At 39.9% G+C, this 68,531-nt stretch overlaps 1 protein-coding gene across 1 annotated transcript; it reads right to left on the bottom strand.

Moving 5' to 3' along the window:
- Positions 1–27,446: 27,446 nt before the first annotated feature.
- FCRL3 (Fc receptor like 3) lies at positions 27,447–61,639 on the bottom strand. Its single transcript, XM_059884959.1, has 12 exons — positions 61,625–61,639; positions 60,307–60,549; positions 59,591–59,830; positions 59,068–59,352; positions 57,953–58,240; positions 46,511–46,789; positions 46,021–46,140; positions 36,638–36,665; positions 34,034–34,131; positions 33,753–33,821; positions 29,517–29,548; positions 27,447–29,426 (listed from the first exon to the last, which is right to left on the bottom strand). Exons 3-12 carry the CDS (start codon positions 59,682–59,684, stop codon positions 29,283–29,285), a joined length of 1,437 nt encoding a protein of 478 aa, XP_059740942.1. The 5' UTR covers positions 59,685–59,830; positions 60,307–60,549; positions 61,625–61,639; the 3' UTR covers positions 27,447–29,282.
- Positions 61,640–68,531: the final 6,892 nt, after the last annotated feature.

Raw genomic sequence — 68,531 nt, 5'->3', positions numbered from 1 at the left:
CAGCTCCTTTTACAGCCTCTGTAGCATAATTATAGGCACTAGAATAAATCTGCTCGGGAAGAGGAAATGGCAACCCACTCCAGTATTTGTGCCTGGAGAATCCTATGAACAGAGGAGTCTAGAGGGCTACAGTCCATAGGGTCGCAAAGACTCGGACACAACTAAATGACTGAGCACATACACAGTATCTATCTGACTATTTTACAAGAGAAATGTGGTATACCTGCCAAGGTTCTGTGGTTCTTGAAGTCTCTTGAAAACCGTTTCAGTCCTAAAGCACTATTATAAATGAGAGGGACACCAGATAGCATCAGTATCTCTTGACAACAGATCCCCATTCCTAGCTTGTGGGAAAAGAAGGAACTAAGGTCTGAATAGCGCCCTGCTCTACCTCTCTTTTCCAGACCAAGTGACCCTTTTCACCAAAACTCACTCCACATGTGAATTTGGGACCTCTGACTCTGTTTGCAGACCCAGGAAGCTACTGTCTGTGCCTCGTACCAGAAGACCCTGAGTCTTCTCTTCACCTGGCAGTGATCTGGAGCTTTGGGGGCCTGCTCAGCCTGACACCAGGTCCTAGACTTCTCTGAAGAGATGAAATTAAAGTTGGGCGTCTGACTCTGAAAAGAGCAGAGTCTCAGATCAACGTCATTGGACTCCCTTTGGTGGGCCAGAGGGGTGTGGGCTATCAGCACAGGAGTTGGAAACAGTTCTAAAGAGAACAAAATCTCAGGGTAGCAGGGTCAGAACACCTGGAGAGACTCATCTATATCCTCAGCAATATCTAATAGATCCCCTAGAATCAAGTCAATAACATTACCACCCATCTCCCTGACACAACTGAATTATCATAACTTCTACCTCTGGCTTTCTAGCATAATTTAATAAGCATACCCTCTCCTTCCGTACTCTTCGACCAGCCTTGTTTGCACCCAACCCTGCTATACCTGGAGTATAGTCATTACCTTGAACTTTGATTCTTTGGGCTTCCCTGGTGGCTCAGATGGTAAAGGATCTACCTGCAATGCAGGAGACCCAGGTTCCATCCCTGGGTTGGGAAGATCCCCTGGAGAAGGGAACAACTACCCACTCCAGTATTTTAACCTGCAAAATTCCAGGAACAAAGGAGCCTGGCAGGCTATCATCCCTGGAGTCACACAGAGTCAGACACAACTGAATGCCTTTCACTTTCACTGCTATACCTGGAGTGTAATCATTACCTTGGACTTTGATCTTTACAAGGTTTGAAATCCTTTCCCATAGAGATACATAACATTCTCCAGAAAACAGTGTAGTTACTAATATATAAGCCACTGTTTCTGGAGACTGGTTTTGGTACACTAAAAAGTTTGATTCCTTGTAAAAACAGCAAGTTTTTTTCCCATCCTTGTAGTAAAACATTTCATTCAATTCCCCTCCCTCCCTTCCCTAGCATCTCAGAATCACTCTGTCTTCTTCAAAGATAGAGCGAGGGACCTGAAGAATCAGCCGGCCTGCAGCAGACTGCAGACACTCAATTCACTCCTTGATTTTCCATCGTCCATGTGCCTGGTGATACCTTGCACTCACTTTCCTCGCAAAACCTATGCATTCACAGTCTATTCAATGACAGTTTTGCTTTTTCCTCATGAATTTGATCCTTTGCCCAGGAGCAGGTGATTTCTGAAGTCTGAGCCTCTTCTCCCTCACTTGAAGAGACTCCTGGGTGCACAGGGACTGGGACTCAAGTTCAGGTTATAGCACTTCTAAAGGAAATCAACTCTGAATATTCATTGGAAGCACTGATGCTGAAGCTGAATCTCTAATACTTTGTCCACCCAATGCAAGAGCTGACTCATTGGAAAAGACCCTGATGTGGGGAAAAATTGAGGGCAGGAGGAGAAGGGGGGTGACAGAGAATGAGATGGTTGGATGGCATCATCGACTCAATGGACATGAATTTGAGCAAACTCTGGGAGATACTGAAGGACAGGGAAGCCTGGCACGCTGCAGTTCATGGGGTCACAGAGAGTTGGACACGACTTAGCGACTGAACAACAACTGGTGCTTTCCAGCATGTGTCTCTTGAATAGTGTTTGAAAGGAAATTACGAGTCCATCTTTGTTCTTAAGCTCATCAAGCTCTCTCTGTTCCAGGATAGACAGATGCTTTGCATGTCATTGTTACCACTGCGATGGTCCACAGAGAATGGAAGATAGCACAGCGATAGCACATGATTGGGCGACTGATGGAAAGAACCTGATATGAATCAAGTTTCCACTACACCTGTTACACTCTTTATATGAAGTCATTGGGGCCTCACAAATACCCATGGGGTCATTATCATCACATCTAATTTGTAAGCATGTAAATAAGTAGAGGTTCAGACCTTTTTGCCGATGGTCACAGAACTAGAATGTAGCAAAGGTAGGATCTGAACTTCATTCACTAAATTTTAGGACCATAGTCTTTCTACTAAACCATGCTCTATACTTGAGAAGTCTGCCAAAACCCTCATCCTCTGCTCGGTAGTTGCCAAGGAAGTGATGAGCCCACATTGCTCTGGGGTAGTTCTGGGACTTTCTTTCATGAATCTTTATCAGCATCTGAAATGAATCAGGCAAATGAATAAGCAGTTTTTTCTCCCACACCCAAAACACTTCTGATTCTTGTTCAGACAAGAAAATAAAAAGTTGAAACAAGGTCAGTATGAAATACTGAGTTTGTAGGTAAAAATGATGGAAAAGACAGGAGTTTGTCCTGAGCCTAGATCAAAGATTTGAGTGAGATTGTGCCTGTGAATATTTCTTTCAGAGCTGCCTTCCTGCTCCTAATAGGGACTTCCAGCTGCCCCCCCTCCCCAGGAGCCTTAGTGCACCTGCAGACAGGTGAAGACATTGTCTCCTTGCCTGCCTTTCCTTTATTAGGTTTGTCCTCCTCTTCCTGCAGAAGAGGTCAAAGAGCAAGCTTTTGAGCAGAGCAGAGCAGGAAGGTGTCAGGAACAGAGAGGTAGAAGGACTAGAATGACTGGGGCTAGAGGAAAGGGGGACCCTTCCCTGCAGCTTTGGGGAGAAGGACTGCAACTTCGCCAGGCTCCTGTGTTGGCCATAACTTCAAGGCCACAAAGAAGAAACAGAGATGAACTTATAGGACTCTCATCAGCCAGAAACTGCGATGAAGAGAGAGAGAGACATGAGAAATGAGCACAGCACAGGGATCCCTTCCTCACTGCACACTCACACTTCCTCTGCCTCTCTGTGCCCATTCTATGTCACCCTGTCCCTACCCAAACAACTGATGGACACTTCTCAAGTTCATTATCAGAGCCTTTTGGCTACTCAACAGTTCTGTTTTTTGTGTGTTGTTGTTGTTTTAGTCTCAGATACTGGTTTAGAATAGCACAGAGGCAGGAAGGACAGTGGAGAAAGACTTGTAGCCCTTCCCTTTCCTCAGCACTGATGTCCCCTACCTGCTTCCCTACCTGCTTTCTGGTTTGACTTTGGTGTCCAGAGGAGCGTTTAGCAGAAGTCTGATCTCACCAAGTCCTCGTATGAGGGATTGTCCCTTTGTACTCAGTAGAGGCAACTTCCTTCTTCACTCACCCATTCATTCAACAAGCATTTGCTAAACACTTACTGTGCCAGGAGTGGGTCTAAATATCAGAGTTACCAAGAATAAAACACTGTCCCTACCTTCAAGATAATTACAGTCTAATGGAGGAGATGCTAAATTGATAAGGAATCACAATACAGTGTGATAGGGCCATGCCAGTGAGAAGAGAGAGAATTATTAAGGACATAGAAGTGAGTATAAAACTTCTCTCTTTTACTGAATAAGAAAAGATCATTTAGGTAGTTTTGCAAAATTACAGGAATACATCAGAGTAAAAATGCTAAGCCTATTATCAGAATTGAAACTCATCCTTTTTCAAACATTTAGATACTATTTATATTTAAAAAAATAAAACAGTCCATGTGTACTTTCACTTCCACAGATCATTAGGTTTTACTATTTCCTTCCAGACATTTTTCTTGTCTGTATATTTGCTTAACCTAATTTTAGCGCTTGTTAAGATATATTTTAGAATTTTGCTCTCATTCCTTCAATATTATCATATCATAATAAATACAATGAAATCATCATTGTATATATTATCTTCTCCATGCTTATCCATTTATTTTAGAGTCCCAGACCTGGGATTACTAGGTCACCATGGATGTCATTTTTTAACTGGCTTTCCAAACATGCTTTACCACTTCTGTTGCCAAGAGCAGTGTATGACTACACCTGCTTCAGTCAGTCTTCCCACACTGGGAAATTAGCATTTAGCCTTCTGGGGTTGTTGTTGTTGTTGCAACTTTAATGACTGTAAACTGTACTGCCATGTTTTAGGCTGTGTTTCCTCAATGGATTTATTCATTCATATAGGAAATATTAACTGAGTGGCACCTATGGGCCAGGGACTCAGCTAGGTTCTAGCAACAGACAGTGCTTTCTGTGATGCTGATGGTCAAGGAAGCAGTTGCTGGAGGAAGTAATTTTTAGCAGATCATCATGATCTTTATCCATTTACCCAAAACATTTTAAAGCTTTCTTTCCAACTTATATGAATACTTTGCATCCTATCTCAACTCCTTGCCTTATTTACTGCAAATATTTTCCAAAGGCTGTACTCACTTTTGTTATAGTTATATTATTATCATAACACAGAAATATTAAAAATTTATTTTATAAAATCTTATCAGAATTTTCTACTACTTCAATATTTAGAAGAACATAATCTGTATAAAAATCCAATATAGCCTTAACTCATTTTCCATCATGTTTTTGAGAATTAAAAAAATACACTTATCTCAATTATCTGGTTTATTTTAAAATTTACAGAGGAATCTGTAAATATCTCTTGTGTGATGATGTCTCTTTATCATAAATTAAGCTAATATGTAATGAAAGGTATTTCTAGATTTCTGTTATTTTCCAGTGACCTATACTTATATCCTATACCCACAACACCATCTTTCTATATTGTTCTACAATCTATTTTTTAAATATTATGAACTAGATTTCCAACATTATTCTTTAAAAAAAACTATTCTTTGATATTCTCACCAATAAATTTTTCCAGATAAATTTTTGAATATTGTATTGAGTTATAAGGAAAAATTCTGCAGGTAGCTTGTTTGAAATTATATAGGATCTATAAATCAACTTGGGGAGGACTGACATCTTTATAACATTTCTACTTTAGTGTTCCTATCTAGACTAATGACCTGTCTTCATTCATTGAAGTTTTCTTTGTCCAGTTTTATAGATTTCCTTTTATAAGTCAAAAAACATTTTTATCACTCCTATTCTTTCACTTTTATGGCTATTTTAGATGGAATTTCTTCACTATAATCTGAAAGTAGTATTTGATAATTTTCAAAAATGTCACTGTTTTGAATGTTTATCTTGAATCCTCCTAATTAATTAATTCATATGCATGTACTTCTAACTATACCACATAGATGATATAATCAAGAATAGAAGCTGTATAGTTTGTAATGCAAGCAAGTGCCAAATAAGTGTGGTGGGAATGTATAAAGAATGAATAATATATTTTAAATCTTGCCTTCCAATGTGTACGCCTCTTACTTTTGCTACCAATGTTAGTGTATCAGAAGAATTTAAAAACTATAACAAATAACAATGACAGCAAGCATCTTGGTTCTAGCTCCAATGGCAATTTTAGTGCTGTTCTGTTCTGTATAATATTGACTTTCAATCTAGAACAAGCATTCTTTGTTATGTTAAGTAAGTAGTCTTCTGAAATACTTATTTTAGGAATAGATATTGATTTTTTATATAGGCTTCCATGGTGGCTCAGATGGTAAAGAATCTGCCTGCAAAGCAGGAGACTGAGGTTCAATCCCTGGGGGAGGATCTCCTGGAGTAGGAAATGGCAACCCACTCCAGTATCCTTGCGTGGAGAATTCCATGGACAGAGGAGCCTGGTGGGTTTTGCAAAGAGTTGGACATGCCTGAGCAACTATCACTTTCACTTCATTGATTTTTAATACCTATTCTAATACCCTTGGCACCGGTTGTCACCATTTATTTTTATTTGGCATTTTGGTGTGGATTATTATATAATAACAATAGATTTACAAATTCTTCAATTCTGACACAAATTCTATTTGGTAGTAGTTAGTGTGAGATGAAAATACTTAATACAAGCAAATTGCTAGTGAGGAGCCTAGGTGGCACAGTGGTAAAGACGCCACGTGCCAATGCAGGAGATACAAGCGATGCAAGTTCAATCCCTGGGTTGGAAAGATATCCTGGAGTAGAAAATGTCAATTTGCTCCGGTATTCTTGCCTGGAAAATTTCATGGACAGAGGATCCTGGCAGGCTAGTCTCTAGGGTCACAAAGAGTTGGACGTGACTGAGCGAGTAAGCATACACAAGGAGCACACGAATTACTAGTGAACACTCAATAAACATTAGCATTTCTATTGTCATCATTTTTATTTTGACATGCTGCTAAATTCTTATTTAAGAACATAAGGGCCCACATTCCAAGTAAAGCTTACCCAGTCCCTTCTAACTCTAGAGAATGTCTGAGTGCAAAGCCCGAGGGAAGTTCTTATGGGCATCTGAGCTGAGTGCTCTGAGGAGGCTGAGCAATCCATCCCATCCAGGTTGTGCTCTGTGGTGCCCACTCACCTAGAACCCACAGCAAGAACCATAGCAGCACGGAGTCCTGTTCCAATAGACTCCAAGGAAGTTTCTCTTGGAAATTGACAGTTGTACTTGGATCTGAGGACAGAGGCTGTCCACAGTGGCACCAATAAGCATGACCCAGAAGATTTTAAAAAGGGGAACCCAAGGACACTGATACTTGCTAATTGCCATTTCCTCTGGGGTGGGTTCTAAGGAAGTGAAATTGTTCTCTTGTTTATAGATTTGCTTAAATATAGATCAACAATGTAGCTAAAGTAGTCGAAAGTCATCCAGAAACGTGAGACTTGGTATCTCATTCAGTTCAGTTCAGTCGCTCAGTCATGTCGGACTCTTTGTGACCCCATGAATCACAGCACGCCAGGCCTCCCTGTCCATCACCAACTCCCGGAGTTCACCCAAACTCATGTCCATCAAGTCAGTGATGCCATCCAGCCATCTTATGCTCTGTCATCCCCTTCTCCTCCTGCCCTCAATCTTTCCCAGCATCAGGGTCTTTTCCAATGAGTCAATTCTTTGCATCAGTTGACCAAAGTATTGGAGTTTCAGCTTTAGCATCAGTCCTTCCAATGAACACCCAGGACTGATCTCCTTTAGAATGGACTGGTTGGATCTCCTTGCAGTCTAAGGGACTCTCAAGAGTCTTCTCCAACACCACAATACAAAAGCATCAATTCTTCGGCACTCAGCTTTCTTCACAGGCCGACTCTCACATCCATACATGACCACTGGAAAAACTATAGCCTTGACTAGACGGACCTTTGTTGGTAAATAATGTCTCTGCTTTTTAATATGCTATCTAGGTTGGTCATAACTTTCCTTCCAAGGAGTAAGCATCTTTTAATATCATGGCTGCAGTCACCATCTGCAGTGACTTTGGAGCCCAAAAAAATAAAGTCTGCCACTGTTTCCACTGTTTTCCCATCTATTTCCCATGAAATGATGGGACCAGATGCTATGATCTTCGTTTTCTGAATGTTGAGCTTTAAGCCAACCTTTTCACTCTCCTCTTTCATTTTCATCAAGAGGCTTTTTAGTTCCTCTTCACTTTCTGCCATAAGGGTGGTGTCATCTGCATATCTGAGGTTATTGAGATTTCTCCTGGCAATCTTGATTCCAGCTTGTGCTTCTTCCAGCCCAGTGTTCCTCATGATGTACTCTGCATATAAGTTAAATAAACAGGGTGACAATACACAGCCTTGATGTACTCCTTTTCCTATTTGGAACCAGTCTGTTGTTCCATGTCCAGTTCTAACTGTTGCTTCCTGACCTGCATATAGGTTTCTCAAGAGGCAGGTCAGGTGGTCTGGTATCCCCATCTCTTTCAGAATTTTCCACAGTTTCCTGTGATCCACACAGTCAAAAGCTTTGGCATAGTCAATAAAGCAGAAATAGATGTTTTTCTGGAACTCTCTTGCTTTTTCGATTATAATAATGTTATATAATATTATAATCTCCCTAGTTTCTGTCTTTGGGGGGGCTTTCATTTCAACTACTGCTTATTTGGGTTTGCCAGGTGGCGCTAGTGGTAAAGAATCCACCTGCCAATGCAGGAGACATAAGACATGTGGGTTCAGGCCCTGGGTTGGGAAGATCCCTTGGAGGAGGACATGGCAGCCCACTCCAGTACTCATGCCTGGAGAATATCTGTGGACAGAGGATCCTGGTGGGCCACAGTCCACAGTGTCTCAAAGAATTGAACGTGACTGAAACGACTTGGCATGCATTGCTTAGGTACAGTCTCATGGACTGTGTTATATAGGTGAGTCATATCTTCCTGGCTGTGTCGTGTTGAATGAAGCTGACATAAAGAATGACATATCTTCTATTTTCCTGGTAAGATCAAAAACTTACTTGATGTCTCTCACCGGCATGCTTCTCACCTATCACTTGTTTATGCTCCATGTGGTTCCTTATAGGTAGTTTCTACTCTGCCCACAGCCTGCAAACACACTCATATGCTCTAAGGCTGATTGTCTCTCACCTTGAGCAGAAATCTCAACTTCTCCCTTAAACGTTGCTATGTAAAAATACTTAAATTAGTACCTGACACGTATATGAAATAAATGATTGAGAAGGGAATATCTGTCTGTCTGTCCCATACTCAGTGTGTAACAAATTGTTTCATTCACCTCCAGAGTGTATGCATTACCAAATTAGGTCTGGTTGCTCACTGCCCAAAAAATAAAACCTCAAGAAAGAAAGATGTTGGTAAAAAGGGAAGTTGCTTTTAATCAAAATGCCAGCAATCTGGAAAGATAGGGGACTCAGTGTCCTCCAAAAACCATCTCCAAAGACTCTGTTGGACCATGAAAGTTTTAAAGGAAAAAAGGGAAGTGATCTCAGTTAATCACTGAGATAGGGGATCAGAGTCATCACCATCCCCCACTGCGTGCAGGCCCATTGACGTCTTGTGATCTTCCTCTAGATGCTGGTTTGGTCACATGGTTTGCAAGATTACTGAAGAGGAAGCTAGGGAAGAGATCTGGTTTTCTATTAATTACTTAGTCTTCATTTCTACTTTTTGATCTAGGAAAGAACCAACAAAGTATTGTGTGATCAAATGATTTGAAAGGTGTGCTAAACCTGGAGATGAGTAGAGCCCAGGAAAATCCCATGGATGGAGAAGCCTGGTAGGCTGTAGTCCATGGGGTCGCTAAGAGTCGGACACGACTGAGCAACTTCCCTTTCACTTTTCACTTTCATGCATTGGAGAAGGAAATGGCAACCCACTCCAGTGTTCTTGCCTGGCGAATCCCAGGGACAGAGGAGCCTGGTGGGCTTCCGTCTATGGGGTCTCACAGAGTCCGACACGACTGAAGCAACTTAGCAGCAGCAGCAGCAGGGTAGGGGGTGGGGTGGGAGGTGGGGCCTTGGCTTAAAAGTTAGTTACAATGTAGCTTTGATAAAAATAACAAGAAAAAGGGTTTCTTGCTGAGGCAGTTTTCTGCAAAGACTTGCTTTCACATGCACTCCAGCTCCTCCCCCCACCCCCCCCCCCAGGTTTTCTAGTGATTCCACAGGGCTTGCAAGTTTCCTGGGATATGTCCTGTTCAAGTTCCACAGGTAAGTGGTGTTCAATGCACTGAAGCCTGTGGGTGACAATGGTATCACTCATGTGGCAGGAGTGCTTCCTTGCAAAGAGTACTGCTAGGGTGGGTCCTCTGTTTTAGCATCTGTCCATCACTGCTGGTGTCCATCATTGTCCATTTAGCAGTGTCTGTCACTGCTGGACACTTTCAAGATGCCCCTCCCGGTAGTGGAGCCTATGGCTGATTAATCTTGGGATGTCCTGGGACACAGAACCTGGAAGCAGTGTGAGAGCCATCTGTTCAGGGCAGGTGACCACCTCTCTCCTTGACCCAAAGCCTCTGTTTCTTTTCCTCCCCCTATTCTCATTCCAGGTCTGCCACTGCCTCTGCCTTGTCAACTAAAAAAATATAGTCACAACCTAAAAGTAGAGAGTTGTTTTATTTGGTAGGAATGTTTAGTTAGGACTCTGAACCATCATCTCAGTAGCTCTGAGAAAACTGCTCCAAGGAGGAGGGAGTGGGAATCAGGTTATATACAAGTTTGCAACAAAGGGAGCAGTCTGAACATCCAAGATCAGCTATTAAGTTAAGGAATTCAACATTCTGTGTATGGGAAGATGCAAGCCTCTGGGCTCACTGGATTCATTCCTTTCATATGCACTATATGGGCTGCTGCTGCTGCTGCTGCTGCTAAGTCGCTTCAGTTGTGTCCGACTCTGTAACTATATGGGCTGCTGCTGCTGCTAAGTCGCTTCAGTCGTGTCTGACTCTGTGCAACCCCATAGATGGAAGCCCACCAGGCTCCCCCATCCCTGGGATTCTCCAGGCAAGAACACAGGAGTGGGTTGCCATTTCCTTCTCCAATGCATGAAAGTGAAAAGTGAAAGTGAAGTCTCTCAGTCGTGTCTGACTCTTGGCGACCCCGTGGACTGTAGCCCACCAGGCTCCTCCGACCATGGGGTCTATAGGCAAGAGTACTGGAGTGGGTTGCCATCGCCTTCTCCAAACTATATGGGCTATCTGAGGGGGTTGGGCATGGCCGGAAGCAGCCCATCTGCCACACCTGCCACTCTTTAAGGTGAATAAGGAAACAGGATTTGGCCCCAGATGGGGGCCAATAATTGGCCAAATTCTTCTACATATGGAAAGGAAGCTGAGAGGGCTAAACAGAGTCCAGGACTTCATTAGCTACTGAGTCTTGCCAGAAGACTTCCTCCTCTTCCTGGTCAGGCTCCACTACCGTCACAGGGTGTGAGAGCTCCCCCTGCTGGTCTCCTGGCTCTAATTGCAATTCCTGTTCATTAACTTTACAGCCGAGATCTAAGCGGGCTTCTTGAACTTGATAGCTGCTCTTTATGAGATATGAATACAATTGTGACTACCTCAGATGTGGTCTCTATTCCTTTATGACTCTGTTTATTGTATTGTGCAGTGGTGAGGACACCACTGAGCGACTTCACTTTCACTTTTCACTTTCATGCGTTGGAGAAGGAAATGGCAACCCACTCCAGTGTTCTTGCCTGGAGACTCCCAAGAATGGGGGAGCCTGGTGGACTGCCCTCTATGGGGTCGCACAGAGTCGGACACGACTGAAGTGACTTAGCAGCAGCAGAGCAGTGGGAAGAAGGAAAGGTTTTAAAGGTCTGAAAAGGCCTTCACTGTGCAGTCTTGCTGAAATTTCAAATATAGTAACAATAACAAACAATCATCATCACCCCATCATCATAAGAGCTAATAATTATTAAGCCCCTATTCAATGCCACTCATTGTGCCAAGTAGCTCATGTTCTCCTCCCAGAGCTATAAGTTAGATGATATCATCACACCCATTTCCGGACATCGCCAGAGTCAAAGCCAAATTATTCCAACTTGCACCTCCCCCCTTATCACCAAAGAAGAGGAAAAATGTTTGGTACATTTTTGTTTTTATTTTGGAGGCACTGTCTTTCACATTTAAGTATGCTCCTCTGACCCAGTCACTGAGTAGCCCAAATGACTGTCAGTTCTGAGGGAGGCCCGGGGCAAGAGGCCACTCTGCAACGAGTCCAGGTTGCCATAGAAGCTGCTCAACTGTGTGAGGGGTACGATCCAGAAGATCTGATGTTGCCTGAAGTGACTGTGGCAAATAAGAATGTTGCATGGGGCATCAGAGGAGCCAGGAAAGGAGAATTACAACACAGGATCCTAAGAGTTTAGAGCAACACTATATACCCTCTTCTGGAGATAGCTCTTCAGGTAACTCTTTTTCTTTTGAGAAGTAGCATCAAAGTTGTTACATGGTCTTACTGGAAATCAAATGCTTAACTTTGGGACATCAAGTGACCACACAATCTGAACTTCTCCTCGTGAAGTGAAAGTGGAACTTAGTCATTCGGTCGTGTTGGACTCTTTGTGACCCCATAGACTGTAGCCCACCAGGCTCCTCTGCCCATGGAGTTTTCCAGGGAACAATGCTAGAATGGGTTGCCATTTCCTACTACAGAGGATCTTCCCGACCCAGGGATCAAACCTGCATCTCCAGCATTGCAGGCAGTTTCTTTACCATCTGAGCCACCTGATGTTGTATAATCATACTGTGTATCCTTAAGAGGAGAAAAAAAAAAAAAAAAGACTGGATTCAAGCAGACATAAGTAGGATGTATGAACAGGTAGCTCAGGTTGCTATGGCAGCAACTTTTGCCTCATTTTCTTCTCTCTCTCAGTCTACACCTACAGCTTCATGTTGAGTTCCTTATAACTAGTTAACTAAAGAAGAAAAACTAGTGCGTGTTTCATGATGACTTTGCACAAAATGCTGAAATTAATTGGAAGTGAACCACTATAGCATTACAACCCCAATTAGGATTGTTCTTGAAAGAAAATGATGAAGGGAATCCTTCCAAGGGGCAGAACTTCAAGCATTATATATGGTCATCTTCTCAGTCAGTCTGACTTTAAACCAAATGAATTCTGATTGATTTATCCTTACAGTTGAGGCTCAAGGAGCTCGCCTCCATGGGGCAGGAAGTGCAGCTTTTAACTAGGAAGATAGAACCAGCCCTGAAGATGAGACACAGTCAGTTTTCAGAGTACAAGTCTGGGTAAGAAGCAAGCTGAGAGTTCTCTGCACCAGCAAACAGGGCACACAGAAAGACTCCCATTGTCCTTGAGGTTGTAAAGAAACTTACATACTATAAGAGAAGGCAGATTCTATACAAATAAATGATATGTAAATAAGATAATTTCAGACTGCGGGACTTTCTATGAAAGAAACAAAATAGAAATCAAAATATGTGGGCAAATAGACTGAAACCAATAGCAACAAAAATAGCTGCTATTTGAATGTTTAGTAAATTTCAGACATAGTTCCAAGCCCTTTGAATATGTTAACTCATTTAATCATCACAAAATCTTATGAGAAAATAAATTAATTTCATTTTAATATGAGGAAACTGAAGAATAAGGAAGTGGAGTGTCTTGTCCAAGGACACAGGTCACCGGTGGAGGCATCTGCCTGGTTTCAGAGGCAGATTAGTGTCGAAGTTCCCACAGCATCCCAGTTTCTGATGCCAGTTTGTTTTCTAAAAGTAATTGTTTTTTTAAATAATAATTCCCCATTTCTATTTAAGGTCACATAACTTGGTCCATGCTCCCTGATCTGAAAAGAGTGCTGTCAATATTTTATGAATAAAAGAGCAATTTCTACTTTCAGTAGATTGAAACCTGTGTAGAGAACAAGGCTCTTCTCTTTACCATATTAGTGTTAGGGGACTTTCTTTCGATCATGGGTTGAAGGACAAAAAATTGTAGGTAGAAATATTTAAGGCATCTGCTTAATCTGAAGCTGAAACTAAATGACAGGGTTAGATATTGAAAGCAGAGGTTGATCACAAGAATACTACTTTATTCTGGACATGATCATGGATTTATCTGTAAGATTCTCTTTGCTTTCAAGACCCATCTCAATTGCCAAACCCCGGGAGACTGATGGCAATGTTCCATCAATAGCCCCCTGTATAACCTGCCCTTCCCTTTGAAGAGCTCTTACTCCCCCCTCATTAGCATTTCTCAGCAGGTAGGGTTATCTTTTAGGGCAGACAGACAGACCCTGGTCGCACAGAATGACAGGCAAGAGACTAGAGTACAGATGGGTATAACCACAGTGCTCCCTTGGCCTCAAGTGATGGGAGCCACGCTCTTGTAGCATTAGAGAGAAGGGGCTTGGATATCTTGGATAGATATTTATGACTCTTCTTGTTTACTGACAAAGAGAGCTAACCTTGCCTGGAAATCATAAAGCAAGAACAGAAGTTGTAGATTTTTTTTTTTTCTTCTTCTTCTTCCTGGAACTATCAAAGAAAAGAACCAGACACTTGCACAGAATTGCTCATTTTCCAATCTTTTCAATTTGCAAACTACTGAGAACTTTCTCAGCAACCTACTAACCACTACTTCTTCCTTTTGTGCTTACTTCCCTCTGTTCCTTTTTTACCCCTCACACCATATGTAAAGCAGTCCTGTCCTAGTTGAAGGGCTGAAGAAATAGCAGTTGTTAAACATTAATTATTCATCAGTAGAGAAGAGGGAACTTCCTTTAATCCAAGGGAGAGAGAGAAGAATTTACAATTGTCAGGGAGGGTAATTTGCAAATATGATTTCATCTATTAAAAGGACAGTACAGGGAGGAAATTAAAATGCCAAAGGGATCTGTGAGAGGCTATTGCATTGTAAGTTATAATCCTTGATATGAATGTGTTTTTATTCATGAACAAGTCACTGCTTTTGGTTTGCGTATTAAGAGTATGTCCCCCTGTAAGTGCATAGCACAGGCTAAAGTGGATGCTTTAATATATATTCCACCATACTTGCTTTTGGAAAAATGAAGCTGTTCTCTAGATGGAATAACCCAAAGATTATGGTTCTTTTAGGGCTTCCCAGGGGGTGTTAGTGGTAAAAAAAAAAAAAAAAAAAAAAACACCTGCCAATGCAGGAGACGTAAGAACTACGAGTTTGATCCCTCAGTGATGAAGATCTCCTGGAGGAAGGCATGGCAACCCACTCCAGTATTTTTGCCTAGAGAATCCCATGGACATAGGAACCTGGCGGGCTACAGTCCATCGGTTCATAAAGAGTCGGATATGACTGAAACAACTTAGCATGCGTATGGTTCTTTTAAAGAGTAACCTTAGTCCATGATTCTGAAATTGTCCCTTGCTGTTAGGTTGTTTGCAGTTAGGAATCCCTGGCTTTAATTATTTCTGTCTGGAATCTAATTTTCAGATTTTTGAGCATCATGACACTACTCTGCTTAAAAAATGCAACTCAAGAAGTGGCTTGTCCTCTGTATTACGCATGGGTATTTCTTCTCCTCAGGCCAGGTTTTGGTTTCATGTTTAGAGAATTTAGAGAAGTTTCAGCAGATGTCCTGTCTCTTTACACATGGCTAGAAGAGACATTTTCATAAATGAATATATCTTTATACTCTACTAGATAACTTTGGCATATTAAAATACCATGGGCAAAAGTATAAGGCAAAAGACACACGATGAATATCTACATCATACATAATAAAGGATTACTATCTATCATTAATTCATGGGGCCTCCCAGGGGGCTCTAGCGGTAAAGAACCCACCTGAAAGTAATCACATGGTTCACTAGAAAAAGAAGATTTCAATTTCTAGAAAGAAATATAAAAATATTGTCACAAACTCACTATTGGTTTAAAAAAAATAGAATACCCCAAACACATGAAATGATATTCAACTATGTTAATGACTAAATAAACTGTAAGCAATCAAATATAACTTCTACTTTCATATATGTTAAAAAAAAAAATACACTATCCAAAGTTGGAACTCATGTACATTTCTGGAAAAATAAAATATAAATTTGTATTGAATTAAGAACTTTAATATTCTTTATACTCTTTTTCTTAATAAGAATTTATTGTGAAAAAATAATCAGAGATGCAGACAGAAGTCATTACATTTGAAAATTTTTATAAGAGTAGAAAAAAAAAGTCAAATATCCAAAATGGAAGAGTGGTCATTAGAGTATACCTATATGGTGCAATACTATATAACTATTAAACTCATGTTTTAGAAGAGCATAAAAAAATGTTGAAATATGTTAAGTCCTGAAGGAAAATGATATCAGAGAGAAACTTGGATCTTCAGGAAAAGTTAATAATACTGAAGTGGCAAATATTTGTAGAAAAATAGAAGATTACAATTTTCTACCTATTTAGAATACGTGTGGCTTCTTAAAACATAAATTACAACCATCACTTATGTGATTTTTTACATGTATGTAAATACAGTACCTGTGACAAATATACCTAAAGAATTCAAGAGCCAGAGATATAAAGATATCTATATGGTTTCAGACTTTCTACATTTTCTATGGAGAAGTTGAAAACTAATTTCAAGTGGATCAGGAAAGATTAAGAATGTGTATTGTAATCTCTAGATCAGCCTCCAAAAATAATACAGACATATAGCTAAAAAGATGATAAAATTACCATATTTAACATACTAAAATAAGATACTAAAAATATACAAATAATTCAAAAGAGGGAGAGGGGGAAATAAAGGAACAAAAAACAGTAGAGAAAAATTAGAAACAAAAATAAAATTAATAAATCCAACTATAACAATAATTGTATGAAATATTAGTGGTCTAAACACTAATTAAAGGAAAGAGATTATCTGAATAATTTAAAAAATAAGGCCCAACTATACATTGCTTACAAGAAACACACTTGGAATATAAAGATACAAATAGATCAAAAGTATACGGATAGAAAAACATATATTATTCAAACAATCAGCATAAGAGAACTGGAGCAGTTACATTAATATTGGATAAAATAGACCTCAAGACAGATTATTATTAGAGATAAAATAGAATTTCATAATGGTAAAAGAGATAATTTCAGGAAGCCATAATTATTAATGTGTATAAAGGCTGAAACTCCAATTCTTTGGCCACCTCATGCAAAGAGTTGACTCATTGGAAAAGACCCTGATGCTGGGAGGGATTGGGGGCAGGAGGAGAAGGGGACAACAGAGGATGAGATGGCTGGATGGCATCACCAACTCGATGGACATGAGTCTGGGTGAACCCCGGGAGTTGGTGATGGACAGGGAGGCCTGGCGTGCTGCTATTCATGGGGTTGCAAAGAGTCGGACACGACTGAGTGACTGAACTGAACTGAATGGATACATCTAGTATGAGAGCCTCAAAATATGTGACGCAAAAATTCATGGTAAAAATGGAAAAATTGGTAAATCCACAATGGTAGTAGGAAATTTTAGCATTCTTTTCTCAACTCTTGAAAGAACATTAGACAAAAACTCAATAAAGATGCAGAAAATTTGAATACCACTCTGAACTTCCTCAACTTAATTGATATTTATAGGAGACTTCAAAGTTGCAGAATATATATTATTTTCAAGTGTACAGGGTACATTCACCTAGATAGACTATCTACTGGGTCATAAAACAAGTCCAAATAGGTCTGAAATGATTGAAATACTAGAATGTTCTCCAATAACAGTGCAATTAAATTAAAAATCAGTATTGAAACCGTGTACAAACCGCTGTGTCCTTGTCTTTTAAAGTAAAAGGCTGACACAAGAGTTAATGACCAGGGAAAGGGAAACTGGTAAAAATTAGACTATAAATCCACCAAATAGCAGAATCGTGAACTCACAGTTCCCTGAAAAATATAGATAAAGGCCTGACAAGCATTCTTAAGTTGGTTTTACAGGAAGCAGATACCCTTCAGATGAAAACTGCTGACCACAAGAACATAGACTGATTGAAACCAGAGGGTTGATGATGCTTGAAACTTCACCTTGATGCCAACCAATCCAAGAATGGTCCATGAGCTGATCATGCCCTGCTCCTTGAGCACTAACTCCCCCTCACTATAGGGTGGCTCCACAACCTTGAGGGCATTAGCCCACTGTGGCCCCTTTTGCCTCTCAAAGCAATAAAAGCTACCCCTTTCTACTTCACCCAAAACTCGGTCTCTGTATTTCTGTTTGGCACCAGTAAACAGGGGCCAAGTTTCATCAACACTAGGTCTAGTCAGGCGTGAAGAAAGAAACAAGATAATTGGCCAAAGGTAAACAAAGGCCCAGAAGAACTGTCCTACATATAGTGATTTAAATCACTTCTTTACTGCACTCTTCATTCAGGATGCCCACACTCCTCTCCAAGCGTGTGTTTCTGCCTAGCTTCTGACTTAAATCAAGTGCTTCTCTGAGTGCTCTCCCATGCATTCTGCTGTGTCTATAATGATAAACTTTGTGCCTGTTTTTACAGTTTTCACCTCCTTGAAACAGTCTTGCTTTCAAGCCAGGCAAAGAATCAGAATCACTTTGTTTCTAGCCTGTAGCCCATGGAGGTCTAGTGGTTAGGTTAGTGGTTTTCATCCAGACTCAGTTCAGTTCAGTTCAGTCACTCAGTCGTGTCTGACTCTTTGTGACCCCATGAATCACAGCACGCCAGGCCTCCCCGTCCATCACCAACTCCCGGAGTTCACCCAAACTCATGTCCATTGAGTCAGTGATGCCATCCAGCCATCTCATCCTCTGTCATCCCCTTCTCCTCCTGCCCCCAATCCCTCCCAGCATCAGGGTCTTTTCCAATGAGTCAACTCTTTGCATGAGGTGGCCAAAGTATTGGAGTTTCAGCTTTAGCATCAGTCCTTCCAATGAACACCCAGGACTGATCTCCTTCAGAATGGACTGGTTGTATCTCCTTGCAGTCCAAGGGACTCTCAAGAGTCTTCCCCAACACCACAGTTCAAGCATCAATCCTTTGGCACTCAGCTTTCTTCACAGTCCAACTCTCACATCCATATATGACACCTAGATTCAATTCCTGGGGAGGGAACTAAGATCCCTCTTCAGGACCACTCACTCTTCTCCCTCCAAGATCACTACTGTACACAAAATAAGCAGAGGGATTAAATAATAATGAAAGAGTGAGTCAGCACTATAGAAGGCAGAAAAAATAGTCAATCAATAAAGAGAAAATCTGATTCTTTGAAAAGATCAACAAAATTTAGAAACTTCCTGCTAAACAGATCAAGGAAAAAAGAAAATAGATACACCAACAATATTAGGAATGAAAGCCTAGCACTACAAATACTTCAGATAGTAAAAAGATAATAAAATATTATATAAAATGGTATGACAATCAAATGAAATGGGCAAAGTCCTTGAAAAATACACGTTGCCAAAATAGACACCAAAAGAAAAAAAAAGTGTGAATAGTCCTTTGTGTATTAAGAACTTAAATTTCTTACATATAAAAAAAAAAGTTTTTTCACAAAGAAAAATCCAGATTCAAACAGCTTCTTCTGATGTATTCTATTAAATATTTTTAAGGAAAAATAATCAGTCTCATGCAAACTCTTTCAGATAGGTAGATATATGATAACAATGAAACAAAGTAGTGCAGAAGTAGACCCACAATTACGTGGTCAATTGATTGTTGACAGAGTTGACAAGGTGATCCAATGAGAAAAAGTTAGGTTTTTTCCCACCAGGAAATGATGGTGAAACAATTGGATATCTGTGTGGGGAAAAAAAAGTAACATCAACTTTCACTTAATTATGCATACAAAAGTTAACCTGAAATGCATCATATTTTTAAACACAAGTGCCAAAACTATTAAAGTTCTAAAAAACAATATAGAAGAAAATCTTCATAACATCTGGTTAGGCAAATTGTTTTAAAACAGGATAAACAAAATATGAATCATAAGAGAAAAAAACTGATAAATAATTTTCATCAAATTTAAGATGATTGCTCTTTGGAAGATACAGTTAAGAAACTGTAAAGGCAAGTCACATATCAGGAGAAAATATTTGCTAAGCATGTATCTGACAAAGGTGTACATATCCCAGATAAAGAATTCAGTATCTCAGTAATAAGAAGACAAAGAACTCAAATTATAAAGAGGCAAAAGAAAGCTTACTCAGCAAATAGTCCTGGAACACGTGGATATTCGCAGGAAGAAAATGAACATTTTTTCCTCATACTATACACAAAAAAATTTTCACTAAATGGCTCCTAGGCTTATATGTAAGAGTTAAAACTATAAAATTTCTAGAAAAAGAAATAGGAAGGAATCTTTTGATTCCAAGGTATATGTTCTTGTATAAAAGCACAAAGCTTGCCAATAAAATGAGAAAGTTGATTAACTGAAATTTATCAAAACGAACAAAAAAAAAATCTTCTTTTCAAAGGCACCATTAAGAAAATGAAGGGCAGGCTATAGACATGGAGAAAACATTTGCAACACATAAATTAGACCAGGAAATTAAAAAAAAAAAAAAACACTCTTTCAACTCAATAATAAGAAAATCCAAAAAAGACAAGGTAAAATGTATGAATAGACACTTCAAAAAAGATCTAAAAACTGTTAATAGGGAATTGAGAAGATAGTCAATATCACTGATTATTGGGGAAATCAAATCACAATGAAATAACACTATACCACACTACACACTCCTTCAATTTAGTTCAGTCGCTCAGTCGTGTCCAACTTTTTGCGACCCCATGGACTGCAGCACACAAGGCCTCCCTGTCCATCACCAACTCATACTCATCTCCATTGAGTCCATGATACCATCCAACCATCTCATCCTCTGTCATCCCCTTCTCCTCCCACTCTCAATCTTTCCAGCATCAGGGTCTTTTCAAATGAGTCAGTTCTCTGCATCAGGCGGCCCAAGTATTGGAGTTTCAGCTTCAGCATCAGTCCTTTCAATGAAGACTCAGGACTGATTTGCTTAAGGATGGACTGGTTGGATCTTGCAGTCCAAGGGACTCTCAAGAGTTTTCTCCAACACCACAGTTCAAAGGCATTAATTCTTCGGCACTCAGCTTTCTTTATAGTCCAACTCTCACATCCATACATTACTACTGGAAAATCCACAGCCTTGACTAGATGGATCTTAGTTGACAAAGTAATGTCTCTGCTTTTTAATATGCTGTCTAGGTTGGTCATAGCTTTTCTTCTAAGAAGTAAGCATCTTTAAATGTCACGGCTACAGTCACCATCTGCAGTGACTTTGGAGCCCAAGAAAATAAACTCTGCCACTGTTTCTACTGTTTCCCCATCTATTTGCCATGAAGTAATGGGACCAGATGCCATGATCTTAGTTTTCTGAATGTTGAGCTTTAAGCCAACTTTTTCACTCTCTTTTTTCACTTTCATCAAGAGGCTCTTCAGTTCTTCTTCCCTTTCTGCCATGAGGGTGGTGTCATCTGCATATCTGAGGTTATTGAGATTTCTCCCAGCAATCTTGATCCCAGCTTGTGCTTCATCCAGCTCAGCATTTCTAATGATTTACTCTGCATGTATGTTAAATAAGCAGGGTGACAATATACAGCCTTGACATACTCCTTCTTCTATTTGGAACCTGTCTGTTGTTACATGTCTAGTTCTAACTGTTGCTTCCTGACCTGGATACAAATTTCTCAAGAGGCAGGTCAGGTGGTCTGGTATTCCCATCTCTTTCAGAATTTTCCACAGTTTATTGTGATCCACACAGTCAAAGGCTTTGGAATAGTCAATAAAGCAGAAATAGATGTTTTCTGGAACTCTCTTGCTTTTATGATGATCCAACGGATGTTGGCAATTTGATCTCTGGTTCCTCTACCTTTTCTAAAACCAGCTTGAATATCTGGAAGTCCATGGTTCACATATTGTTGAAGTTTGGCTTGGAGAATTTTGAGCATTACTTTGCAAGCGTGTGAGATGAGTGCAATTGTGTGGTAGTTTGACCACTCTTTAGCATTGCCTTTCTTTGGTATTGGAATGAAAACCGATCTTTTCCAGTCCTATGGCCACTGCTGAGTTTTCCAAATTTGCTGGCATATGGAGTGCAGCACTTTAGCAGCATCATTTTTAGGATTTGAAATAGCTCAGCTGGAATTCCATCACCTCCACTACCTTTGTTCAAAGTGATACTTCCTGAGGCCCACTTGACTTCACATTCCAGGATGTCTGGCTCTAGGTGAGTGATCATACCATCGTGATTATCTGGGTCATGAAGATCATTTTTGTACAGTTCTTCTGTGTATTCTTGCCACCTCTTCTTAATATCTTCTGCTTCTGTTAGGTCCATATCATTTCTGTCCTTTATTGTGCCCATCTTTGCATGAAATGTTCCCTAATTTTCTTGAAGAGATCTCTAGTCTTTCCCATTCTATTGTTTTCCCCTATTTCTTTGCACTGACCACTGAGGAAGGCTTTCTTCTCTCCTTTCTATTCTTTGGTACTCTGCATTCAAATGGGTGTATCTTTCCTTTTCTCCTTTGCTTCTCTTCTTTCCACAGCTGTTTTTAAGGCCTCCTCTGACTTTTTTACATTTTTTGCATTTCTTTTTCTTGGGGATGGTCTTGATCCCTGTTTCCTGTTAATGTCACGTACTCTGTCCATAATTCATCAGGCACTCTATCTATCAGATCTAGTCCCTTAAATCTATTTCTCACTTCCACTGTATAATTGTAAGGGATTTGATTTAGGTGATACCTGAATGGTCTAGTGGTTTTCCCTACTTTCTTCAATTTAAGTCTGAATTTGGCAATTAGGAGTTCATGATCTGAGCCACAGTCAGCTCCTGGTCTTGTTTTTGCTGACTGTTTAGAGCTTCTCCATTTTTGGCTGCAAAGAATATAATCAATCTGATTTCAGTGTTGACCGTCTGGTGATCTCCACGTGTAGAGTCTTCTCTTGTGTTGTTGGAAGAGGGTATCTGCTATGACCAGTTCGTTCTCTTGGCAAAACCCTATTAGCCTTTGCCCTGCTTCATTCTTGATCCAAGGCCAAATTTGCCTGTTATTCCAGGTGTTTCTTGACTTCCTACTTTTGCATTCCAGTCCGCTATAATGAAGAGGACATCTTTTTTGGGTGTTAGTTCTATAAGGTCTTGTAGGTCTTCATTGAACTGTTCAACTTCAGCTTCTTCAGCATTACTGGTGGGGGCATAGACTTGGATTACCGTGATATTGAATTGTTTGCCTTGGAAATGAGCAGAGATCATTCTGTTGCTTTTGAGATTGCATCCAAGTACTGCATTTTGGACTGTTCTGTTGACTATGATGGCTACTCCATTTCTTCTAAGGGATTCTTGCCCAAAGTAGTAGACATAATGGTCATCTGAGTTAAATTCACCCATTCCAGTCCATTTTAGTTCACTGATTCCTAAAATGTTGATGTTCACTCTTGCCATCTCCTGTTTGACCACTTCCAATTTACTTTGATTCATGGACCTAGCATTCCAGGCTCCTATGCAATATTGTTCTTTATAGCATTGGACTTTACTTCCATCACCAGTCACATCCACAACTGGGTGTTGTTTTTGCTTTGACTGTCTCTTCATTCTTTCTGGAGTTATTTCTCCACTGATCTCCAGTAGCATATTGGACACCTACAGACCTGGGGAGTTCCTCTTTCAGTGTCCTATCCTTTTGCCTTTTCATACTGTACATGGGGTTTTCAAGGCAAGAATACTGAGGTGGTTTGCCATTCCCTTCTCCAGTGGACCACATTTTGTCAAAACTCTCTATCATGACCTGTCTGTCTTGGTGGCCCTACAAGGCATGGCCCATAGTTTCATGGAGTTAGACAAGGTGTGGTCCATGTGATTAGATTGGTTAGTTTTCTGTGATTGTGGTTTTCAGTCTGTCTGCCCTCTGATGAAGAAGGATAAAAGGCTTATGGGAGCTTCCTGATGGGAGAGACTGACTGAGGGGGAAATGGGTATTATTTTGATGGGTGGGGCCATGCTCAGTAAATCTTTAATTCAATTTTCTATTTATGGGTGGAGCTGTGTTCCCTCCCTGTTATTTACCTGGGGCCAAACTATGGTGGAGGTAATGAATGGTGACCTCCTTCAAGAGATCCCATGCATGTACTTCTACACTCAGTGCCCCAACCCTCAGCAGGCCACCACTGACTCATGCCTCCACTGGAGACTCCCGGACAGTCACACAAGTCTAGGTCAGTCTCTTGTGGGGTCGCTGCTCCTTTCTCCTGGGTCCTGGTGCACACAAGGTTCTGTTTGTGCTCTCCAAGAGTCTATTTCCCAGTCCTGTGTAAGTTCTGGCAGCTGTATGGTGGGGTTAATGGCTACCTCCTCCAAGAGGGCTTATGCCATACCCAAGTATGCTGCACCGAGAGCCCCCGTCTCTGTGGCAGTCCACTGCTGACCTGTACCTCCACACGAGATGTTCAGACACAGTTCTGTCTCAGTCTCTGTTGAGGTCCTTAAAGCACACTCCTTAGAGCAACCAAAATTAAAGGTGGAAAATGCCAAGTATTGGCAAGGATGTCAAGCAACTGTAACTATCAAGCACTGCTTATGGGGGTTTAAAATGGTACAGCCATTTTGGAAAAGAGTGTTGCACCCTCCTAAAATGTTAAGCATCAATCTATGTGACCCTGCAACTACACTCCAAAGTGTTTACAAAGAAGCAGTGGAAACATATGTCCATACAAAGAACTGTACATGAATTTTCATAGCAAAGGAAACAATCCAAATGTCCATTAAGAGGTAAATAGATAATCAAAAGTGGTATATCTGGATAATGGAATATTTACTCAGCAATAAAATATATACACTATGAATACATGAAACAATGTGAATGAATCTCAAAATCTTTCTGCTTGGTAAAGGAAGCCAGGCACAAAAGAGTGTGTGCTCTCTGATTCTATCTGTAAAAACCTTAGAGAGTACACTGCAATCTACAGTGACAGAAAGCATATCAGTGATTATATAACATAAAGGTGGAGGGAAAGAGCTATTGCTTAGGAAATAATTGCTTAGGAAATAAGGAAACTCTGGAGGTAAAGGAGATATTTGGGATCTTGATTGTGGTAGTGGTTTCACCAATGCGTATATTTATCAAAATTCATCAAATTGTACACTTTAAGTAGGTGCAACTTACTGTGCATAAATTATTCAATTATTTACAGACAAATAAAATAAATGTAAAGAAAGAAATTATAATAATGTCTTTAATCCTAATGCCTCAACTGTTACCTTTTGACCAAAAGTGAAAGTGTTAGTTACTCAGTGGTGTCCTACTCTTTGTAACCTCATAGACTGTAGCCCGCTAGGCCCCTCTGTCCATAGGATTCTCTAGGCAAGAATACTGAAGTGTATAGCCATTCCCTTCTCCAGAAGACCTTCCCAGCCCAAGGTCTGAAATTGGGTCACCTGCATTGCAGGCAGATTCTTTACCAACTAGTTGGAAACAAAATTTCCTCATGAATCTTCTCCCAAATAGTCCTTAGACTCTCCCTGACTACTTATAGATACTCTATCTGCCTTCCACTTGAAGACTTGTATAAGGGGAGGAAGGTCTTCCATACACTTGGAACTATTCTATGGGCTTAGATCCCCTCTGGTGTCCCTCTTTCTGGTGGGCATTTCCTGATTCTCTTCATCTTAGATATTGCTGTCCTTGGTGCTGCTTGCACTTCTGGCTTGCATTCCTGGAGAATGACTCTTTACTATCTGTGGGAAGCTACTTCAACCATGTCTTTCTCCCTCAGGAATTTTTTTCCCTATTAAGTCAATAGAGAAAACCTGGCTTTTGTCACCACTCTTAACTTAGATGGGCTTCTACATCTGGATCTAGCGGCATGTTTCCTTTTCCCTGTATACTTTTATTCATTCTGGAACTCAGAGTGGGGAGACACTTGGAGCAAAATTTAGGCTCAGACACAGACCTGGATTCCCTGCTCTCGCTAAAGGCCAGACATACATTATTATGGATTGCATATTGTACCTATTAACACAGAACAAGACATGTTAAGTCCCTCTTTCATAATAAAAATATTTATTTCCTCTTTAAGAAGGTGATCATTTTTTCTCTCAGCAAATTACCTTGAAGTCAGTCAGTTTAGTTGCTCAGCTGTGTCCAACTCTTTGAGACCCCATGGACTACAGCATGCCAGGCTTCCCTATCCATCACCTACTCCTGGAGCTTACTCAGACTCATGTCCATCAAGTCGGTGATGCCATCCAACCATCTTATCCTCTGTTGTCCCCTTCTCCTCTCTCTCTCAATCTTTCCCAGCATCAGGGTCTTTTCAAATGAGTCAGTTCTTCACATCAGGTGGCCCAAGTATTGGAGTTTCAGCATCAGTCCTTCCAATGAGTATTCAGAACTGATTTCCTTTAGAATGGACTTGTTGGATCACCTTGCCATCCAAGGGACTCTTAAGAGTCTTCTCCAACACCACAGGTCAAAACATCAATTCTTCAGTGCTCAGCTTTCCTTACAGTCCAACTCTCACATCCATACATGACTACTGGAAAAACCATAGCTTTGACTAGACAGACTTTTGTCAGCAAAGTAATGTCTCTGCTTTTTAACATGCTGTCTAGCTGGTCATAGCTTTTCTTCCAAGGAACAAATGTCTTCTAATTTCATGGCTACAGTCACCATCTGCAGTGATTTTGGAGCCCCAAATGAAGTCTCACTGTTCCCATTGTTTCCCTTTTTCATCTATTTGCCTTTAAGTGATAGAACTGGATGCCATGATCTTAGTTTTCTGAACGTTGAGCTTTAAGCCAGGTTTTTATTCTACTCTTTCACTTTCATCAAGAGGCTCTTTAGTTCCTCTTCACTTTCTGCCATAAAGGTGGAGTCATCTGCATATCTTAGGTTATTGATATTTCTCCCAGCAATCTTGATTCTAGCTTGTGCTTCATCCAGCCTGGCATTTCACATGATGTACTCTGCATGTGTTAATTAAACAGGGTGACAATATACAGCCTTGACATACACCTTTCCCAATTTGGAACTAGTCTGTTGTTCCATGTCCAGTTCTAACTGTTGCTTCTTGACCTTCGTACAGATTTCTCAGGAGGCAGGTCAGGTGGTCTGGTATTCCCATCTCTTTAAGAATTTTCCTCAGCTTGTTGTGATCCACATGGTCAAAGGCTTTGGCATAGTTAATAAAGCAGAAATAGATGTTTTTCTGGAACTCTCTTGCTTTTTTAATGCACCAGCTGATGTTGGCAATTTGATCTCTGGCTCCTCTGCCTTGTCTAAATCCAGCTTGAATATCTGGAAGTTCACAGCTCATGTACTGCTGAAACCCAGCTTGGAGAATTTTGAGCTTTACTTTACTAGTGTGTGAGATGAGTGCAATTGTGTGGTAGTTTGATCACTCTTTGGCATTGCCTTTCTTTGAGACTGGAATGAAAACTGATCTTTTTCCAGTCCTGTGGCCACTGCTGAATTTTCCAAATTTGCTGGCATATTGAGTGCAGCACTTTAGCAGCATCGTCTTTTAGGATTTGAAATAGCTCAGCTGGAATTCCATCACCTCCACTACCTTTGTTCATAGTGATACTTCCTAAGGCCCGCTTCACTTTGCATCCTGGATGAATGCAAAGATCCCCTTCTCCAGGGGCTCTTTCCAACCCAGGGATCGAAACCAGGTCTCCCAAATTGCAGGTGGATTGTTTACCAGCTGAGTCACAAGGGAAGCCCAATGATCCTGCTAGTTGAATTCATTAGTTGAGGATAAATCCTCAAGTCAGATTGTATTTTGATATATCTTATACTTTCTGATGTCTAAGCTTCTGACACAGGGCAGGGGGGGTGGTGGGGTGGATAAATATAAAATTTGAAACACACAATACTTTTATGCTTGTAAACTTGGTTTCAAGTTTACAAAGTGCAGTTGCATTATTTATTTACAGTTATCAACAATGGCTGGTGTAAAATCAACAATGCCCATAAATTGTATCAGTTGAGGTACATCAGTCCTCAATGACCTTCTAGCTTCTTTTCTTAAGTTCTGATTTTTTGTTTTCAGAGATAAAAAAAATTCAGTATAACACTAGGTAATAGAGGCTAACAATTTGATTTATTCCTTTTCTGCCTCAGCAGAACTCATGAATAAAAGTGCTTCTGTCATTTTTTTTGACATACTTAAAAAGATGTTTTATTCTTCACTGGTAGACAGCCAAAGCCTGTCAGTCAATTGAGGAACTGATTAGGAGTCACTGAGCAATGCAAAGGCTGTCCTCCTTTGAGCCCGCTAATCACCTTCCATGTCTACATACACTGCCAGCTCAGTTCATCTGAGTCATGTGAATCACTGGCTCTAATGACTTTCCAAGACTGATGTTGATGCTTCTGTAGACATCAAATAGTGGATGTTGAATAATTAAACAGTAAAATTGAGCTGCTACTGGTAGGAGGAATATTTGGTCTTATGAGAGAGGAAGTATCTTGAAGACTACAAATTCTGTGTGGGCTGGGATGTACAAACACTGTCACACACCAGCAACTATCTTATCTATGTATCTAACTAACTATTATCTATCTATCTATCATGATTATCATCCTCAATCATTTATCATCTATCTATGTATAAATCTGTGCTAGTCTGCTCTGGCTGTCACAACAAAATACCACAGACTTGGTGGCTTAAACATCAAAAATTTATTTGATCATAGTTGCCCATAGAAGCCCAAGATCAAGGAGCTGGCAAACTTGGCTTCTGCTGAAATCTGTCTTCCTGCCACCTCTGGCTTTATAGATGCCTGCCTTCTTGTTTGTCTCCACATGGCCTTTCCTCTGTGCATGAAGAAAGACAGAGAGGGCTCTGTTGTCTCCTCTTCTTCTTGCAAAGACACCTGTCCACTTCAGTTAGGGGCCACCCTTAAAATCTCATTTAACTGTAATTACCTCCTAAAAGGTCCTATCTCCAAGAATGGTCACACTGAACTTTGAGAGAATACAATTGGTCCATAATACTGTTTAGTCAGACAGTTTGGAAGTTCTTGCCCATTAAACTGGAGAAGGAAATGGCAACCCACTCCAGTATTCTTGCCTGGAGAACCCCAGGGACAGAGGAGCCTGGTGGGCTGCTGTCTATGGGGTCGCACAGAGTTGGACAGGACTGAAGTGACTTAGCAGCATCAGCAGCAGCCCATTAAACAGAATGGGTTGTTTTTGAAAATCTTAACACTGATGTATATTTCATGAAGAAATAGTATATCAGTGGACAGAATGAAGCTTTTTGGTCATTTGCAGTGTGGGTAGCTGGAACAAAGCATGTGCACCAGAACATCATCAATGACACTAACAACAAAATTGGAAAGGGAAACAAGATGTTTAGAACAAGCAAACTGTTTATGTAGAGACAGTACCCTAGAAGATTTTGATCCCTCTCAGATAAACTTTAGATGATTGCATCCTTGTGATCCTGGCTAGACTGCTTTTCCCTCTTCTTTAACAGGCCCAGGACCTGAAGGCCTACCTGCCTTGCCTTCACAAGTATCCCTACTGTGAAAAGATTGCAGAATTTACTCAAATGCTGCTCACTGTGTTCCTAGAGAACACACAGACTTGGGCACAGAGGAAGTTGGCAGAACTTTCACACAGTCTCACATCCCCCATTGTCCAGTCTTTTGGGATGCTGAGCACTGTAGAGAAAGAAGTATGGATGGAGATAACTGAGAGAGTGACAGACTGCTTCACAGGGTCTCTGTGAGCCACTGTGGGTGCAGAGTTAGCGGTCTAAGGCTGATAATACGCATGGAACATTCTCATAGTTTTCTACAGCATCTTCAAGGTCACTATCTACAATGCTGGCTTGCTCTGTGGAGTCATCCGGATATGCCTTCTTCAAATCTGAATAGATGACTGTGGGTTCCTAGTGGAAAGGGAAAAAGCACAAACAGTTAGTACCAAAATATAAGTAAGGAAGAGTAGAGGGGGAAGCAAGCCAGGAAATGTGACTCACCTTATCTTCCCAATGTTTCCTTGGTGAATTTGCTGTTGAATTGGAAGAGGAAAGAAAACTATTAAACTGTGGGTAATATATTGTAACTTACAATATACTCACAACACATTCTAAACCAATTTTTCCTCTGCCGACTTATTTCCTAACTGTCTCCTCTGATGAATTCTTTCAAGCCCTCACATACCAAGTATCCTATCCTAACACACACACACAATAAAGCCCTTCCTTTGCCCTTAAAATGTCCAGAATGACTTTCCTGACAATATCTTTCTTTCTCCACTGCTCATCACAACTACAGCAGAGAAGCCCTGCTATTTCCACCTCCCCACCTCTATTCAGCACCTCTATGGCTTCCAACAACACAAGAGATGACTCTATACATGGACATCACCAGATGGTTATTATGGAAATCAAATTGATTATATTCTTTGCAGCTGAAGATGGAGATGCACTATACAGTCTTCAAAAATAAAACCTGGAGCTGACTGTGGCTCATATCATCAGCTGCTTATTGCAAAATTCAGGCTCAAATTGAAGAAAGCAGGGAAAACCACTCGGAGAAGGCAATGACACCCCTCTCCAGTACTCTTGCCTGGAAAATCCTATGGACGGAGGAGCCTGGAAGGCTGCAGTTCATGGGGTCGCTGAGGTTCGTACACAACTAAGCAACTTCACCTTCACTTTTCACTTTCATGCATTGGAGAAGGAAATGGCAACCCACTCCAGTGTTCTTGCCTGGAGAATCCAAGGGACAGGGGAGCCTGGTGGGCTGCCATCTATGGGGTTGCACAGAGTCAGACACTACTGACATGACTTAGCAGCAGCAGCAGCAGGGATAACCACTAGGCCATTCATGTATGACCTAAATCAAATCCCTGTGATTACACAATGAAGGTGATGAATAGATTCAAGGGACTAGATCTGGTAGACAGACTGCCTGAAAAACTATGGATGGAGGTTCATAACACTGTACAGGAGACAGTAATGAAAACCATACCCAAGAAAAAGAAATGCAAGCGGCAAGGTGGTTGTCCGAGGAGGCCTTACAAATAGTTAAGAAAAAAAGAGAAATAAAAGCAAAGGAGAAAGGGACAGATATACTCAACTGAATGCAGAGTTTCAGAGAATAGCAAGGAGAGATAAGAAAGCCATCTAAAGTGAACAATGTAAAGAAATAGAGGGAAACAAGAGAATGGGGAAGACTAGCAATCTCTTTAAGAAAATTGGAGATACCAAGGGAACATTTCATGCCAAGACAGGTGCAATAAAGGACAAAAATGGCAAGGATTTAACAGAAGCAGAAGAGATTAAGAAGAGGAGGCACTACACAGAATACACAGAACTGTAGGAAAAAGCTCTTAATGCCCCCAGATAACCAAGATGGTATGATCACTCACCTAGAGCCAGACATTCTGGAGTGCAAAGTCAAGTGAGCCTTAGGAAAAATTGCTACAAACAAGCCTAGTGCAGGTGATGTAATTCCAGTTGAGCTATTTCAAATCCTAAAAGATGATGCTGTTAAAGCACTGCACTCAATATACCAGCAAATTTGGAAAACTTAGTAGTGGCCACAGGCCTGGAAAAGGTGAGTTTTTGTTCCAATGTCAAAGAAAGGCAATGCCAAAGAATGTTCAAATTACTATATAATTGCACTCATTTCACATGCTAGCAAGATTTGCTCAAAATCCTTCAATCCAGACTTCAGCAGTAAGTGAACCAAGAACTTCCAGATGTACAAGCTGGATTTAGAAAAGGCAGAGGAACCAGACATCAAATTGCCAACATACGCTGGATCATAGAAAAAGCAATGTAATTCCAACAAAACATCTACTTCTGTTTCATAGACTATGCTAAAGCCTTTGACTGTGTGGATCACAATAAACTGTGGAATATGCTTAAAGAGACGGGAATACCAGACCACATTACCTGCCTGCTGAGAGACCTGTATGCAGGACAAGAAGCAACAGTTAGAACTATACATGGAACAGTGGACTGGTTCAAAATTGGAAAAGGAATACATGAAGTTTGTATATTGTCAGTCTGCTTATTTAACTTACATGCAGAGTACATCATACAAAATGCTGGGCTGGATAACTCACAAAATGGAATCAAGATTGCTGGGAGAAATACCAACAACCTCAGACATGCAGGTGATACCATTTAGTGGCAGAAAGTGAAGAGGAACTAAAAGCCTCTTAATGAAGGTGAAAGAGGAAAGTGAAAAAGCTGGCTTAAAACTCAACATTGAAAAATTGAAGATCATGGCATCTGGTCCCATCACTTCATGGCAAATAGAAAGAGGAAAAGTGGAAGCAGGCACAGATTTCATTTTCTTGGGCTCCAAAATCACTGGGGATGGTGACTGCAGCTATGAAATTAAAAGATGCTTGCTCCCTGGAAGAAAATCTGTGATGAACCTAGATAAGTATATTAAAAAGCAAAGACTTCACTTTGCCAACAAAGGTCCATTTAGTCAAAGCTATGGTTTTTTTCAGTAGTCATGTATAGATGTGAAAGTTGGACCATAAAGCAATTCTTCTCTGGACACTGAAGAATAGATGCTTTCAAACTGTGGTATTGGAAAAGACTCTTGATAGTCCTTAGACAGCAAGGAGATCAAATCAGTCAATCCTAAAGGTAATCAGTCCTGAATATTCATTGGAAGGACTGATGCTGAAGATGAAGCTGCAAAACTTTGGCCTCCTGATGAGAAGAGCTGACTCATTGGAAAAGACCCCAGTGCTGGGAAGAATTGAGGACAGGAGGAGAAGGGGGCAACTGAGGATGAGATGGTTGGATGGCATCACCAACTCAATGGACATGAGTTTGAGCAAACTCAGGGAGATAGTGAAGGGCAGGGAAATCTTGTCTGCCTCAGTCCATGGGGTTGCAAAGAGTTGGACACAACTTAGCAACTAAGCAACAACAACAATGTCTATATTGGTCATTTGGGAGAAGGAAGTAAATATGATTCATTTCACTTTGCACAGAGAAATTGGAGGAGGCTTCTCCAATGGCAGCTTGGGACTCTAAGATCACAAAGAAAATTTCCAGTAAGCCAAAGATTTGCAACGTTAACACTAGAAAATTCAGTGTGTGCATTTCTCCTATCCTTCCAAGAGACTATTTGGATTTCTTTTATTTACTTAACCACCCAGTAAGTACTCAGTAAATAATCTATAAGGAGGCAAAAATGACACCAACTCAGTGCATATGATCAGGAATCTTACCATTAAGGAGAAAAATAGAGATGAAGACAAATTCAACAAGTATTATAAACACCAAGATAAAAATGCATATTAAACTATGCTGCTGCCCCAAAGAGTAATCAGTTCCTCTCAGGTTTGGAGATAGAGAGGACTGGTGGGAATCATTGTGAGTTTGGTAGTGATAATTGAATTATGCCTAGAAATGTGACTAAGGGTTATAGGCCAACTAGAGGCAAGAACATTACAAGACAGATAAGAAGCACAAAATAGCTCAGTTTGATCAAGGAAATGCTGAGAGTTTAACATGGCTAAAGCAAGGACATAAGGCAGAGCTTAGAGGAAGGACAAAAGCATGGAGGGAGGCAAAGATCGTGCTTTAAAATGAAGAATCATTGAGGACAGTTAATCTAGACAATGATGTGATCAGTTGTGCATCTCAGAGGGATCATGCTGGAAACAGATTGTTAGAAGGTTGGAAAGTTAAAGTCATTCAGTCATGTCTGACTCTTTGCAAGCCCATGGACTATACATTCCATGAAATTCTCCAGGCCAGAATACTGTAGCGGGCAGCCTTTCCCTTCTCCAGGGAATCTTCCCAATCCAGGAAGTCAGGGATCAAACCCAAGGTTGGAAGGAGAACAATATTGGAAATAAAGAGACCAGTTAAAAGAATTACAATTCTTTACTCATTAGATAATAAAGGGCTTAATTTAGTAATTATGTTCATTCATTTACTAAAAAAAACAACTATTTGAGGGGGCCTATAGTTTTCTAAGCATAACACCAGATGCTATTGACATATTAGCAAAGAAATACAGTATCTGTCCTTAATGAATTTTGGGGGTAATGGTGGCAGTGTACACAAGTAAGAAGGAATAGATATGATTACAGGATTTGTAATATAAGAAGAATCGTTAATGCCTTTCATGTTGGATTCATATTTGAGATGACTCTTTGATCAAAACTCCCTTGCTGGATCTGATAAAACACTGCCACCTTACCTCTACTTATTTCAAATTTGTCTTACCTGAATTTTCATTTGTATGTTGGGTGCTCCAGATCTCAGAATAAACCAGGTCGCTATCTCCAGGATTCACTGTGAAAGAACAGATTACAGTCGGCTGTAGTCAAGACCTCACACTACAGACTCTTCTTCTGGTCACCAAGTTTATAACCACCTACTATCCCTGACATAGGGCCAGAAAAGTCATTTTAAAATTGAATACAACTGAACCATGGACTATTGCTCAATCTCTGTTCCCTCCCTGATTCATTCCTAGAGCTCTCTGTCCCTTAGGAAATCATTACCATTGTTGTACACTGGCTGCGGTTCCACTGGGTCCAGTGGCTCTTGGGGATTTGTGTTGGAGGTTCTGGAAGGTTCCTTAAACTCCCTGGGACTGTAACTATGACAAGGGGATGAAAGAAAAAAAGAGAAATGTATTTGTGGATTATATCGAATTTCAGGAAAATCAATATGCAGGAAGAGCCCAGCAAGGTTATGTAAAATATCATGGCTGCTTACTCTAAGAAATCTGCATGGCTCTTTTGAGAAAATGTCAGAAGTATGGTGCAAGATATAGCCAGGGCAACATTACAGAGAAGACCAGCTGAGGCAAGGTCAGAGGGCAAAGACTACACAGTTCAAGATCCCTTTGATAGAATAAACACTTGTATTTACCTATTTTTAAAATTATTTTCAAAAGTTGAAATGCTTAAGCATCAATTAACAGAGGCTTCTACATTCTCTCAGAAATTGGTCTTTGTTTTTTTTAAGGTCTCTTTCAGTTTTATACCTCAAATTATAATGATCTATCTTTCCTGTAAAATACTATGAAAGCTCTGCAGAAAAAGTATTTTTTTTCCAGTTTCATTTTGTTCCAAAGTTAACATTGTGAGTTGAGCACTGCCAGCATTCAATCATAGTCTCCTGAATAAGTATATGAGTGGGAAAATGAATGATAAGGGAATAAATAAATAAAGCCTTAAGAAAGATGGTGTCATTAAGTGGTCAGTTCTCTGCTGGAGCACACTTAAGGAAGAAGATAAATTAAGATGGATAGATAGTAAATAACATTAATTCCACGTATAAGTAAGTATTTTGTTGTTCATTCGCTCAGTCATGTCTGACTCTTTGCAACCCCATGGACTGCAGCCTGCCAGGCTTCCCCGCCCTTCACCATCTACTGGAATTTGCTCAAACTCATGTATATTGAGTCGGTGATGCCGTCCAACCATTTCATCCTCTGTCATTCCCTTCTCCTCCTGCCTTCAGTCTTTCCCAGCCTCAGGTATTTTCTAATGAGTCAGCTTTTCACATCAGGTAGCCAAAGTATTGGAGCTTCAGCTTCAGCTTCAGCTTCAGCACCAGTCCTCCCAATGGATACTTAGGGTTGATTTCCTTTAGGATTGACTGGTTTGATCTCCTTGTAGTCCAAGGGACTCTCAAGAGTCTTCTCCAATACCACAGTTCAAAAGCTTCAATTCTTAGGCACTTAGTCTTCTTTACAGTCCAAGCATCAGTGTGCTCATTCATAACTATGATTGAAAGGAGTCTTCCTAACCACATTTCAGTTCAGTTCAGTTCAGTTGCTCAGTCATGTCTGACTCCTTTCAACCTCATGGACTGCAGCACACCAGGCTTCCCTGTCCATCACCAACTCCTGGAGTTTACCCAAACTCATGTTCATTGAGTCGGTGATACCATCCAACCATCTCCTTCTCTGTCGTCCCCTTCTCCTCCTGCCCTCAATCTTTCCCAGCATCAGGGTCATTTCAAATGAGTCACCTCTTTGCATCAGGTGGCCAAAGTACTGGAGTTTCAGCTTCAACATCAGCTCTTCCAATGAACACCCAGGACTGATCTCCTTTAGGATGGACTGGTTGGATCTCCTTGCAGTCTAAGGGACTCTCAAGAGTCTTCTCCAACACCACAGTTCAAAATCATCAATTCTTCGGTGCTCAGCTTTCTTTATAGTCCAACTCTCGCATTCATACATGACTACAGGAAAAACCATAGCCTTGACTAGACGGACATTTGTTGGCAAAGTAATGCCTCTGCTTTTTAATATGCTATCTAGGTTGGTCATAACTTTCCTTCCAAGGAGTAAGCGTCTTTTAATTTCATGGCTGCAGTCACCATCTGCAGTACCACATTTATGTCATGAGAATTTGAAACTAAAAAAAAAAAAATTTATTGGGGTATTATCTACAGTGTTGTGTTAGTTTCAGGTGTACAGCAAAGTGAATCTGTTATTTTATATATATATATATAAAATATATACATATATATAAAATATATATATATAAAATATATAATATATATTATATATATATATATATATATATATACCCTTTTTTTTTTTTTTTGGAGAAGGCAATGGCAACCCACTCCAGTACTCTTGCCTGGAAAATCCCATGGACAGAGGGGCCTGGTGGGCTGCAGTCCCTGGGGTCGCTAAGAGTCAGACACGACTGAGCGACTTCACTTTCACTTTTAACTTTCATGCATTGAAGAAGGAAATGGCAACCCACTCCAGGGTTCTTGCCTGGAGAATCCCAGGGATGGGGGAGCCTGGTGGGCTGCCGTCTATGGGGTCACACAGAGTCTGAAGTGACTTAGCAGCAGCAGAAGCACACCCTTTTTTAGCTTCTTTTTCCATGTAGGCCATTACCGAATATTGAGTAGAGTTCCCTGTGCTATACAGTAGGTCCTTATTAGTTATCTATCTTATTGATATACATTGTAATGTGTGTGTGTCAATCCAGTTCTAATTTATCCCTCCCCACCAAGCATTTGAAAATTTAATAGGAAATCCAGTAAAATACTTTTAAATGCACATAGTTTCCTGTTCTATCCTGGAAACATAAATAACATGAAAAGGCTCACAGCACCAGAAGCAGAAACCTTACCTAGGTGTTCCAGTGGTGGAAAGTCTTTCTGAAAAACAACAAAGGAACACTGATGATAAGTGATCTGTGTGGACAATGCTATATGTTAGAATGTCCTTTCCCAGAAATCAAATCCATCCTAGATTTCAGCTATGGCAAATCTTTGAGAACATCTGGCTCCACCCCGTAGGTCATGTTATAGAGAAGGAAGGTGGGATCTGAAGAGATGTTTGCACAGAATCACAATTATTCTCATTCAGTCAATAGAATGAACTCTACGTAGTTTGTAATTAAGTAGCAGAAGACAGACAACTTACTGTTTAACTCTAGGCCAAGTGCTACCCCTACTCCCACTTCTCTATTCTGACTGCAGCCCCATGAGGTAGAGATAAGGAGACTGTGGCCTAGAGAGGGGTTAAAATTAATACTGAATTGTTACACAAGTGTGATTCAATGGGACTACAAGACTCTTGTAGTCAGACCTTCCTTTATCTACGACCTTGCAAGCCCATTTCAACAGCATTTGGTGCATATTGTTTTCTCCGTATCCCTTCTTTCCTTTCCTTTCACCTAATTCCAATTTATCCTTCCTCCTCCAGAGCTTCCCCTGATGCACATAGAACCCTGCTATATTAAAATTACCATATTGCATTGTAATTATCAATTTCTGCGTTTGCCTCAAACACTGCTTCATGAAAGGGTGTGTTACTTGAAGGTACAAAACTTGTCTTAATTATTTTTGTATTTCCTGTGCTTAGAAGTTTGAAAATATTTAATAAAGATTTGTTAAACAACTGAACAAATTAAATTATGTACTACAAGGACTAAAAAACAAGTTGACAATTATCTGAAGTGAAGTAAAGTGAACTGAAGTCCCTCAGTTGTGTCCAACTCTTTGCGACCCCATGGACTGTAGCCTGCCAGGCTCCTCCATCCATGGGATTTTCCAGGAAGGAATACTGGAGTGGGTTGCTATGTCCTTCTCCAGAAGATCTTGCCGACCCAGGGATTGAACCTGGGTCTCCTGTAGGCAGACGCTTTACCATCTGAGCCACCAGGGAAGACAATTACCTAATCAGTGATTAAATGTAAACATAATCCAGAAGCCTATTCCATCAGCCTTAAATATATACAATATTTCCATCAACACTGAAATACTGAAGTCTTTCTGGCCTGTCCAATACAACCCTCCTCCTAAGCTTCCTATCTCTGTCCTTTGCCTTTTACCTATGACTCTATATCTGTCTAGAGAAGGCAGTGGCAACCCACTCCAGTACTCTTGCCTGGAAAATCCCATGGACAGAGGAGCCTGGAAGGCTGCAGTCCATGGGGTCGCGAAGAGTTGGACATGACTGAGTGACTTCACTTTCACTTTTCACTTTCATGAATTGGAGAAGAAAATGGCAACCCACTCCAGTATTCTTGCCTGGAGAATCCCAGGGATGGGGGAGCCTGGTGGGCTGCCGTCTATGGGGTTGCACAGAGTCAGACACGACTGAAGCGACTTAGCAGCAGCAGCAGCAGCTATATCTGTCTCGGGCTTCCCTGTTGGATCAGTGGGTAAAGAATCTGCCTGCAAGGCAGTAAACTTGGGTTTGATTCCTGAATCAGAAAGATCTTCTGGAGGAGGAGATGGCAACTCACTCCAGTATTCTTGCCTGAAACACCCCATGTACAAAGGAACCTGTCCGTGAGGCTCCATAACAGTCACATAGTCAATCCATAAAGGTCGTAGAGTTAGACACAACTGGGCAATTAAGCACACATGCACACTGTATCCATCTCACTGGGCTTAGAGAACACAGGTTATTGCTCAAAGTAGACATATTCAGGCTTGTGTGTGTGCTCAGTCACTCAGTCATGTCCAACTCTTTGAGACTCCATGGACTGTAGCCCACCAGGCTCCTCTGTCCACGGGATTTCCCAGGCAAGAATACTGGAATGGGTTGCCACTTCCTTCTCTAGAGGATCTTCCCGACCCAGGGACCAAACCCATGTTTCCTGTGTCTCTTGCATTAGCAGGTGGATTCTTTACCACTGAGCCACCTTTACATACCACAAAAAATGACTGATTACTGCCTTCAGACCCTGTCTTTGGGAACCAGGTGTGCATGTAAGCATAATCCTAGCCTGTATCTCTCTCCTCTGGAATTGTAACCTCATCAATCAACAACCAGTATTCTTACTTTTAGACAGGTTAACTAAATTTAGGGTGCATCTGAGAGTCAGACTATCTCTTCATTTGCCTGAAGGAAAACAGACCCAAAACGTGGCTATTTATAATATAAGCTAATATTCACTGAAGATATTTTGGCCAGACACCGTGTTCAGCAGTTTACATAGATTGTCTCATAGTGCCTATAATGTAAATTCTATTATCGTGACCACCACAGAGCTGAGGAGACTGGGGTTCGGAGGGCATTACATTACCAGAATGCTAATCCAAGCAGTTATAGAGCTAATAAATATACCACTCCTTTTGGTAACTTGGAGGAAACAATCAGGCTTAAGGAGCAGAATTCTTCATTTTTAGAGGAATTTGGAAGGCCTGAGCTCTTCCCTGAGAAGACTGGTCAATAATGAGAAGGAAGACTTTGCTTGGAGGGAAGTATAGTAGGCAAGATTTTGAGTTGTGATAGGCAGAGGCCCTCTGATTGGTAGCCTGTCAGAATTTCTTAGTCACGTTTGACATTTAAAACAACAATTTCCCCTAAATCTGGAGGACAGAACCTCCTGGGCCTCTGCCCTCATGGACCACATAAAACAATGATTGGTAATTTTTCCTATATTTGGTGTTGTACTGACAGCAATCTGTTTTTGTTTTTTAGTATTATCAACTGCAATACTGAAGTTCCTGTGTCTGCATGTCTAGTATATTACTGATTAATAAATGAAATCCAGACAGGCAATGATATAGAAAAGTAACTTTTTAAAGTAGGAGGTGCAACCAGCATTTTACAAGTCGCCAAGACATAATGGGGGCTTCCCTCATAGCTCAGTTGGTAAAGAATTCACCTGTGATTCAGGAGACCCCAGTTTGATTCCTGGGTTGGAAAGATCCCCTGGAGAAGGGATAGGCTACCCACTCCAGTATTCTTGGGGTTCCCTTGTGGCTCAGCTGGTAAAGAGTCCACTTGCAATGCAGGAGACCTGGGTTCAATCCCTGGATTGGGAAGATCCCCTGGAGAAGGGAAAGGCTACCCACTCCAGTATTCTGGCCTGGAGAATACCATGGACTATATAGTCCATGGGGTCTCAAAGAGTAAGACATGACTGAGTGACTTAAAAAAAAAATGTAATGGAGAGACTATGGACTTAAGGGCTAGGGAGACCCCAGTTATGCCCTAACTCTGATTCTTACTAGATATATATGAATCTGGAAAGGTTGCTAGCTTCTTGAATTCTTCATTTCTTCATCTTCAATATATAGTTATAGCAATAGTGGTTGAATTGAAGTCAAATGTACACAAAACTGGACACATTAAAAAATCACATATAATAGATTCCAAATGAATGGTAGATTTTATGATGAGTACTATCAGGGTTAGATTCCTTGCATTGGTCATAGTAAATGCTCTCTTCCAACAACCCAGAGAAGATTCTACACATGGACATCACCAAATGGCCAATACCAAAATCAGATTGATTATATTCTTTGCAGCTGAAGATGGAGAAGCTCTATACAGTCAGAAAAAACAAGACTGGGAGTTGTCAGTGGTTCAGATAAACAACTCCTTATTGCAAAATTCAGACATAAATTGAAGAAAGTAGGGAAAACCACTAGACCATTCAGGTATGACCTAAAACAAATCCCTTACAATTATACAGTGAAAATAAAAAATAGATTCAAGGGATTAGATCTGATAGGCGGGGTGCCTGAAGAACTATGGACACGGAGGTTTGTGATATGGTACAGGAGGCAGAGATCAAGACCATCCCCAAGAAAAAGACATGCAAAAAGGCAAAATGGTTGTCTGAGGAGGCCTTACAAATAGCTCAGAAAAGAAGAGAAGTGAAAGGTAAAGACAAAAGGAAAGATATACCAATTTGAATGCAGAGTTCCAAAGAATAGCAAGGAGAAATAAGAAAGCCTTCCTCCGCGATCAATGCAAAGAAAGAGAGGAAAGCAATACAATGGGAAAGACTAGAGATCTCTTCAAGAAAATTAGAGACAACAAGGGAACATTTCAGGCAAAGATGAGCACCATAAAGGACAGGAATTGTATGGACCTAACAGAAGCAGAAGATGCTGGCAAGAACACAGAAGAACTATACAAAAAAAAAAAAAAAAGATTTTAATGATCCAGATACCCACAATGTTGTGATCACTGGACTAGATCCAGACATCCTGGAATGTGAAGTCAAGTGGGACTTAGGAAGCATCACTATAAACAAAGCTAGTGGAGGTGATGAAATTCCAGTTGAGCTATTTCTAATTCTAAAAGATGATGCTGTAAAAGTGCTGCGTTCAATGTGCCAGCAAATTTGGAAAACTCAGCAGTGGCCACAGGACTGGAAAAGGTCAGTTTTCATCCCAATCCCAAAGAAAGGCAATGCCAAAGAAAGCTCAAACTACCACACAATTGCACTCATCACATGCTAGCAAAGTAATGCTCAAAATTCTCCAAGCCAAGCTTCAACAGTATGTGAACCGTGAACTTCCAGATATTCAAGCTGGATTTAGAAAAGGCAAGGGAACCAGAGATCAAATTACCAACATCTGTTGGATCATCAAAAAAGCAAAAGAGTTCCAGAAAAACATCTATGTCTGCTTTATTGACTATGCCAAAGCCTTTGACTGTGTGGATCACAAGAAACTGTGGAAAATTCTGAAAGAGATGGGAATACCAGACCACCTTACTGGTCTCCTGAGAAATCTATATGCAGGTCAGGAAACAACAGTTAGAACTGGACATGGAACGACAGACTGGTCCCAAATTGGGAAAGGAGTACGTTGATGCTGTATATTGTCACCCCGCTTATTTAACTTATATGCAAAGTATATCATGTGAAATGCCAAGCTGGATGAAGCACAAGCTGGAATCAAGATTGCCAGGAGAAATATAAGTAACTTCAGATATGCAGATGACACCACCCTTATGGCAGAAAGCGAAGAAGAACTAAAAAGCCTCTTGATAAAAGTGAAAGAGGAGAGTGAAAAAAATTGGCTTAAAGCTCAACATTCAGAAAACTAAGATCATGGCATCTGGTCCCATCACTTCATGGGAAATAGATGGGGAAACAGTGGAAACAGTGAGAGGCTTTATTTTGGGGGGCTCCAAAATCACCGTAGATGGTGACTGCAGCCATGAAATTAAAAGATGCTTGCTCCTTGGAAGAAAAGCTATGACGTAGACATCATATTAAAAAGCAGACATTATGTTGCCGGCAAAGGTCCATCTAGTCAAAGCTATAGTTTTTCCAGTAGTCATGTATGGATGTAAGAGATGGACTGTAAAGAAATCTGAACATCAAAGAATTGATGCTTCTGAATTGTGGTGTTGGAGAAGACTCTTGAGGGGCCCTTTGGACTGCAAGCAGATCCAACCAGTCCATCCTAAAGGAAATAAGTTCTGAATATTCACTGGAAGGACTGATGCTAAAGCTGAAACTCCAATACTTTGGCCAACTGATGCGGAGAACTGACTTATTTGAAAAGACTCTGATGCTGGGAAAGATTGAGGGCAGGAGGAGATGGGGACGACAGAGGATGAGATGGTTGGATGGCATCACCGACTCAATGGACATGAGTTTGAGTAAGCTCTGGAGTTGGGGTTGGGCAGGGAAGCCTGGCATGCTGCAGTCCATGGGATCACAGAGTCGGACATGACTGAGCAACTGAACAGAACTGAACTGATCAGGGTTAGTGCTACATAAAAATTGTATACATAATATTATTTGAAAAAATATTAGGTGGCTGTAAATATCAGTCACAAATGATGTGAAATGATGCCATTTTTTATGCAAAGAAGCAGAAGGGTAAAGGACCATTGATTGACCTGAAAGTAGAAGTAAGAAGACATGCTTAGCCACCATCATTAAGATGGTTTTCATTAAACTGAGATCCAATTATTTGTTTATTTGCTTGATTTTCAGTATGAGCCCTAAAAAAAAAAAGGAAAACAGAATCACTTGGCCTGATAGAAAAGGAGAGTTCGTGTTATACCACAGAGAAAGACAGAAAGTAAAGGATTAGTAGTTCCAAATATAAAGTCTTGAAACCTTATAAGCACCCAAAACACTGAATAAAACAGCCCATACATCCCAAGATTTCTGATCCACAAAAAGCATTCAGAGAGAAAAATTAAAGCAGTCACATAAGAACCAAGTCAAGGATGATGGCAGATTTCTTGTCGGAAGCCATGCACATAGGAAGACAGAACAGCAACATCTTTTAAATATTAAAAGAAAAAATTTTTTTTCAACTTAGGATTCTATGCCAGTAAAAATATTTCTCACAAATGAATGCAAAACAAAGACTTTTATAGTCATACAGAAGTGGAGATAATTAATCACTAGAAGACCCATCCTACAAGAAATCTTTTTGCAGAAAAAAAAAATGATATCAGATGAAAATATGGATACAGATAAAGGAATGAAGAACATTGAAGTGTTAGCTGTATGAGTAAATGTATAATATTTTTAAATTATATGTAAGCTTCTTTAAAAAATAACTGATTGTTTACAAAAGTAATAACAATGTACCAGGGAAAGGAGAAATGGAGTACACAGTGATAATATTCTTATGCTATACATGCAGTGATACAGTGTCATTTGTAAGTAGACTGATAAGTTAGATATGTATATCATATAACTTAAAATAACCACTAAAATAACAAAACAAAGACTTATATAGCTAATAAACCAACAAAGGAAATAAAATTGAATCACAAAAATACCCAAGAGGGTAGACAAAAAAAGGAAATGGAAAACAAAGAACAAATGAGACAAGCAGAGAGCAAATAGGAAAATAATAGACATAGGGACCTAACTGTATCGACAATCATATTACTGTAAATGGTCAATGTTTTTAAAATTAGAAAGTAGAAAGAGACTGTCATATTAGATAAAAAACAGAATTAACCATATGCTATCTATAAAAATATGCTTTAAATATAGAAGCACAAATAGGTTAAAATTTTAAAGAGTGGAAAAAAGAAATATCAAGCTAACATTAATTATATGCATACGTGCTCAGTTGTGTCCAGCTGTTTGTAACCTCATGGACTGTAGCCCTCCAGGCTCCTCTGTTCATGGGCTTCTCCAGGCAACAATATTGGAGCAAGTTGCCATTTCCTCCTCCAGGGGACCTTTCCAACCCAGGGATCAAACCCACGTCTCAAACCCATGTCTCTTGTGTCTCCTGCTTTGGCAGGCAGATTCTTTACCACTGAGCCACCTGGAAAGCCCAACATTAATTACATAGCTTTTTATTCCTGGTAGTATAATTTACCTTGAAATATTATTTGATATCAATATATTAATATAGGTTCCTCTTTCCATGGGATTCTCTAGGCCAGAATACTGGAGTTGCTAGCCATTCCTTTCTCCAGGGGGTCTTCCCAACCCAGGGATCAAACCTGGGTCTCCTGCATTACAGGCATATTCTTTACTATCTGAGCCACCAGGGAAGCCCTATAGTTAATACATTAATTAATTTTTTATTAATATCAAATAGTGTTTCAGGGTTAAATGATACCACCAGGAATAAAAAGGTCATAAAGTCATAAGGGATAATGTGGTCATTTCATCAAAAACACATAACAGTGATAAATATTTGTGCACCTAATAATAGAGTTTCAAGAGTTTGCAAGATGAAGCAAATCTGATAGAATTGCAAGAAGAAATGAAAAAACCTACAATTATTGTTGAAGATTTTAATATCATTCTCTCAATAATCAATAAAGTAGGAGGAAAAAAAGTACAGATAGCGAAGACTTCAACACTATCAATCAAATTTACCAACAAACTCATACTACAAGAAATGTTAAAAAGAAATCCTTTAGGCAGAGAGAAAATGATACCATGTGGATGTATATATGTACAAAGAGGAATGAAAGATTCTGGAGGTCATAACTAAATGGATATTACCTTGACACCCAGCCAGAAAAAGAAATGATAAGAAATAAAGCTACTAAACCAATATCCCTGATGAACATAGGTGCAAACATTCTTAACAAAATTTTAGCAAATCAAATTCAAAAATTATAACCAAGTGAGGTTAACCCCAGAAATGCAAAGCTGTTTCAACATTCAACATTCAAAATCCAAACTCTGTATCAGTAGACTAGAAAATAAAATCATATGATTTTCTAAATGTAGAGAAAGCATTTGTCATTGTTCTATAAAAACTGTCAGTAAATTACAATTAGTAGGGACTTCTTCAGCCTAATAAACAGTAGCTACAAGAAATCCACAGCTAAGATTATCATATGTAAATAGTGAAAGTTCAAATACTTTCCCCTCCCTAAGCTCAAGAACAAGACAAAGACATGTATTCTCTTAACACTTCTATTCAACATTGTACAGGAGGTTCTAGCCAGTACACTAAGGAAAAAGAAATAAAAGGAATCGAGATTGGAAAGGAAGGCATAAAATTATCTTTATTCATAGATGACTTGATCATCTATGTAGAAAATCTGATGAAATTGACAAAATACTAGAACTAATAAGTGTGTTTAGCAAAGTTGTAGGATATGAGACCAACATAGAAAAATCAATTGAATTTCTATATACTAGCAACAAGGGGCTTCCTTGATGGCTCAGTTGTTAAAGAATCTGCCTGCAATGTGGGAGACCCATTCAATCCCTGGGTTGGGAAGATACCCGGGAGAAGGAACTGGTAATCCATTCCAGTATTCTTGCCTGGAGAATCCCATGGACAGAGGAGCCCGGCGGGCTAGAGTCCACAGGGTCACAAAGAGTTGGACATGGCTGAGCGACTAACATAGTAGCCACAAACAAGCAGAAACTGAAATTTTAAAGTCCATTCTCAGAATATCTTAATTCTATCTAAATATCACTATATTTAAATGGTATTTAAATATATATGAGTTTATGGATTGTACCTATGGCTATTGTTTATTTCTGTTGTTACAGATGAAGGACTTTCTATTTCATTCTTTTTATTTTCACTAAGCTTTGGACTGAGGTTGGAACAGTAAATACTTAACTTTCTAATTTTTGAATGGAAACAAAACTCTACTCTCTGATTTAAAACTCAAATGAAACACGTGGACTAACAACTTCATTAAGAAATTTGTTATGCCTTTTTATCTCTGCCAATCTGTGTGATCAGTACTTGGAAAAGAATAATCAACCTTTGTAGGATGCACTACACAAGTCGAAATAATAACAGCAATGGCAAAAGTCACAACATCAAAGAGTGAGATATAGCCACTTACCTGAATTCCTTTGGGTCCTGAAGTGACACACCAGAGCAGCAGTAACAGCAAGGCCAAGGATGCTCAGTAGCCCTGCAGTGACTCCCTCAGTGATAAGGGTTGTTTTGTTACTGGGTGGTCCTAAGTGAAGAGACCTCTACTTGAGTTCAGTGCCAAATATATTTCATCCAGACAAAAACTATGTAGGTGTGGGACTAGCTATATATTAGGACAGGTTTTTGCCAGGTTCTGATTTCTCAGTTGGAATCATTTCCAGTATAATTTGTAATTTTCAAAATAATAGCACAGGGAAAGTGATTGCCAGAATCTAACATTAAAATTTATTTCTTTTCCCTCCCCTGTCCCCATGAAATCAGTACCAATCTCCAGAAGCCCCAAGCCTTGGTTTCATGTTAATAACTCTTTGACATTGGGAGGATTTGTACAGTCTATTGGAGAAATATTTTATTGACTATAAATGTAACCTGTAGCCCAGGTACCACCAACCTACCTATGATGCTTAGTATCACCATCTCACTGTGCTGTATCCCTAGGCCATTGTCAGCCCCACAAGAGAAGTTTCCGGAATGCTCTGCCATCAGAGTGAGGTTGAAGGATGCTCCTCCTCCAAAGGGGGCCTCTCTGCTCCCCAGCGTGACATTCTTGTAATAAAACCAGTACAGGATTGGGGGAGAACCTCTTTGGGCCTCACAGCGAAGCTCTAACACATCTCCCGCCACAGCCTGGGGCACAGCAGGACTGAAGGTGAAGAGAGGATGAGACACTGGAACTGAAAGAGGCAACATAGCTTATGAGCCGTCCTGGTTAAGTATGTACAAAATAATTTAATAAAGGAAATATCCAGCATAGTTCAGTAGTGGGAGCATGGGCTTGGAATTCAGGAAAACCTGAATTTAAATCCCATCTCTGCTCTTTATTAATGGCAGAGACAGGATTTAAACTCAAGTTCCTTGGTGGCTCTGATGGTAAAGAATCTGCCAGCAGTTCAGGAGACCCAGGTTCAATCCCTGGATCTGGAGAAGGGAATGGTTACCCACTCCAGTATTCTTACCTGGAGAATTCCATGGACAGAGGAACCTGGCAGGCTACAGTCCATGGGGTCACAAAGGGCCGGACTCAGCTGAGTGAATAACACTTTCACTGCCCTTTATTAGCCCTGTGATCTTGATGTTTTAAAACATTTTACTTTCCCCAAGTCTCAGTTTATTCCTTATTAAAGTGGAGGTAATAGTAAGAATCATGTATGTAAAGCATTCAATAAACTAAATTACTAAAAGCAAGAGGAATAATTACTAAAAGCAAGGTTTGTTGCTCCATATTATTAATTCCTGAGACTTAGCTTTAAACCTAGACATCCACACCTATTTGAAGTATCCTCTACTCAGTTACCTTGCTTTATTTTTCTACTTAGCATTCGCACTAACATCTATCAATCTGTTATTTATGTATCTATCCATTTATCATTGTTATATATCTGATTCTCCCAACAGAATGTAAGTTTCATAAGAACAAGGACTTAACTCTTTGTTCATTTTTGTATTTCCAACTGCTAGAATTTTGCCTTGGCATGTAATAGATTATCAATAATTGGTGAATAAGTGGATAAGTAAATTAATTTATATCTGGCCCCAAAATATCCAGATACAGCAATAGCAAGAAAGATTTCCATTTTAATTTGTGATTATAGAAATAAGGAAGCCAGGAAAAACAGAAAATCATTATGTTTTAAATTAATATATGGAATTATTTATCAATAATCAATTAATGTGAAATGTGAACAGTAAGATTGCTGATTCTGTTGTGAGGAAACCCAGGTAAACCAATCTGTGTGCAAGGACTTAAGATATAAACTGTGTGCTTCATTGGCAAGAGAAGTTTGGCAAGGATCTAGAGCTTAGCTTTGCATCTGAGATTGGGTAAAGGAGAGAGGTAATGGAGACAATCAGTTAAATGGGGATAATTCAACTCAAAAATGCACCATCTGCTGGCTGTAAGGCAGATGGCACTAGCGGTCTCATCTGGGTGGAAATGCCAAGTCGTGCTTTTATAAAATTCAAACAGATGGCTTGGGTTTTGGCCTTCTGTATATCCTTTACAATATACAATGACTTGGGCCAGATGCTAAGGGTCTCAGGAGTAAGTCTTTATATGCTTGTGCATCTCACTGTACCTTTTCACCCGTGTCACCACTTCTTATATTTTTATTCAATTTGTATTGCTGTAAAATATACATACATACCTTAAAATATTCCACCATAAACCTTTTAAGTGTATAGTGAAGTGGTATAAATACTTTCATAACACTGTGAAACCAACACCATCATCAATTTCCATAACTTTTTTCTTGTAAAACTGAAATTACATACCCATTAAACAATAAGTCCCTATGCTCTTTCTCCCCAGCCCCTGACAAACACCAGCCTACTTTCTGTTTCTATTATTTTGATTACTCTGAATATATTATATAAGTGGGATCATATAGTATTTGTCTACTTTTGACTGGTTTATCTCACTTACCATAATGACCTCAAGATTCTTCCATGTTGCTGCATGTATCTGAATTTTATTTCTTTATAAGTCTGAACAAATTCCATGTCATGTGTATACCACATCTTGATTACCCATTTATCTTTTAATGGACACTTGGGTTGTTTTCATGTTTTAGCTATAATGAATACTGTTCTGTACATGAGTATACAAATGTCTTTGTGAGAATATATTTTCAATTTTTTCTCTTGTTTTTTTTTTTGCGGGGGGGGCAGTATCCAGAACAATAGAATGGGGGAGACTAGAGAACTCTTTAAGAAAACTGGAGCTACCAAGGGAATATTTCATACAAAGATAGGCACAATAAAGGACGAAAATGGCAATGACTTAACAAAAGCAGAAGAGATTTAGAAAATGTAGCAAGAATACACAAAAGAACTATACAAAAAAGGTCTTAATGACCCAGATAACCATGATGGTGTGATCACTCATGTAGAGCCAGACATCCTGAAGTGTGAAGTCAAGAGGATATTAGGAAGCATCACTACAAACAAAGCTAGTGGCAATGATGGAATTCTGGCTGAGCTATTTCAAATCTTAAAAGATGATGCTGTTAACACACTACATTCATTATGCCAGCAAATTTGGAAAACTCAGCAGTGGCCACAGAACTGGAAAAGGTCAGTTTTCATTCCAATCCCAAAGGAAGGCAAGGCCAAAGAATGTTCAAATTACTGTACAATTGCACTCATTTCACATGCTAGCAAGATTTTGCTCAAAATCCTTCAAGCCAGGCTTCAGCAGTATGTGAACCAGGAACTTCTTTAGAAAAGGCAGAGAAACCAGAGATCAAATTCCCAGCATACACTGGATCATAGAAAAAGAAAGGGAATTAAAAAAAAAAATCTCCTTCTGTTTCATTGACTATGCTAAAGCCTTTGACTGTGTGGATCACAGCAAATTGTGAAATATTCTTAATGAGATGAAATACCAGTCCACATTACCTGCCTCCTGAGAAACCTGTATGCAAGACAAGAAGCAGCAGTTAGAACTGAACATGGAATAATGGACTGGTTAAAAACTGGGAAAGGAGTACATTGAGGCTGTATATTATCACACTGCTTATTTAACTCATATGCAGAGGACATCATGTGACGTGCTGGGCTAGATGAACCTCAAGCTGCAATCAAGTTTCCTGGAAGAGATATCAACAACTTCAGATATGCAAATGATACCACTTTAATGGCAGAAAGTGAAGAGGAACTAAAGAGCCTCTTAATGAAGGTGAAAGAGGAGAGTAAAAAAGTTGGCTTAAAATTCAACATTCAAAAAACTAAGATCATCGCATCCATTGCCATCACTTTATGGCAAATACATGGGGAAAATGAGGAAACAGTCTCAGATTTCATTTTCTTGGGCTCTGAAATCACTTCAGACAGTGATTGCATCTACGAAATTAAAAGATGCTTTCTTCTTGGAAGAATAACAATGACAAGCCTAAACAATGTGTTCAAAAGCAGAGACATCATTTTGCCAACAAAGGTCCATATAGTCAAAGCTATGGTTTTTCCAGTAGTGATGTACAGATGTGAGAGTTGGACCATAAAGAAGGCTGAGTGCCTAAGAACTGATTCTTTCAAACTGTGGTGCTGGAGAAGACTTTTGGACAGCAAGGAGATCAAACCAGTTAATCCTAAAGGAAATCAGTCCTGAATATTCATTGGAAGGACTGATGCTGAAGCTGAAACTCCAATACTTTGGCCACCTGATGAGAAGAGCTGACTCATTGGAAAAGACCGTGATGCTGGGGAAGACTAAGGGCAAGAGGAGAAGAGGGTGACAGAGGATGAGATGGTTGCATGGCATCACTGCCACAATGGACTTGGGTTTGAACAAACTCAAGGAGATAGTGAAGGTCAGAGAAGGCTGATGTGATGCAGTCTATGGGGTCATAAAGAGTCAGACACGACTTAGAGACTAAACAATTCACAAGTGGAATTTATGTGTCATACGGTAGCTCTATTTTTAATTTTCTTAGGAACTTCCATAGTGGTATCAATAATGATTTTATCATTTTACATTCCCACCAAAATTACGTAACATTTAGAATCAAACTCCATAGCTGGCAGAGATGCTCAGAAGGCTCAAACAAAATCTTGTGTGCACCAGGACCCAGAAACCTCACAGAGACTGAGCCAGAGCTGCCTTTGAGTGTTTGAGTATCTCCTGTGGAGGCACGGGTCAGCAGCTGTCTGCTGCGGGGACAGGGACTCTGGCTGGCTGCAGCAGACTTGGGTCATGCAGCATATGGCATAAGTCCTCTTGAAGGAGGTCGCCATTAGCCCCACCATAGAGCTGCTGAGCAGATGACCCACAAACTGCAGAACAATTATACCAAAGAAATTCTTCACTGTTAAGAAAGTTCTAGGACCCACAACAGATTTCCCAACCTGCATATCCTGCAAAGGGACTGAGAACCCCCAGGGAATTTGACTTTGGAGGCCAGTGGGATTTGATTACAGAACTTCCACAGACTGGAGAAACAGGCCCTTGGAGGGCACAAACAAAACCTTGTGCAAGCAAGCCAGGACCCAGGAGAAAGGAGCAGTGTCCCCACAAGAGACTGAGCCAGGCTTGCCTGTGAGTGTCCAGGAGTCTGTGGTGGAGGTGTGGGTCGACAGTTTGGCCTCAGGCCAAACAACAGGGAGGGAACACAGCTCTGCCCATCAACAGAAAGTAAGATTAAAGACTTACTGATCATGGCCCCACCCATCAGAATAAGACCAGTTTCCCCCACAGTCAGTCTGTCCCATCAAGAAGCTCCCATAAGCCTCTTTTCCTCATTCATCAGAGGGCAGACAGAATGAAAACCACAGTCACAGAAAACTAGCCAATCTGATCACATGGAACACAGCCTGTCTAACTCAATGAAACTATGAGCCATGCTGTGTAAAGCCAAGACAGACAAGGTCATGGTGGAGAGTTCTGACAAAATGTGGTCCACTGGAGAAAGGAATGGCAAATCACTTCAGTATTCTGGCCTTGAGAACCCCATGAACAGTATGAAAAGGCAAAAAGATATGACACTGAAAGATGAACTCCCTAGGTCTGTAGGTGCCCAAAATACTACTGAAGAAGAGTGGAGAAATAACTCCAGAAAGAATGAAGAGATGGAGCCAAAGCAAAAACAACACCCAGTTGTGGATGTGACTGGTGATGGAAGTAAAGTCCTATGCTGTAAAGAACAATATTGCATAGGAACCTGGAATGTTAGGTCCATGAATCAAGGTAAACTGGAAGTGGTCAAACAGGAGATGGCAAGAGTGAACACTGACAGTTAGGAATCAGTGAACTAAAATGGACCAGCATGGTTGAATTTAATTCAGATGACCATTATATCTACTACTTTGGGCTAGAATCCCTTAGAAGAAATGGAATAGCCTTCATAGTCAACAAGAGTCTGAAATGCAGTACTTGGATGCAATCTCAAAAATGACCGAATGATCTCTGTTCATTTCCAAGGCAAGTTAAAGTCACTCAGTCATGTCTGACTTTTTGCGACCCCATAGACTATACAGTCCAAGGAATTTTCCAGGCCAGAATACTCTAGTGGGTAGCCTTTCCCTTCTCCAGGGGATCTTCCCAATCCAGGAATCCAACTGGTGTCTCCTGCATTGCAGGTGGATTCTTTACCAACTGAGCTATCAGGGAAGCCCAACCATTAAATATCACAAAAATCCAAGTCTATGCTCAACCACTAATGCCGAAGAAGCTGAAGTTGAATGGTTCTATGAAGACCTACAAGACATTCTAGAACTAACAGCCAAAAAAGATATCTTTTTCATCATAGGGGACTGGAATGCAAAAGTAGGAAGTCAAGAGGTACTTGGAGTAACAGGCAAGTTTGGCCTTGGAGTACAAAATTAAGCAGGGCAAAGGCTAACTGAGTTTTTCCAAGAGAACAAACTGGTCATAGCACACACCCTCTTCCAACAACACAAGAGACAACCATACTCATGGACATCACCAGATGGTCAACACCGAAATCAGATTGATTATATTCTTTGCAGCCGAAGATGGAGAAGCTTTATACAGTCAGTAAAAACAAGACTGGGAACTGACTGTGGCTCAGTTCATGAACTCCTTATTGCCAAATTCAGATTTAAATTGAAGAAAGTAGGGAAAACCACTAGACCATTCAGGTATGACCTAAATCAAACCCCTTATGATTATACAGTGGAAGTGAGAAATAGATTCAAGGGATTAGATCTGATAGGGTGCCTGAAGAACTATGGATGGAGGTTTGTGACATTGTACAGGAGACAGGGATCTAAACCATCCCCAAGAGAAAGAAATGCAGAAGGCAAAATGATTGTCTGAGGGGGCCTTACAAATAGCTGAGAAAAGAAGAGAAGCTTTCGCAGAAGAAAAAAGGAAAGATATACCCATCTGAATGTACACTTCCAAAGAATAGCAAGGAGAGATAAGAAAGCCGTTTTCAGTGATCAATGCAAAGAAATAGGGGAAAACAATAGAATGGGAAAGACTAGAGATCTCTTCAAGAAAATTAGAGATACCAAGGTAACATTTCAAACAAAGACAGGCACAATAAAGGACAGAAATGGTATGGACCTAACAGAAGCAGAAGATATTAAGAAGAGGTGGCAAGAATACACAGAAGAACTGTACAAAAAAGATCTTCACGACCCAAATAACCATGATGGTGTGATCACTCAGAACGATCACACAAGGATTCCAATTTCTCCACATCCTGGCCAATACTTGTTATTTTCTGTTATTTTTTATAGTATCCATCCTAATGAGAATGAGGTGGTATTTCATTGTAGCTTTTTTTGGTCTAAATTTCCCTAATAATGGAAATTATTCCTAGGAAATTCCTTCTCCGAGGATGGAAAGTGACTACTCCCAAATATAATCAGAGTAAGCCTAGGTGTGGAGAAGGCAATGGCACCCCACTCCAGTGCTCTTGCCTGGGAAATCCCATGCACGGAGGAGCCTGGTGGGCTGCAGTTCATGGGGTCGCTGAGTCGAACAGGACTGAGCGACTTCACTTTCACTTTTCACTTTCATGCATTGGAGAAGGAAATGGCAACCCACTCCAATGTTCTTGCCTGGAGAATCCCAGGGACGGGGGAGCCTGATGGGCTGCCGTCTATGGGGTCGCACAGAGTCGGACACGACTGAAGCGGCTTAGCAGCAGTAGCAGCAGCAAGCCTAGGTGTGAGAAAACAAAAACTTATGCCATAGCACCACCTACTGGAAGACAAAAGAAAGGCCTCTAACACTACATCAAATGCACCAGCGGAGGGAAATTCAAGTACCATGAAGAATCACAGTTAATACTGTACCACAAAAAGAAAATGGCAATTTTCCAGAAACCAAACTTACTGTCATAAAATATTATGACCTAACTGAGAAAGAATTCAAAATGGCTGTCATGAAGAAACTCAGCAAGCTGCAAGAAAAATCAGAAAGCCAGACTAAAGAGCTCAGAAATAAAACTAGTAAACAGAAAAAATACCAGAGACATTAAAACTCTTAAAAAGAGCCAAACAAAAATTTTGGAACTTAAGAACTCAGTAAATGTTAAGAATGATGCCTTGGAAAGCTTTGGAAATAGATTAGACTTTATGAAAGAGAGAATTAGCAGTCTTGATGATAGAAATTTAGAAATGCTACAAGTATATGAGGAGAGAGAAGTAAGATAATTTAAAAATGAGGGGATTCTCCAGAAGCTATATGACTCTTTTAGGAAAGGCAACATTAGATAAAGGGGTATCCCAGGAGAAGACAGGGAAAGGGGAAGTCTCTCAGTTATATTTAAACAAATAATAACTGAGAGAGTATATTTAAAGAAATAATAGCTGAGAACTTCCCAAATCTGGGAAAGAAATTGGATATACAAATTCATGAAGCTAACACCTAATTATCTCAATGCAAAAAGACCTTGCACAAGACATATTATATTAAAATCATCAAAAGTCAATGACAAAGAAAGGATTTTTAAGGCAGCCAGGAGGAAAAAAGGATTGTACCTACATGAGAATCCCCGTGAGCCTTTGATCAGGTGTCTCAACAGAAACTCTACAGGACAAGAAGGAATCGAGTGACATTCTCAAAATACTAAAAAATAAAAAGTGTCATTCAAGACTATTTTTTCTAGCAAAGTTATTATTCAGATGTGAAGGAAAAACAAAGATCTTCCAAAACAAATGAAAGCTGAGGAAATTCATCAACACTGGCTCTGCTTACAATAAATGTTTAAAGAAGCTCTCTACTAAAAACAAAAAGGCAAAAATACACAATACTTTGAGGAAAGTTATATATAGAATCAGAAAATTGCAACTCAGAATAGGCTTTAAATACTTTATTATAGCATAAAGGTAAAAGGAGGAAGCAAAAAAAAAAAAAACAAACTATTGCTACTTCAATTTGGTAGCAATCTCACAGCATAAAAAGAGATAATTTGAGACAACAAAAGCATAAGAGGGGAAGAGGGAAAGAATAAAACTCATATCATTAAATGAAAATAAAATGCTCTCGGCAGTGTGTGCTTCAGTTGTGTCCGACTTTTGTGACTCTATGGACTGTAGCCCACCAAGGCGCCTCTGTCCATGGGATTCTCCAGGCCAGAATACAGAAAATGGACTACTTTATCTATGAGAGCTTTTATGTAGACCTCAAGGTAACCACATAACATAAATCTAAAGCAGAGATACAAAAAAAATAAAAAAGAGGAAATTGAGAAAAATTTCATAGAAAGCCACAAAACCAAGATGACATGCAAAACTTAAGAGGAAAAAAAAGGAGATAGAGCAACCAGAAAATAAAAAGGACAGCACTACAAAATAAAATGGACAGCACTAAAGTTTTCCTTTATCAATAACCACCTTAAATGTAAATGGATTGAATTCACCAATCAAAAGACCTAGAGTGGCGGGACAGAGTACTAGAAGATGATACTCCATGCATATGGCAACCAAATTAAAGTGGGTGTAGCCACACTCATATTAAGTGAAATAAGCCTCAAACCAGGAAAGGTAACAAAGGACAAAAATGGATATTACGTAATGGTAAAAGGGACAATTCACCCAGAAGATAGAACAGTGATAAACACATATGTAGCTAACATAGCAGCACCCAAATATACAAAGCAATTATTAACAGACCTAAAGGGAGAAACGGAGAACAACACAATAATAGTAGGGAACTACAACACCTCACCTACATTAATGAATAGATCATACAGGCAAAAAGTCAACAAGGAAATAGCAGCCTTAAAAGAAACATTAGACCAGGCAGTCTTGATAAATTTATATAGAACATTCCATTCAAATGTAGTACAATACACATACTTAGCTGCTCATGAAAATTTCTCAAGGATTGACCATGTATTGGAACACAAAACAAGTCTCAATGACTTTAAGATTGAAATCATATCAACCATCTTTCTTGATTACAATGGTATGAAATTGGAGATCAACCACAAAAAGAAATCTGGAAAATCACAAATATGTGAAGACTAAACAATTTGCTGAGAAACAACTATTGGGTCAAACAAGACAGCAAAGGATAAATGAAACAATGAAGACAAGTGACAATGAAAATATGACATAAAAAAATCTAACTTTGCACATAAAGGAACTAGGAAAATAACAAATGAAGCCCAGAGTCAGTATGAGGAAAGAAACAATAAAGATGAGAAGATAAATGAAATATATGCTAAAAGCAAAATACAAAAGATTGACAAAAACTAAGACCTACTTCTTTTAAAAGCTAGATAAAAATTGACAAACCTTTTGCTACATTCACTAAGAAAAATGAGACCAAGCTTTGATAAATAAAATCAGAAGCAAAAGAGGAGCTATAACAATGGATGCCCCAAAATACAGAGGATTATATAAGAATATTATGAACAGTTATGTGCCAACAAATTGGGCAACCTAGAATAAATGGACAAATTCTTAGAATCATACAACCTTCCAAGACTGAATCACAAAAAGTGAAATTTGAATGACTAATCACTAGTAAAGAGAAAAACAAGCATCAAAAACTCCCAAGAATAAAAAAGCACAGGATCAGATGACTTCACAGGTCAAATTCTAGCAAATAGTCAAAGGTGATTTAAATCCTATTCTTCTCAAAATAGTTTTTTTAAAAACTGAAGAGAAAGGAATACTTCCTGATATTTTACAAAGCCAGCATTCTGATACCAAAACCAGACAAAGAAAATTATAGACCATTATCTCAGATAACATAGACACAAAAAATCAACAAACTATTAGTAAACCAAACACAACAATACTTTAAAAGGATCATACACTATGATCAAGTGGGACTTATTCCATGTTTGCAAGGATGGTTCAACATTTGCAAATCAGTCAACATGATATGCCATATTAATAAAGTGAAGAAGACAAATCATATGATCATCTCAATAAATGTAGGAAAAACATTAGGAATGGCCTAAGTTCCTGAATGTATAGTCAGAGGAAGGAATCCCAGGACTCTCAGGTAGAGGCAGAAGAACAAGGAGTCTGATGGAATGCCGCACCAGCAGGTGGCCTAAAGGAGAGGACATACTCTGTTCTTGTTTGTAACTGCTGTGGGCATATCCTACTCACCTGTGACACTGAGAATCACCCTGTCACTGCGCTGGACCCCCAGGCTATTGTCAGCCTCACAGGAGTAGTTGCCAGAATGGTCTGCAGTCAGAGAAAATTTGAAGACTGCTCTTCCAGAGGGAACTGAGCTGCTTCCAAGGGTGACATTCTCATGATAGAATCGGTACAAGATAGGGGGAGAGCCCCTTTGGGACTCACAGTGAAGCTCCACCACATCCCCCACCATAGCCTGCATCCTAGGAGATGTGAGGGTGAAGACAGGGCGAGATACTGGAACTGAAAGATACAAAAGAGGTGTCAGAGGACTCTGATGCTGTGCCAGACTCATAACCACACTCAAGAAGCCTGGTGGTGGTTTAGTCGCTAAGTTGTGTCTAACTCTTATGACCCCATGGACTGTAGCCTGACAGGCTCCTTTATCTGTGGGATTTTTTTAGGCAATAATACTGGAGAGCATTGCCAGTTCCTTCTCCAGGGGATCTTCCCAACCCAGGGATCAAACCATGGTTTCCTGCATTGCAGGCAGATTCTTTACCAACTGAGCTACCAGGGAAGCCTAAATATGGATATATCGCTTGAACCATGAAGAGTAATCTTAGATGATTTTGCTTTCATCACTACTACTGTTTTCAGTTTGCTCCATAAGACATGTCTTCAACTTTTGTCATCTTTGCCATTCATTAGCTTCTAAATCTTTACACCTCTATTCCTTTGCCTCCTTCCAAAGAGCTTCATGGCTAATTGACAAGCTAAACCCTGACTTGTGAACTGAGGCTGAATAGAAAGAATCGAGAACTTACTTCTCAGTGTGACTCTGATCAGTTTACTGAGGATGGGACCGTGAATGTTGTCAGCTGCACAGTAGTATCTCCCAGCATCGCTCTCCTTCACAGTGAGTATCTGCAGCACCGCCGACAAGGAACGCTGGGTCTTTCTTCCCAAACTTCTTACTGTGCCCTCTCTGTGCCAGGAGAATGTGACAGTCCCTGTACCCTTGGCTACTGAGCAGATAAGGAGCAGGTTTTCTCCTTCAGTAAGCTGCCCCTCAGGGGGCTGGATCTCTAGAGTTACATCAGACACAGGGATTCCTGGGAGGACACAAGATGACACATGAAGATTCTCATGGCAGAAACTTCAGGATCAAGGAGAAGGCTGGTTCTGCCATGAATAAGTCAATAGCAGCAGACACAATAAGCAGGGGGCCAAAGTGAGCAACAGGGAATTAAGTGTGTGTGTTATTATAAAGGTAGCAAATACCCCTCCCACCACACACAACAGTTCCCATCCTTGGAGAATGCAGTGACGGGTTCTTGATCTTAAACCTAATATTGATAGCAGTCACATTTTATGGACACCTATACTTAAGGAATCTTTGTTGCACCAATGACCACAAAATGAGTAGTCTTACTTCTGTTCAAAAGAAACAGAACCCTGAGAATATTACTTCTATCCTAAAATTCAAACCCCTCTCCTATCCTTCAAGACTCTTCTCCATTCTCACCCCCATCTTCCCATGTATTTTTCTGATTACACCAGTTCATGTTTAATTTCCTCTTTTATTTTGGAATATGTTTAGATCAACAAATGGAAGAAGCATAGGGACCTCTAAAGACTGCATGTGGTCATCTGTGCTTCTAACTATCTGTGGCTCTTGAGAGAACATATGCTGTATGGCTCTGTCACCCCCAAAGGGCTGGGGACCCAGCAATTGATCAACAATTGCTATTAACTGAGTTAGATGGAAGAGAATGTTCTAGGGACATTAGGCCAGTGTTGAACCTGAAGTGAGAAGGATATCAGGATAGCAGAAACCTCCTCTTGGTTATGTTCACTGTCCCAGGGAGCAGGAAATGTCATTGCTCTGCTTTCATCTCCCCAGCTCTGACTCTGGAAGAGCAACTCCATAAATACTCACTCTGCACATATAACTGGGATCTCAAGCTTCTTTTTCTGATAGGTGGAGTCACTGACTCTGCCTGGCACCAGTAAGACTCTGCATCTTCACTCCACACAGTGGGTAATTTGAGCTCTGGAGAGCTGCTCCAGCATTTCCCCAAAGCCTTGTCTTCTCTGAAGAAGCAGAATTGAAGCTGAATGTGTGACCTCTGTGGAGGGAGCCACGTCTCACATTTCAGGGTCACCGGGCTTCCCTCTGTGGGTGAGGAGGGGCTGGCTATCAGCATAGGAGGGGAAAACAGCTCTAGAGAGAAGAACAAACACAGTTCTCAGGGTAGCGCAGCTCAGGGATCCTGGAAAGACGCATATGAGCACTCAGCATCAGCCAGTAGAACACAAGGACCCAAGCAGGTGGAATCACCTCCCATCTCCCTCCTAGGACAGGAAGCACTTCATGAAATCCCCGATGATGAGCCACTCCCTAAATCGTCACACACCATTTCTCTGCTGAGTCCTATTACCCACAGAAGGGCAGCTGTTACCTTGAACTTGAATCATTAGATGTTTTGAAATTTCTTTATTCCATGTCCAAAAGCCTCTCACAAGAGCAGTACAATGATATTTGTCATTGTTCATGGAGACTGACTGTAGAGTGAAGTTTGATTGAATTTGTATTTCATTTCTGTAAAATCTTTTTTCTTTTGCTTCTTCTCTTGCCTGGCATCTGAGAACAACCTCATCTCCTTCAAAGACAGAGTGTGGAGCCTGAAGGATCAGCTTGTCTGCAAAGAGTAGAGAAATGCACTCAGTGTATTCCCTGATGCTTCTTTCTTCAAACTCTCATTTCTGCGCATGAAGAAAGAGCTATGATCCTGTACACCTGAAAATACCCTCCATCAACATTTCTACATGGTCCCCAAACCCAGTTCTCCCTTATCCTAGGATAATGAACTCATTTCCAGAAAATGTCCTTAGGCAATCCCCATGTATATGGTTAAAAGAGGAATTTTATACCTCATCTTTCTTCTGACTTGAATCTGTTTTACCTGGTGATTTCTGACTTATACTTCTCTGTATGGAAAAGATGGACAAGACAGCATTCTGTCGCTGCCCTATCTCCTTATTTCCCCCCTGGGGTCAGTACATCAAATATCCTCATGCCTATTTACAATCTTATCTCAGCTCCCATCAGTTCCCCAGCCCTTAGACATACTGCCCAGGGGTTTAGTTTCAGAGACCACCCCCTTTCCTTTCTCACCAAATGAAAAATCCACATGTACGGGGTCACTGAGAGAAGATCTTTGGGTCTTGCATTTGTAATATCCAGTCTTGTGTATTTGGATCTCTTCAGACTTTTTATTCAACAAATTCTCATTATAATACCAATATATGTCTCCTTGAGCTGGAGAAAGGGAATCCCTGCACGTGAGAGTCACTTCATCTTTGTGGAAGTTTGTGGACCATGGAGGGTTGAGGAGAAGGAAAGCTTTTGGAGTTACTCCTGAAGACGAAATAGGGAAGACAAAGGCAGGTGAAGGTGAATGGGAAGTGGGTGGAACATAGGGAAAGGCCCAGCTGCAACTATGAGTTTTTCTGGACTAATTCCTATTAGGGACAGGATTGGAAATGGAGCAATACCTCCATATTAACTTGGAGAAAAATACCTCATACAGAATCTGTTCTTTTTTTTTTTTTTTTTTTGCCTAGTGGTGATGGGGGTATAGGTTCCTGGAATGGGCTCAGAAAAGTTCAGGAGATATAATTTATAGATGGATGAAGACTGAGCTATATTTGAGGGCCTGTAAGTGGGCTGATTCTGAAAGCTCTTGTCCTACACATTCTTGTCAAGGGAAAAGTGAGCCTGGGATGTATATACCTCAGAAGCAGTTTCTAGACTGAAAAACCAGTTCCTCCTTGGTTGTTAATATTTAATGAGCAAGATTTTTTTCACTTACAATTCTTTTAAACCTTGCTTAATTTTAGATTCTATGGGGAGGGCAATGTTTTTCAACTCTCCACCTAAGGTGAACATAATCAGCAATTGATACACGACACATGAAAAAAGATTAAACAAAGGGGCATGGACTGCTTGCATAATCATATATGTGTATATAATTGCAAATGACCAACGGGACCATAAATTGAAACAGTTCAGTGACATGAGTTTCTTTTGGAGATATATAAAGATTTGGCCATAGCATTTCCCTCTGTGAACAGGAGCTATTTCTGTGTTCTTTGATTGTGGCACCGGCTTGGACATACAGAGGGCGGGGTCTTAGGGAATACAGGAGATTAAATCCGAGGATCTTTAAACATCAGTTTCCTGCCTCTGTCATTCCTTCTGCAAACATTTTCTTCCCTTCTACACTATGGCATTCAGTAATAGGGAAAGAACTGAAGCCAGGAGAGATCAGAGGAGGGTTTGCTCACCCACTATCGCAACAGGTGTGACCTCAGAGTAGCAACACCACTGATGCTGGCGCATTACCACAGGCCTCATTTATGGGGACAGGTAGTGCTGGCTGGGAGGACCAATGCCCAGAGACCGGGAGGAACAGAGAAAAGGGAAAACTGACCTGATTGATCTCTTCCAGGAGCTGTGAGGGAGCCAAGATTTAAAGATTAGCACAGAGCACAATTTTTCAAATCTTTTCACTTAGACAATCTGAGAAATGTTCCAATAACACAGCCACCACCACTCTTTTAGTTTTTCCTTCCCATTTCTTTGCCCCCATTCTATGATTCCCATAGTCCTCAAACAAACAAAAAAAGAATAGCCTGTAATTTGCTTTATAAATATGAATGACTTGTATCCACAACCTTGGCTCATCTCTTAGCAGCTTCATAGTTCATTCCTTCCCTCTCTTCTCTAGCCTGAACTCAGCAATGTAGAGAAGGGCTTGTAGAAATGATTTATTCTCCTCTCATTTCTTGGACATTGTTCCTCCTCCTTTTTTGATCTCTGGTTAAATTATGGCATCAAGTCTCAAGAAGGGAACCATATTTCTTAGTAGATCTTCCCTTACGCACCTAAATTTTGAAAATAATTATTTATGTGAGGGATATAGGGAGGGTTTGACAGAAAGAAACATCCAAACTTCCTACAAAATGAAAAAAAAAAATTGGTTGAGGAACCAAGGATAATATAATTGATTTGCCATGCTGGTTGTATGCAGAGTCTTTTAGTTCTCCTGCAACCCAACTCTGCTCATTTTCCATCTCTTGTGTAAAGAAAAAAATGTTGCCTGCCATTCCAGTTTGTACAAGGATCAAGCTATTAGCCACCACAATTGCCCACAGTGTACTCTGCAGGAAGTTCAGGATAAAGAAAGACAGGAGACATTCTGTGCTTTGGATATATTGGCTCCTTAGATAGGATGCATATCTAAGGGAAATTTTCAAGTGACCCCAGATTCTTAAGTCTTCCCATACAGAGGAAAGCACTAAAATCATTGAGATTTCTCTTCCATGTGATTAGCAGTAAGCTTTTGATGGTTGACTACATGTTTTTCCCACCAAAAAAGTTCATGTGTATGTTCTGGCTCCTGCCTTACTTCTTCAGACCAGTTCCTTGGAGCTGAGAGGCTGTCTTTTGGACTATAGTCCTCAGTAAGGTTGCAAATAAAACTTGACTCAAATTTTACATTGTGAGCTTCTCTTTCATTCAATGGTATTGGTGATCACAAAGGGATCCAGAGCAGACTTCATTCCTTTGCCTTAACTCTACAAAGATCCGGAGCCCTGATACCAGCAAGGACTCTTGTGACCATTCTTCTCCTCTGCGAACTTAGACAAACTTGGATGAGTCCCTCCTGGCTCTCGGATCTCCCAATTATTGGTTGATGGTCCTGAGTTTTATTCTTTGATATATGACAGGGATCTAGCCTCTGCCTCCCCCAACCCCAGTTTAAAGGTACTGGGAGAGCCTGGTTGAAAGACACTGAGCGTTCTAGACTGGGTGAAATGAGGGGCATCAGAAAGTCAGCCCCCAACTAACACTCCAGCCTTGTTTATGTCCCTATGGAATTTATTCTTATAGGTACTTGCTTAATTGGAAATCAAAGGAAATCTTGTCCTAAAGTGGCCAAGATAGGCTTATTTTGACATTTCAAGACTGATTAGAAGAAAGTCAGCCTGATAAAACATGTTTTCAAAATTCTGACCTTAAAGGTTGTAATAAAGCCCTTCCAGGAGGAACTTGAATTTCTCTCCTTGTGCCTTTGAGAAGTAAATGTTATATCTGGACTTCTGAGGCATTTTATTCCGTGTTTTGAGGGAGAAGTCTCTGTCATGGGAAGGTACACATATGGTGTACATTTGGCAGGCAATTGAATCAACTGGGATTTCAAGCAGTCATTTTGTCTGGCTATGCCAGCTCTTGGGAAAATTTGTTATAAACAATACTAGCCCACATGAAAAGATGCTCAACATCACTCATTATCAGAGAAATGCAAATCAAAACCACAGTGAGGTACCATTTCACACCAGTCAGAATGGCTGCTATCCAAAAGTCTACAAACAATAAATGCTGGAAAGAGTGCGGAGAAAAGGGAACCCTCTTACACTGTTGGTGGGAATGCAAACTAGTACAGCCACTATGGAGAACAGTGTGGAGATTCCTTTAAAAACTGGAAATAGAACTGCCACACAACTGAGCAATCCCACTGCTAGGCATACACACCAAGGAAACCAGAATTGAAAGAGACACATGTACCCCAATGTTCATCACAGCACTGTTTACAATAGCCAGGACATGGAAGCAACCTAGATGTCTATCAGCAGACAAATGGATAAGAAAGCTGTGGTACATATACACGATGGAATATTACTCAGCTATTTAAAATAATGCATTTGAATCAGTTGTAATGAGGTGGATGAAACTGGAGCCTATTATACAGAGCAAGGTAAGTCAGAAAGAAAAACACCAATACAGTATATTAACGCATATATACGGAATTTAGAAAGATGGTAACGATCACCCCATATGCAAGACAGCAAAAGAGACACAGATGTAAAGAACAGACTTTTAGACTCTGTGGGAGAAGGCAAGGGTGGGGTGATTTGAGAGAATAGCAATGAAATATATATAGCATGTGTATTATCATATGTAAAATAGACTGCCAGTCCAGGTTTGATACATGAGACAGGGTGCTCAGGGCTGGTGCACTGGGATGACCCTGAGGGATGGGATGGGGAGAGAGGTGGGAGGGAGGGTACAGGAACACATGTACACTCGTGGCTGATTCATGTGAATGTATGGCAAAAACCACCACAATATTGTAAAGTAATTAGCCTCCAATTAAAAGAAAGAAAAAACAAAGAATCCTAGCCCATAAAGGGCCTTTGTCATTTCAATCTTTGCTGTGTCTACCCGTGCAACAAAGGCATTAATTTCTTAGGCTGTTTGGGGGAATAAACTTTCTGTATCTTATGAAAGCTGCATCCTTTGCATTCTCTTCTGAGAATGCCTCTTGTGTCTTATGGGTTTGAGTCAGTATTTAGATACTATTCAGGGCTTCTCCGGTGGCTCTAGTGGTAAAGAACCAACCTACCAATGCAGGACACGTAAGAGATGAGGATTCAATTCCTAGGTTGGGAAGATTCCCCTGGAGGAGGGCATGGCAACCCACTCCAGTATTCTTGCCTGAAAAATCCCATGGACAGAGACGACTGGTGGGCTACAGTCCAGAGGGTCACAAACAGTCAGACACAACTGAAGCAACTCAGCATGCTCACAAGATACTATTCATCAACGACCAGACAATGGATTCTTATTTAAAGAATTTAAGGAGAAACTTCTAAACTGGTAAATTTTTAGAGAGCTCTGAAATTAAAGAGCTATTCTATTGTTGCCTATGAAAAATACTACACATATGTAACAGCTAATCTTAAAAACTCCCTTAGTTTAGAGGAACAAACAAAAACTGTTTGGGGAAGCTTTATTTGTGGTCTCAGCTTCCCTTCAGTGAGCCTTAAAGATGCTAACAAAAAATTAGCTTAATTAATGTAAGTTAGGTAGATTAACAGAGAAATAAGAAACTGAGGGGAAAGTCAAGAGACTTCTAACAAGGTGGAAATTTTAAAAGGGCTTATCTCAACAGGATGGAAATCTTTAGATGGTTATTAGGAAATGAGATAAATAAAATAGATGCTGATGGGATTAAAACAAAGGTTTTGAGTTAACACTACCTGAGGTTGGATAGACCAAAGGGACACCCCAGTTGGTCCCTGCAACAGTGTAATTCACTCTACTTATCCCTGTTTTGAAACAAAATTTAAAGGCTGGAAGAAAATTACACTGAGATACCTGACTAGCATTTACTTGGGACAACAGTGAGATCAATTAATCAAGTTAAAACTGACAAAAGGGCCTGTGTCCCTGGGCTTGACCCCTCACTGGGGACCCAAAAACCTTTTACACACAAATGGATTAAATGGCCAGGGTGATAAAAAGGAAAGTTTCAGGACTCCTTTTAAGACCAAAACTTGTTGATGGGGTCCTGATGGAGGGAGGGTAAAGTTAAAGGTATAAGAGTTATACAACTGAAATGAAATCTTATAAAAACTGGAGTATTTGCATGAGCTTTCAATGAGATGGTTGCATCTCTTTCACCTAATTGTACTGTGGGATAGACATTACATCTCTGAGCAATGCTTCCCTTGCCTTGTATTATAAGATGGAGCATATACATCTGCCCCTCGGGCAGTATTAGTTAAACATACTAAAAGAAACCAATAGAGTTACCTGAGCCCACACAGTATAAAGTAAAAACTGGGGCTAATATTCAGTGACTAATAAAAGCAATAATTTTTTTATTTCTCTAGGATAGATTGCTATGTTTAACTTGTCAACTCATAAAGAGTGTCCTTATTGAATATCTTGTATACACTTTTGAAGACATAATAAATTGAATCTTAAAGTTCTAGAATATAGAACTCTTGACTTCCAGTTTAGCTGAATATCATCTTGTTGATATATTAAAAAAAAGTAAATTAAAGAAAATATAGCTGGATATAGCTGGGCAAATCAACTTTTTAAAATCATTTGGGCAAAAAAAATAAAAATAAAATCATTTAGGCAGCAGACCAGTTCTTTGGGGAATTAAAAGCAACTGTCTTTGTCCCTCAAATGGCTACAAATCAGAAAATACAACTCAACAGTGACCTGAGACTGAGCCTAATTAAATCAATCAGGTTGAATCTGAAGCTGAAGAGGGGAAAAAAGGAAAAAAGAGACCTTTTAAGACTCAAACTGCTGGCACTCTTGCCTCCTGAGATGGCCCACACTCTGTAGAGTGTCTTTCTTTCAGGACTGCCTTCCTTGCCTTTTCAGATGGACTGTGTTCTGTCTGTGGAATATGTGTCTCTCTAAATAAATCCACTTTTTACCTGTCTAAAACAAAAACAAACAAAATAACTCAAGCTGCTGGAAAGTTTCTCTCACCCAAAATCTAATTAATGGCCTTCTTAAGGATTTATCAAGGACAGATACAAATCTCAAAGGCTTTTCCACAAATAGTAAAAAGCCTTCATCATCTGAGCAAAAAATTTTTACAACAATTGTTATTTATAAATTGGTACATTTGTATTGTAATACCTCATGACAAAGTTTTAAAATGAAGCTATGCAATCTCAGTTATGTCTTTACACATCTGTGAGCATGTCTGGTTAGAAATGGACATGCAACAACAGACTGGTTCCAAATCGGGTGTACATCAAGGCTGTATATTGTCACCCTGCTTATTTAACTTGTATGCAGAACGCATCATATGAAATGCCAGGCTGGATGAAGCACAGGATGGAATCAAGATTGCTGGGAGAAATATCAATAACCTCAGATACTCAGATGACACCACCCTTACGGCAGAAAATGAAGAACTAAAGAGCCTCTTGGGGAAAGTGAAAGAGAAGAGTGGAAAAAAAAAAAAAAAAACATTCAGAAAACTAAGATCGTGGCATCTGGTCCCATCATTTCATGGCAAATAGATGGGAAACAATAGAAACAGTGAGAGACTTTATTTTGGGGGGCTCCAAAATCACTGTAGATGGTAACTGCAGCCATGAAATTAAAAAACTCTTGCTCCCTGGAAGTAAAGCTATGGTCAACCTAGACAGAGTATTAGAAAGCAGAGACATTTCTTTACCAACAAAGGTCACTCTAGTCAAAGTTATGGTTTTTCCAGTAGTTGTGTATGGGTGTGAGAGTTGGAGTATAAAGAAAGCTGAGCACTGAAGAATTGATGCTTTTGAACTATAGTGTTGGAGAAGACGCTTGAGAGTCCCTTCAACTGCAAGGAGATCCAACCAGTCCATCCTAAAGGGAATCAGTCCTGAATATTCATTGGAATGACTGATGTTGAAGCTGAAGCTCCAATATTTTGGCTACCTGATATGAAGAACTGACTCCCTGGAAAAGACCCTGATGTTGCAAAAGATTGAAGGCCGGAGGAGAAGGGGACAACAGAGGATGAGACGATTGAATGGCATCACCGACTTGATGGACATGAGTTTGAGAAAGCTCCGGGAGTTGGTGATGGTCAGCGGAGCCTGGCGTGCAGCAGTCCATGGGGTCGCAAAGAGTCAGACACAACTGAACAACTGAACTGAATTAAGTATGTTATACAGATGATGTATCTTTACCTTCAGATAATATTATCAAAATTAAATTTATAACAAATCTCTATCTAATAGACTTAAAAGTAGATACTTACAAATTAAATATTTTTAAATGTTTTAGAAACTTACCCAAGTGAATTTAAAATTCACACAATCTGGGAAATATTTGATATTAAATTAATATTTGGTATTATATTCAAGTTTGTTTAATTAATACAGATATGTCTTACTTTTATTACACTTAGGTTTACTAAAATTCAAATAAGATCATATTATCTCTGTTATAAAATTTATCAGCAAGAAAAATAGCTTGGGATGATGGGTGACTTGGTCTCATGTCTCATAAAGTTTTCATGGGTAAGCTAAATAGAACTGTTGAAAACAGATTAATTTAATATTTACAAATGGGGTAAGAACTTTGAGGTGAACACTTAAGAAATAATTGTGTTTTATGGTACATCTACTTGAAAATATTTTTTCCAGATTTTTGATTTCTTAAAACTTTAGAATTTTTCTAAGTGAATTAAAATGAGGAAAATTTATTAAATATCAGATCATTTGCAAATAAAATAATGAAATATTAATTACTAAATATAGGCTTCATTTTACAGAGAAACTAAAGATACTTGGAACTATTAATAAAAATTTTGGTGCCACACTAAAAAATATCCTATAAAAAACACAAATTTTTAGGAATCATAAATAATATTTATGTTTTCCAATCTACAGAATGCTAATGTAAGAGACAGTTCATCATTTCTTACTTCTTAGTGTCTACTAGAAATTAAGGTACTTAAAAGTTAAGAATTCTAATTTATATATAATCTAAAGTACTAAAATTATTAAAGGCAATATCTTTGTGTAAAA

This window comes from Bos taurus, chromosome 3 (assembly GCF_002263795.3).
Source record: "Bos taurus isolate L1 Dominette 01449 registration number 42190680 breed Hereford chromosome 3, ARS-UCD2.0, whole genome shotgun sequence".
Taxonomy (NCBI): domain Eukaryota; kingdom Metazoa; phylum Chordata; class Mammalia; order Artiodactyla; family Bovidae; genus Bos; species Bos taurus.
The sequence above is the reverse complement of the archived record's forward strand: the minus strand, read 5'-3'. Positions and strand labels throughout refer to the sequence as shown.

Bases quoted from the DNA above. Each gene is read 5' to 3' on its own strand.
- FCRL3 (XM_059884959.1), bottom strand. From the start codon at position 59,684: ATGAACAATGACAAATATCATTGTACTGCTCTTGTGAGAGGCTTTTGG. The intron at 58,241-59,067 runs GTGAGTATTTAT...GTGTCCTCCCAG, and splicing joins ATCCCAGTTATATGTGCAGA to GAATCCCTGTGTCTGATGTA. The intron at 46,790-57,952 runs GTAAGTTCTCGA...TGCCTCTTTCAG, and splicing joins GATCAGAGTCACACTGAGAA to TTCCAGTGTCTCATCCTCTC.